This window comes from Haliotis rufescens, unplaced genomic scaffold, assembly GCF_023055435.1.
Source record: "Haliotis rufescens isolate VD_foot unplaced genomic scaffold, xgHalRufe1.0.p SCAF_7, whole genome shotgun sequence".
In the NCBI taxonomy this organism is placed as follows: domain Eukaryota; kingdom Metazoa; phylum Mollusca; class Gastropoda; order Lepetellida; family Haliotidae; genus Haliotis; species Haliotis rufescens.
In genome coordinates, this window is record NW_025964361.1 from 3,297,314 (window position 1) to 3,357,801 (window position 60,488).

The 60,488-nt window shown below is 41.2% G+C and overlaps 2 protein-coding genes across 2 annotated transcripts; both read left to right on the forward strand.

The window, feature by feature from the left end:
- Positions 1-13,858: 13,858 nt before the first annotated feature.
- LOC125376084 (mucin-2-like) lies at positions 13,859-15,697 on the forward strand. The gene is made up of 2 exons (XM_048387679.1): positions 13,859-13,884; positions 14,521-15,697. Exons 1-2 carry the CDS (start codon positions 13,859-13,861, stop codon positions 15,695-15,697), a joined length of 1,203 nt encoding a protein of 400 aa, XP_048243636.1.
- A 23,621-nt stretch (positions 15,698-39,318) lies between these two features.
- On the forward strand, positions 39,319-60,176 carry LOC124139603. The gene is made up of 17 exons (XM_048388097.1): positions 39,319-39,703; positions 41,908-42,040; positions 42,661-42,794; positions 43,478-43,633; positions 44,320-44,475; positions 44,984-45,024; positions 46,194-46,256; positions 47,341-47,403; positions 48,485-48,547; positions 49,689-49,751; positions 50,277-50,339; positions 51,425-51,475; positions 52,913-53,010; positions 54,004-54,134; positions 56,292-56,550; positions 58,059-58,305; positions 58,806-60,176. Exons 1-17 carry the CDS (start codon positions 39,650-39,652, stop codon positions 58,924-58,926), a joined length of 1,896 nt encoding a protein of 631 aa, XP_048244054.1. The 5' UTR covers positions 39,319-39,649; the 3' UTR covers positions 58,927-60,176.
- The last annotated feature ends 312 nt before the right edge of the window (positions 60,177-60,488 follow it).

A 60,488-nucleotide genomic window follows, 5' to 3' on the forward strand; every position in this document is an offset into this window, starting at 1 on the left:
TAGTTATTTTGTTGAAGCTATTGGGCTATTATATTGTAACGGAACGGCCAAAGACTGGTCGATAATTACTTGTGGACAAATTACTAAAATAAATGGATGCTGCCACCAGTCACAAAATGTGACAAAATAAATACCAGAGCTTGGAGACGAGGTTTAGCGAAAATATATCACAAGGATCTATAAAGTTACGAATCTCGAAACTAGCGAAATGCAGGAGGATCACACAAGGAGTAGGTAAAGTTCAATAACGAGTTTATTAATTATTCAATGAACTGAAAAATCTTGTACATGGTGTCGAGATCGCGAGACGCGATACCGGCTTTGAACTGTACTGGAAACATCAGTCGCTCGGCATTGTCTGTCACATCGTGGCTCTAGAATCCGGCACTTGTCTGTATCCCTCCCACGATTGATATATCTGAACTGTTAAAACAATTAAACTTTGAAACTTGAAAATGTACAAACTTGGCTGTAACCGGAACTGGATCCATGTAATGTAAACAATACATTCCGGAAGTCTAATCTTTATTTCACATACTGAAGAGGCCACAGGCCTATAGTACAAGTTGAAGAATATACAGTTTTATACAATTTATGTACATATCTCACCAGATCACCTCACGTCATTCCACCTCGCATTTCAACGCATTCACATAATTTCACACATTCAGTACAATACCATACCCTGTAATTTCACATTATCATAACATACTATACATACCATCGTACCATATATCACAACTATATTGTATCACATTTCAACATGTCATATCACACAACACGTTAGCAATGTCATAGCTTGTCCCATCATATCTTATCATATCATACCATATAATGCCATGTCTTTCCATGCCAATTTATTTCATATCAATCAATCAATATTTATTCAATCACTGGAAGACCGCAAGCCATATAATATGTACACTGCAAGCCATATAATTCCGGAAGTCATGTGACCCAGAATGAATGACAATGAGGCCACACCTCCGAGAGCGAGCTGTCAAACTGCAATTTAAGTCAGCATGAAGCCAAATCCTAATTAACGCTTGGAATTAAATATATAGGATTGATTCTAGAACGATCCCTGTAAACATCTGTAGATAAAAACCATTGACTGTGATGGCATCATCACGCGACTTGATAATGTAAACAATCCGGTCGGAATGACCTCGGCCCCCCCGGATCGCGATGACAATCGACGACTGTCAAAACATCTAAACATAGTCTGTAAACTGTAATATTTTATACGGACGACAAATCACTTGCAACTTTTGATAACTGTAACTGTAACTGTAACTTGTATGCTTGAATAATTACGATCTTGGAATATTCCGTCGGAATGAATCCGGAATGGCTGTCGGAATCTCGGAACTGTCAGACGTCATCCGGACGTCAACAAAACGTCATCCGGATGTCCACAAAGGTAAATAATCACTAATCCACGATCAAATACTTAGAGAGCAGACCAAGTATTAATATTAGCCATTTAGATTAAAAACTATACAATAAAAATCTCTTAGGATGCGAAAGATATAATTTAGCTGTGACGTAACCCTGGAACCCTACCCTGCTTGTCAAAGTCAAAATTACCGCCCCGAAGTTCACCTTGACAAGTCTATTTATAGGTCACGTAAGGTCACATGATACGCAAATGTGACGTCAGAAAATCAAAGATGGCGACTGTAAACATGACTGACGTGACTCGAGTTGGAATTTACTGTTATACTTGATTCTGTTACTTGGAAAAACACTGCTTAAAGGTATGTCGACCTTATAACATACAACATGATGCTGGTACAATAGTTCAAATTAGTGTGAAGGCTGGGAGTTGTTCCACTGTCATAAAAGGCTGTCAGTGTGATCTTTGAAGTACCTGTTAACCTTGCTAGATCAGGAATTTTTGTTACAATATTATAGAAAAGTTTATTGTATATGTATGTAAATGTTTATCAAGGTGTTCAAATGATTCAATCATTTTGTCTAAATTTCATTGCACAATATTAAGATACAGGTCACAAATCACAACTTATTCTTTTTATTTTAGAGATTAGAGTAAATAAATGCAGCAAAGAGGATTCGGGTGATCCTGGCAGAGCCAGGCTGGTAAGGCTCATTGCCCCCTCTACACGCAGCCCTGACAGCGAATGGGACTTCTCCCAGGAAGTGCTGCCTGGTCGAACCCACCGAGAACTTTTTCACCAACACTCTAGCCTTCTGCGGGGGAACGGGTGGCCCAGTCGTCTAAGGCGCCGTGATTCGCTGTGCAGAGTTGCGTCCCTTGGGCACGCCAGAAACCTATAATTGTGGGTTCGAATCCCGGTTCGCCCCGATTATGTTTCTAGGTTTGTCAGCACCATACCCGTGCTCGTGGGTTTCACCGAAGTGGTAAACGTCTGAGACCTGCATCACTTCGGGCTTTCCTCCCACATTAAGCTGACACGCCGTGATATAACTGGAATAATGTTAAAAGCGGCGTTAACCCAACTCACTCACTCACTCTAGCCTTCTGCAATACCCAGGTTGTCTGTCAGGCTGTATTCCTGGCAGTAAACCCGGGCACTCTCCCAATGTCAGTCAACAGATTGGGAGGTCCAAACCTAAGGCACCGAGAAAAATGGGGAGTCGGACAACTTGGTACTTGGGATACAAGCGTGACATTTCGAAAGCGATGTCTGCATATTTGCCATGTTTTTCCTCAATCTTGTCAATCAAATTAGTGTCAAAAGGGACAGAAAATTCAGTGACATATATTATTATTTAATTGGACAAAAAGGACAAGATCAGGTTTGTTGGCCTGGAGAGGTCTGAGGCTGTATACGGGCATATTCCAAAGAAGTTTATGTTTATCATTTTTCATGACGCCCTCTACATATTCTGGGTCGTACCATGGATGGACCTCTGTGTCATAACCACAAGCATGGAGAAGACGGTAATAAAAGGATCGAGCTTCGCCATCTTATCGCTTAAGATATCTTGTTTGTGCCAAAGCTGGGTATCTACTGACAATGTGTTGGAAAGTCTCATTAAATTCATTGCATAATCTTCATTTCAAATTAGATTTTGATGCAAAATCACGCATTGACGGTTTAAAGTGGGAAGTGACTGGTCCCGAGCAACAAACAGAGTGTTTCACTGTTCAGGCCAGCCGAAGGACTCTGCAGGGTTGTTTTTCTTCTCAACGCGCTGTACATAACTCGATGCAGTGGTCGTTCAGAATGCCTCTCCCTGAAAACTGCGTCTGGGCCGATTTGATATTGCACTTCGCTTGGTTGACACACATTTCTCTACTGTCCAGCACTACAGAAGCGTCAACAATATTAACATCGACATTTACCATTAATAAGTGTATCATCAGCAGTAGTAGTGTTGTAGCACCAACGTCAGTGGCGTTGTCACATCAACGTATGGAGTATCATCAACGCAACTGATATACCGTCAATGTCAGTAGTGTGCCATCCACGTCATTAGTGTGTCATCAACGTCAGTAGTGTGCCATCCACATCATTAGAGTGTCATCAACGTCAGTAGTGTGCCATCAAGGTCGGTTTTGTAGCATCCACGTCATTAATGTGTCATCAACGTCAGTAGTGTGTCATCCACGTCAGTAGTGTGTCATTAACGTCAGTAGTGTGTAAAAAAAGTGCTCAGAAAACCACTAGCCAAACCTAAAATCCTACACCCCTCTAAAAAATTGACAGATTAATTTCAAAACTCCAAACAGGACACACGAAACTAAATAACCACCTAAAAAAACTTAAAAGACACACCACAGGCAACTGCCCCCACTGCAAACAACCCGAAACCACAGAACACGCACTCATCCACTGCACCCACTATCAAACACACAGCACCACACTATAAACCACCCTCAATCTAAATAAGGTTCCTATATAGCTACTCTAGATCAAATACTAAACCCTAAAAAAAACTAGAAAACTTCAAGGCCCTAGGCGTATTCCTAATCAAAACAGATCTAATTAAGCGCATCTAAAAACTCATTAATCTACCAATCCAAAATCCAATAAACATACAAATACCCACCTCACCCGGCTCCCTTAGTTCCCTCCTCCACCCACCTCGGCATTTATTCCAAATTTTAAAATTCCAAAAATTCAATATTATAAGCAACCCCTAAAAGCCCCCTCTTGGGTTGCACACACCACTTTCACCCCTTTCGGAATACACTAAATGGCCCGGCAAGGCCCGTGTGAGAAATACGCTACAGTCGGAAAGCACACGTTAAATATCCTATATCAGTCAGTGAGTCAGTCAGTCAGTCCCTCATTCAGTCTTGCTTGATAACGGTATAAGGATCTTTACCGAAACGTCGCTTTTTACAGTATTAAAGAAGTTGTTATCCATAAAGTTGTGTCTACCTTGTCATCCGCCAACTTCTAAGTAATGCCTATCAAACAATTTATACAGTATGACTGAACACATTTAACTGTATCTAGGGAATATTTTTAGATGCGCGACATGGGTAAAATCAAAAGTTATTCCCGAAGTACTTGATGTCATACACGCATTCTGATTGGTTCGTCGTATTTTCGCACCTAACATTCGTCGATAGGGGGACGAGTCTTCTAGAAGGTTACGGAAAGGGGCGAGTAGTGACGAATGGAATTGTTTGGTCCACATGCAATGTTTCACGTGTGTTTGGGCGTTAGGTTTTTGTTCAGAAACCGTTCTGTGTTTCTTTTCTTTCTTCTCACGACCGATCATAACATTTGTATTTCATGATCCCGTACTATTTTTGAAGTGTATATATGGCCAATACTATAAGCCAGTAACACTGAAAAGGAAACGTTATGCGATAGGTAACCATGTCGTTTCGAATTTGTAACACACAATTCTCGAAGAAACAACATGACTCACAAAGTATGAGGTGAGGTGAGATGAAATTGGGTTTAATGTCGCGTCGAAGATTATTGCACTTATATAGCGACGTGTGCATGCACGTGTGTTGTGTGTGTATGGCTGCTTGTACTAGTCCGGACTGATGCCGATTTATAGTGCTAGCTCTCTGAGATACCATACCGCAGTTTAACATGAATACCCCACTCAGACACAGTATACTGACTCCGAGCCGACCAGTCCTTGTTTTAGGCCCTTAATGACGAGCGCAAGACAGGGTAACAGTACCATCTTTTAACGTCTTTTGGTATGACGCGGACGGGGATCGAACCCCGGACCCTCCGCTCTCCGGGCGGACGCTCTACCACTTGACCACGGAGGCGGTTCACGAAGTATGAATATCCTTACAAGACAAAGATACTTTCAGTTTCTCTCGATCTTTTGCAACGATGGGTATCTGTCAAAATGATTGAACTGTTATTAAACAGTGTCATACAGAATCAGTTCCTTTGCTACATTGACTAGTATAGTCGCATACCACGTTAGACTATAACTGGAGTGTGGTGCAACGGCTTACAACAGAAATATGTTCTCTGTTGTGGTGTGGGATTTCTGAGAAATGTGCTACCAGTGTATATAGAGGCTCCCAGCCGTGTCAATTCCTCGAGAAATCGAAACATAGACGTACATGGTGACTGGTTACAGCTGCATTGTTTGTGTCGGGGTGTGGTGTGGTGTGTTGTGTGTATCCGTTTGAAAGAATTAATGTATTATAATGTCAAGTTAATTCACGGGTACTGAGGCATGTATTTAGATTCAAACAAAATAATGATAGCCGAATATATAATGTAGATAATACAAGTGATTTAATGTTGGGGGCTGGGGGCTGGGGGCTGGAGAGTGTTGTCTTAATTGATGATATAACACTTATTCCACAGAGTTCAACTTTGACCATTGACGTAGATGATTTATAATGACGTCGATTCACCAATTGCGTAGACAACACAGACGTTGATTGTACAACACTGACGTTGATTATACAGCCCTGACGTTGAGTATTCAGCTATGACGTTGATTATATAGCTATGACGTTGATTATACAATACTGACGTTGATTATACAGTGCTGACGTTGATTATACAGCTATGACGTTGATTATACAGTGTGAACGTTGATTATACAGCTATGACGTTGATTATACAGCGCTGACATTGATTATACAGCTATGACGTTGATTATACAGCTATGACGTTGATTATACAATACTGACGTTGATTATATAGCGCTGACGTTGATTATACAGCTATGACGTTGATTATATATCTATGACGTTGATTATACAATACTGACGTTGATTATACAGTGCTGACGTTGATTATACAGCTATGACGTTGATTATACAGCGCTGACGTTGAATATACAGTACTGAAGTTTAATATACAGCACTGACGTTGATTTTACAGTAGTGAAGTTGATTATACACCTATGACAATAATGACAAAACACCGCTGACGTTGATGATACACATTCCATCAAAGATACAACACCGTTGAGGTCAATGATAACATGCATTGATAATACACAAATAAAATTGGTTACACAAAATCACTGACGATATGATACACCACTATCTTTGATGATACATTAATGACGTTATTATACATCAATGGCTCAGATGATACAGCGACACTGACGTTGGTGATACAACAATGATGATTATGACATCCCTAACGTTGAAGATACAGCACTTTCGTTGATAATACAACCTATATGACCCGGATGACACACTGCTGACGTAGATGACACACTACTGACGTAGATGACACACTACTGACGTGGATGACACACTACTGACGTAGATGACACACTGCTGACGTGGATGACACATTACTGACGTGGATGACACACAACTGACGTGGATGACACACTACTGACGTGGATGACACACTACTGACGTGGATGCCACACTACTGACGTGGATGACACACTACTGACGTAGATGACACACTACTGACGTGGATGACACACTACTGACGTGGATGACACACGACTGACGTGGATGACACATTACTTACGTGGACGACACATTACTGGCTCTAATGACACACTAATGACGTGGATGACACACTACTGACGTAGATGACACACTACTGACGTAGATGACACACTACTGACGTGGATGACACACTAATGACGTGGATGACACACTACTAACGTGGACGACACATTAATGACGTGGATGACACACTACTGACGTAGATGACACACTACTGACGTGGATGACACACTACTGACGTGGATGACACACTACTGACGTAGATGACACACTGCTGACGTGGATGACACATTACTGACGTGGATGACACACAACTGACGTGGATGACACACTACTGACGTGGATGACACACTACTGACGTGGATGCCACACTACTGACGTGGATGACACACTACTGACGTAGATGACACACTACTGACGTGGATGACACACCACTGACGTTGATGACACCATAATGACGTGGATGGCACACTACTGCCGTTGATGACACACTAATGACGTGGATGGCACACTACTGACGTGGATGACACACTACTGAAGTGGATGACACACTACTGACATTGATGACACACTAATGACGTGGATGGCTAACTAATGACGTGGATGACACATTACTGACGTTGATGACACACTACTGACGTAGATGACACATTATTGACGTGGATGCTACAAAACCGACGTTGATGGCACACTACTGACATTGATGACACACTAATGACGTGGATGGGACACTAATGACGTGGATGACACACTACTGACGTTGATGACACACTAATGACGTGGATGGCACACTACTGACGTTGATGTCACACTAATGACGTGGATGGCACACTACTGACGTAGATGACACACTACTGACGTTGATGACACACTACTGACGTTGATGACACACTAATGACGTGGATGGCACACTAATGTCGTGGATGACACATTACTGACGTGGATGCTACAAAACCGACGTTGATGACACACTTCTGACATTGATGACACACTAATGACGTGGATGGCACACTACTGAGGTGGATGACACACTACTGACGTGGATGACACATCACTGATGTAACTGACACACTACTGACGTAGATGACACACTGCTGACGTGGATGACACACTACTGACGTGGATGACACACTACTGACGTGGATGACACACTAATGACGTGGATGACACATTAATGACGTGGATGCTACAAAACCGACGTTGATGGCACACTACTGACGTTGATGACACACTAATGACGTGGATGACACACTGCTGACGTGGATGACACACTACTGACGTAGATGACACACTACTGACGTAGATGACACACTACTGACGTGGATGACACACTAATGACGTGGATGACACACTACTGACGTGGATGACACACTACTGACGTGGATGAAACATCACTGATGTAGCTGACACACTACTGACGTGAATGACACATTAATGACGTGGATGCTACAAAACCGACCTTGATGGCACACTACTGACGTTGATGACACACTAATGACGTGGATGGCACACTACTGACGTTGATGACACACTACTGACGTGGATGGCACACTACTGACATTGACGGTATATCAGTTGCGTTGATGATACTCCATACGTTGATGTGACAACGCCACTGACGTTGGTGCTACAACACTACTACTGCTGATGATACACTTATTAATGGTAAATGTCGATGTTAATATTGTTGACGCTTCTGTAGTGCTGGACAGTAGAGAAATGTGTGTCAACCAAGCGAAGTGCAATATCAAATCGGCCAAGACGCAGTTTTCAGGGAGAGGCATTCTGAACGACCACTGGATCGAGTTATGTACAGTGCGTTGAGAAGAAAAACAACCCTGCAGAGTCCTTCGCTGGGATGAAGTCGGCTGGCCTGAACAGTGAAACACTCTGTGTGCTGCTCGGGACCAGTCACTTCCCACTTTAAACCGTCAATGCGTGATTTTGCATCAAAATCTAATATGAAATGAAGATTATGCAATGAATTTAATGAGACTTTACAACACATTGTCATTAGATACCCAGCTTTGGCACAAACAAGGTATCTTAAGCGATATGATGGCGAAGCTCGATCTTTTTATTACCGTCTTCTCCATGCTTGTGGTTATGACACAGAGGTCCATCCATGGTACGACCCAGAATATGTAGAGGGCGTCATGAAAAATGATAAACATAAACTTCTTTGGAATAGGCGCGTATACAGCCTCAGACCTCTCTAGGCCAACAAATCTGATCTTATCTTTTTACATTAGTCCAATGAAATAATATTATGTCACTGAACTGAATTTTCTGTCCCTTTTGAAACTAATGTGATTGACAAGATTGAGGAAAAACATGGCAAATATGCAGACATCGCTTTCGAAATGTCACGCTTGTATCCCAAGTACCAAGTGTCCGACTCCCCATTCTTTTCGGTGCCTTAGGTTTGGTACCTCCCAATCTGTTGACAGACATTGGGAGAGTGCCCGGGTTTACTGCCAGGAATACAGCCTGACAGACAACCTGGGTATTGCAGAAGGCTAGAGTGAGTGAGTTGGGTTAAGCACCGCTGTTAACATTATTCCAGTTATATCACGGCGTGTCAGCTTAATGTGTGAGGAAAGCCCGAAGTTATGCAGGTCTCAGACGTTTTCAACTTCGGTGAAACGCACGAGCAGGGGTATGGTGCTGACAAACCTAGAAACATAATCAGGGCGGACCGGGATTCGAACCCACAATCATAGGTTTCTGGCGTGCCCAAGGGACGCAACTCTGCACAGCGAATCGCGGCGCCTTAGACGACTGGGCCATCCGTGCCGCCGCAGAAGGCTAGAGTGTTTGTGAAAGAGTTCTCGGTGGGTTCGACCAGGCAGCACTTCCTGGGAGAAGTCCCATTCGCTGTCAGGGCTGCGTGTAGGTGTGTGTGTGTGTGTGTGGTGTGTGTGTGTGTGTGTGTGTGTGTGTGTGTGTGTGTGTGCGGGGGGGGGGGGGGGGGGGGGGGGGGATCCCCCGACCCTCTTTGCTGCATTTATTTACTCTAATCTCTAAAATAAAAAGAATAAGTTGTGAGTTGTGACCTGTATCTTAATATTGTGCAATGAAATCAGACAAAATGATTTTAATCATTTGGACACCTTGACATACATTTGCATACATATAAAATAAACCTTTCTATAATATAATAGCGAGTACCCAATAGCTTCAACAAAATAACTATTTCGATACTGAGGAAATGACGGAAGTGGCCACAGCCTGATAATAAATGTGTCATCGTTAATCAATATGTTATCGGTTCCAGGGAATCTTGTTTTCCAAGAAATGGTATTGTTAGTTTTCGTTGTTGATCAATACATTACGCAAATCTGCTCGTACGGGTCTCAATGCATAATGCATCGATAGTAGCTTCATTATCTGGTGCCTTTCTGACAGTTTGTATGCATGAATATCTGTCACTATTACGACGTAAATTGTAATAAAAAGGTAAATTGTAATACTTGCAGCAAATTGTAATAATTTTGACGTAAATTGGAATAACAACGTAAATTGTAATAATATATGACGCAAATTGTAATACGCAAATCGTAATAAAAATTGACGTAAATTGTAATAATATTTACTTGCGGTAAAATGTAATAAATTCTTACGTAAATTGTAATAACCTTATAAATTAAGTGTCTAAGACGCCAATTGACTAGAAATGATCTTTGTCAGTTGAGCTTGCGTTTCACATGTACAATTCGATAAATACTGTGTATGATGACAAACGTACAAAACTGTTAAGTTAGGGATGGTTGATATAGGCTTCATCGTACAATCGTCATTAAAGGGTGGTGTCAACATCGATAAATTTAAATGACTGAAAGATCCATCCTCGGGTTCATAATGATGGGTTACAGAACCGTATATTCGACAAATAACTTAATTGTGACATATTGTTCAATACTCTTATAAGGCTATTCAAGATGTTTTTTGCATGACTTGCTTCAACAGTACGTTGACCAGTTCGACACGACTGAACGAGATGACGAAGGGTACAAACACAGGCTGGTCAACCAGTGTGTCGATTTGCAGTGGAAACGCTATACGAGTTGATAAGGAGTACATGATCCTTTTCTTGAAACAAACGAGGGAATTTAATCATATTTATAAAATTCATTTTATTTTGACGAAGAATTCAAATACAACAAATGAGTTGACAGATCCCGTGCATACACAAATAACATCCGGTATCTTCGGATAACTCTTGTACAGTTTCAAAGAGTATACGAATTATCATAAATTTCTTGCAATCAATTGCTGAAATATATCTGCTTGTATCCAAATAGAAAGAAATTGAAAATGTATAATGAAAATATGTTTGTCACTGAAGTAAATTTTCTCTTTGACCTTGAAACGTACTTGAAGATCATTAAACTCGACAATCGTTTGTGGATTGCACCAAGAAACCTTGATACGAAATATATACGTACAATAATCCCCTGAAAACATAACTTCATCTGAACGATTAAGAGGATTAAAGTAATTTGGGCTAACATCAAGCACTGTAATAACATACTCTCTTAAAATTGCAATGAAATGACTGGTGACTTACCAAAAAGTCAAATTATATTTTGATCCGATTTTTTTAACCTAGTTCTAATTGCCTCTTAAACCCCTGAGATTATCCTCTGAGGTAATTTTTGTCCGTATATATGTCACAAATTAGTGATAACTTATGAAAAACGTAATTATCTGTTTCGAAATTTATGTACCGCATTATACGTGAGGTGCCAAATTTGGTATCAAGGTTGCTTGGCGCAATCCACCAACGATTGCCGAGTTTAATGATCTTAGAATACTCTTCGTATAAGGTCAAAGAGAATATTTACGTTAGTGACAAAACACTTTTCATTATAGATTTTCCATCCTTTCAATTTTGATCAAAACAGATATATTTCAGCAATAATTGATTGCAACAAATGTATTATACATTCTGATGCTCTCTGAAACTCAAGAAGACATGCCCGAGGATACCGGATATTATTTGTGTATGCTTTGAATTATGATTTCGTGCCGTTATCATGATGGATTCTGTTTTTGTTGTTGGGGCAAGGAGTTATCATCCCAGCGAAAATAGTTGTCAGTAAGTTGTTGTTAGTTCTTCTTGACATATGTAAGGAATCCAGACAGTTACATTTATTCATTTATTTCATTAAATATACTTCTTCCTATGAAAGGAAATATTTATGTTATATTAATGATCCATATGTTAATCATACATTGCTTCAAATATTGCATAAGTTAACATGGTTTGCATTATTTATTATTAATTATTTATCTGTGAGAAGTTCACAGAGATCGAGAATACACAACATCTAATAGTATATGCAATGTAGGTAAAGAATATCCACGCCCCTCTTTTGATATTAATAAAAACATTGTATATAATGTTATGCATTAAGTATTCTCCTTTCCCATGCTTGGGAAATCTATGCTGCATTTGCTGACGACTGGTTTTTTTCCTTTGCCATTGCACAGGAGATCTGTCACTCATTTGTTTTATTTGAGTTCTACGTCAAAATATAATGTATAAATACGATTGAATTGTCTCGTTTGTTTCAAGGAAACGGTCATGTGCTCCTTATCAAATTAAGTAAACCTCCAATGCAAATCGACATAATTTCAGGGTCCGGTTGCACAGAGCTCTCTTCGGTAACTCGTAACTCAATGTTATTGCAATGGACTCCTAGCTAAGCTACTATTGGATGATAAATCAATTAACCTATTTGTCGAATAGACGTACCTAATGTAATCCATCATTTTTAACCCGAGGATGGATCTTCGAGTCATAAATTTCGATGTGTACAGTTAGAGTATCATTCTAACAATCTAAGCTGCACGTAAAATAATTGATAGAGGTAGTTTTTGCGGGTTCACATACCTACATGTACATCGTCCAGGACATTGTCATTATTTGCTTTACATCATCCGAGCAACGTTAAAAAAAAATGAAACTTGAATAATAATAAATTGATATAATGTATATGAACATGTATATATCAGCTTGCTCACAGACTACTGCAGAATGACATGTCATCCATTTGGTAGTTTAGTTTAGGTTAAACATATTTTATTCACAGAACAAAATGAGAATTGTATTGGGGACAAGTTCTTGCAACTTAGTAAACCCCTCTCCGCATAAAATATGTACAAATATACAGTTGCAAAATAAATAAATTTGCTTCAGTCAGTAAAAGTCAGACTTTCCACATTTACACATCAATATATTTGTGAAAGTTTGTTACGTTATAATTATTCCATTGTGTATATTACTACCTACTTTACCAATTGAAATATGATTCCATTAGGTTAAATATGAACAATTATGATGAAAATCGTCAATAGGATATATTAAATTAAGTACAAAACACACAGAGTATTTCTCAAATAAATAAGAAAACTAAGTTCATTCTAGTAAGTAATCCTCTTCTGGACAACCATAGAAATGAAATTCCAATGCGTTTATATATACATATAATTAAACAACAATGTACGATAACGACCTCAATCCTCCCCAACACCCATACTTTCATGACGATTGTACGATCAACCCTGTACCAACCCTGACAAGGATAGGTTCTAGTCATTTAACGCCTTTGACACTAAACTTATAAGGTTATTACAATTTACGTAAAAAGTTATTACATTTTACCGCAAGTGGAGATTATTACAATTTACGTCAATTTTTATTACAATTTGCGTATTACAATTTACGTCAAATTTTATTACAATTTACGTTGTTACTACAATTTACGTCAAAATTATTACAATTTGCTGCAAGTATTCCAATTAACCTTTTTATTACAATTTACGTCGTAACAGTCAGTGTGACAATAATGTCACGTCTTTGATCGTGTTTGTGACCCCGTGAAACTAATCTACCTAAATTCCCACGGTATCGCTCAATGGATAGACCGTCTCCGTGGTGAAATGGATAAAGCGTATGCCCGGAGAGCGTAAGGTCGGTGGTTCGATCACTTGGTCGAGTCATACCTAATGACGTTTAGAGACGGTATGAAGACACAGACACACAGACACAGACAAAGACACAGACAGACTCACACGTGCATGCACGTCGCTATATAAGTGCAATAATCTTGAACGCGGCTTTAAAACCACATTTCACATAACCCCACATCACACTGGAGATGGTTGTTCATCAGTACTGGGATTATATCAATTCCAAAATGCACAAAGATGTCAGTAGTACGCAAATTTGTTTAAGTATTTATTTGAGCAGCCACTTAATTTGATTGGTCCTGGAAGAATACCGTGTCGTTCAAGCAGTTACATCGCGGCGTGTCAGCTTGATGTGGGAGGACCGCTAGAAATGATGCGGGTCTTGGAGGTTTACGATGGACCAATGATGCGGTGCTGACAAACCTAGAAATTTAATCAGGGGGAGTAGTATATAGTGCACTTATGCCCGTTTTTTAATTGCAGCCCTCTCATTGGCTGATTTCTGCCCGTCATATATTGCAGCCCTCTCATTGGCTGATTTCTACCCGCAGGGTCCCCCTCCCCCACCCCCCCAACCCAGAGTAATGACGTCATATATTTCTGTCCTCTCATTGGCTGATTTCTACCCGCAGGGTCACCTCCCCCACCCAGGGGTCCCACCCCACTCCAGCACTCCAGGGGTCCAACCCCACCACCCAGGGGTCCTACCCCACTCCAGCACTCCAGGGGTCCAACCCCACCACCCAGGGGTCCCACCCCACTCCAGCACTCCAGGGGTCCAACCCCACCACCCAGGGGTCCCACCCCACTCCAGCACTCCAGGGGTCCAACCCCACCACCCAGGGGTCCCACCCCACTCCAGCACTCCAGGGGTCCAACCCCACCACCCAGGGGTCCTACCCCACTCCAGCACTCCAGGGGTCCAACCCCACCACCCAGGGGTCCTACCCCACTCCAGCACTCCAGGGGTCCAACCCCACCACCCAGGGGTCCCACCCCACTCCAGCACTCCAGGGGTCCAACCCCACCACCCAGGGGTCCCACCCCACTCCAGCACTCCAGGGGTCCAACCCCACCACCCAGGGGTCCTACCCCACTCCAGCACTCCAGGGGTCCAACCCCACCACCCAGGGGTCCTACCCCACTCCAGCACTCCAGGGGTCCAACCCCACCACCCAGGGGTCCTACCCCACTCCAGCACTCCAGGGGTCCAACCCCACCACCCAGGGGTCCTACCACACTCTAGCACTCCAGGGGTCCAACCACACCACCCAGGGGTCCCACCCCACTCCAGCACTCCAGGGGTCCAACCCCACCACCCAGGGGTCCTACCCCACTCCAGCACTCCAGGGGTCCAACCCCACCACCCAGGGGTCCTACCCCACTCCAGCACTCCAGGGGTCCAACCCCACCACCCAGGGGTCCTACCCCACTCCAGCACTCCAGGGGTCCAACCCCACCACCCAGGGGTCCTACCCCACTCCAGCACTCCAGGGGTCCAACCCCACCACCCAGGGGTCCTACCCCACTCCAGCACTCCAGGGGTCCAACCCCACCACCCAGGGGTCCTACCCCACTCCAGCACTCCAGGGGTCCAACCCCACCACCCAGGGGTCCTACCCCACTCCAGCACTCCAGGGGTCCAACCCCACCACCCAGGGGTCCTACCCCACTCCAGCACTCCAGGGGTCCAACCCCACCACCCAGGGGTCCTACCCCACTCCAGCACTCCAGGGGTCCAACCCCACCACCCAGGGGTCCTTCCCCACCCATTTTGATTTTGAGCGCTGTTATGTAACTTATTCATAATTAAACCTAGTGAATGCTATTCTAGACTTAGTGTATACAATAATAATAATAAAAAGAAGTTCTAAAATTACAAAGTGAAATTCTCCAGCTGAAAAAAAGAAATAGAGAAAGGTAATTTTTATTGAAAGCATCTCAGCAAAATGTTAAAAGTTTTCTTTTGGGAGATTTGGTGGTTCCATAAGGAACCTGTGCGTACGCTGTACACGTGGATGTTGACGACGTCTTAGATCGTCATGGATGGTGAGCCAAATACGGTCTTCAGGTAGACGGAGTTGGGGGAATGTCTTCTATGTTCTTGTAAGATTTTGTCTTCATATTTCCATTTGTACAGTTTAATACCGCACATATAGCACTGAACGCAATCGTTCATTCCCGTGTAGAATAACCCGCACCTGGCCAGCTCGAGAGGAGTCTGCTTAATTTGAATAGGAAATTTGTAGTAGGTATCTAAACGACTTTTAAAATACCTGTAGGAAGGATGATCGGGAATGACCATAATATCTGATCCCACTGTCCAGGAACTCCGACAGCTATCCGCATCCAAACATTTACATCCGTAGTCGACACTAGCATCGCAATCCGCGCTTAAATCTGGAGGATCCATTTTCACGTCCGATATCTGTCCATAACGTTACATCCGTTGTCTTAAAGGGGACAGTATAACGATGTTAGTATTATAAGAGGTTAACCCTAGAGCTCTACACGCATTGCCTCGTGGTACCGCTGTTAGGCCTTAAAGGTCGGCTCTACGTATAAAATCAGAACTCGTAGCCCAACCGTACGGATATAAAGTGTGACACAGCCGACCTTAAGAGGTGTTAATACGCGAAATTACCTCGCCCTCATCATTCGATATCGTCATGGCGTGGTGTCAACGAGGTTGTAAATCGTGGGACCCATATTTCTAGACTTCTCTAAAGCTTTCGACATGGTATGACACAACGGGCTAATACAAAAACTTTAAAAAAAGCAGGCCTTACAGGCCAAATAATAAACTATATCCAAGACTTCCTAACTAATCGCAAAATAACCGTTGGTATCGACCAAACGCTATCGGACCAGTGTCCCTTAGAAAATGACACACCCCAAGGTAGCATTCTAAGCCCAACACTTTTCAACGTAATGATTAATGACCTATTCGTTGGAATACCCAATAAAATACAAACTTCCAAATACGCGGAAGATGGAGCCCTCTGGGTCCGCACTAGAAGCATAAATATGGCTCAAAAATTACTGCAGAATGCATTAAATAAAATTCAAATAAGGGTAAATAAATGGGGTTTCTCGCTAAATGCTGATAAAACCACAGGGATAGTATTCAAACACAGAAATATGCATGCAAACACTCCCAACTAAAACTAAAGAAAAAATTAAAAAAACATACAATTCCAAACAGAAACCAAATTCCTTGGACTAATCTTTGATGAACACCTCACCTGGGGTGTTCACATTAAAAACCTAACAAATAGATGCACTAAAGACCTAAACACACTACGCTGCCTGACAGGTTCCAAGAAGGGGGGCCTCCAAGATGACCCTACTATCTCTTTACAAATCACTAATTAGATCCAAATAGACTATGGAGGCCAAATATACAACACCTTAAACTCCTCATTAAGCAATAAACTAAACTCAATTCAATATCAAGAACTCAAGATAATCACACGCACTCAGCATGGCACACCGAGCATATCGCTACAGGCACAAACAAGCGAAATACCCCTGGATCTACGCCGAGAACATCTAACAATAAATTACTGGGCCTCAATCCAACTAAAAGGCCAAAATCCAACAGATCCTCAAAACTAATTATAACAAGAGCCCCAGACTCCAAGCTCTAGCTCGCAAAAACCCTCAATTAACATCAATCTCTCAACGCATAATAAATTACCGAAATACACACAACCTAACTTATTTACAGTTAAACACAGTCCCAAATAACACCTTCACACCCAAACTCCGACCCCCCAAAATCGACATATCTCTCTCCACCAGACTAAATAAAGAAACTAATCCAAATACCGCTAAATCCATCACATTAGCATGCATTCACGAAAAATGTCCAAATTGGTGTCACATTTACACAGAGGGGTCCTTTGACCCGGGCTCAAAACGCACAGGATTCGGCATCCATATCAACGAACCCCAAAAAGAAACACAATCATATGGGCTCCCAAATGAACAATCAATTTTCACAGCCGATTTAATGGGGATAGTAACAGCCCTACACTGCGATCAAATAAATAGACACCACAAAACCCTAATCCTTTCAGACTCATTAAGTGGGCTCCAGGCTATAAAAAACAAAAATACAAAAAAGCGCCCAAAACTAATACAACAGATAATTAAAAGCGCCAACAATCTACGTAAACTAGGTAAAGACATAGAAATAGTTTGGATCCCTGCCCATGTTGGAGTGTTTGGCAACGAACACGTAGACAAAGCAGCCAAATCAGCACTAAAATTAGAATAAGTAAGCGTCAACCTACCAATATAAAAAAAAAAGAAATTAAAAGTATCACAAAGGAGAAAATCTTCCCAAAGTGGCAAAACAACTATCAGAAATCTGATTGCAAACTAAAACACCTGCTACAAAAGCCACTCAAAAAACAAAAATCCATAATAAAATATAAAAAAATGAGAGAGTAATATCAAAGCTACAAATAGGCCACACTAAGTTAACTCCCACCTACATCAAATTAAAAAACCTCCAACCGGTAAAGGCCTCCACTGCAACTTAAAAGAAACGCCTGAATGCGTAATACTATATTGCACACATTACCAGCAACACAGAACAACACTCCAGTCCACACTAAATTACAACAATCAAATGACACAAGCAAATTCCAAACCTACACACACACACACACACACACACACACACACACACACACACACACACACACTTTGTACAGCTGCAGACGAGTGGGATATTGTTCCTTTGTGTGGATATTCACGGATACATTCCTCGAACAAGGAAGCTGCTGTTCTATCCATTCTGAGGATAATTATCATTTGAATGCCACTGGTCAGTAACTGGGCAGGATCTGGTCAGCTTCCTGATAGAACAGCAGCTTCCTTGTTCGAGGAATGTATCCGTGAATATCCACACAAAGGAACAATATCCCACTCGTCTGCAGCTGTACAAAGAAACTTATTCGATGTCACGTGTCTCTGTAACAATCAAATATTTTAAAAGATATATATCGTTTCGGGATATTATAACCCGTGTTCGTTTCTCAACTGATCACTTGGATTGTTTCAGGTTTCACATAGGTGTCAAGTCTCAAAGGTAGGCTGAGAAAGCCCACGTGACAACTATTTTCATAACGTCCACGGTTCCTAAAAATTCCATTGAGTGATTGATAACAATGATCAATCAACGTATTATCAGTTAACCCTTTGAACAAAGTATGTTGTTTTTACATCGGCACTTCACGCCATGATATGAGTGTATTCCCTTTGTTTTAGTAAACCTAGACATGTAAACACTCACTTTTGACATATCCACTGTGCAAGATAACAGTGATTAATCCATCAACGTATTTTCTGTTAATCCTTTGATGACTACGAACGATCCGTTGATTTACAACAAAAAAGTAAATCAACTGATCATTCATCTCTTGCTGGGCTGCCACGTGCATATTACATAACACACATTTCACCTCACTTCAAACCTGGATTTAGATTGAATATTACCCCAGACACAATAAATGCCAAATGGGAACCTTTGTCAGGTAATCTAAGTGGTGCTTCCACTAATTGTACCTGTAATAAATTCATTAACTGAGCATCAAGTGAATAACGACAAATACAAAAGAGTAGGGTTTTACGAGAAAACGTGGATGACAACAAGGGAGTAGTAATCGTATTATCGACGCAATCCGAAATCTGAAAATGCTTTCACTGCATGGATACTTTTTTTAGTATTAAACTATAACAATCAGGGTATTTCCAAATGACGACATCCGATGAGCTCCGTCGTTCTTTTTGTCTGTTTGTTTGGGATGAAGAAATTTATTAACATGCGCCCTTTGTCGAAATCTTTATAGATCACAGTTAACCAATCAGTGTTTATGCAAAAATGCGTAAAACAAATATTGCCTCCAGCCTCCAAGTTTATTTAGCTGTCCTTGCTGACGGTAGCCCAGTCTCTGGTCACGCTCAGTTGCGTTGCGTATCATCCGGGTACTCACGGGGAAAAAAACAATAACAAAGGCAACAACCAGTCCGGGGAATTGCGTTAGATCAGTGCCCCTTTAACGCATTGTCGTTGCCAAGGCACTAATCAAAATACTCCCTATCATAAGGGTCGGAGGGACACGAGTTGGAGATAAACTGATAATTATCATTTGAATGACACTGGCCAGAACCTGTCCAGTTACTGATCAGATCCTGACCAGATGCTGTCCAGTTACTGACCAGATCCTATTCAGATACTGACCAGATGCAGGGAATTATGAACACCCAATTATACATCGAATGTACGAATATGTCATTATGCTTATTATCAACCGTTTAACCTATAGCCGTACGTCGTTTTAATATCCGAATAAACAACACATTAGTAGCGTATACGTTTTTTAACTCTTTTTATTCCAAAACCTAGAGTGTACGATATCATCGTTTATTGTACAATCATCGATGAAACTGTTTAAAATGCGACTCATGGAGAGAGACACCGATAATATAGAAAATACAGACAATAGTAACCGCAAACAACGCTATCGTAACATTGAAGCTTTTTACAAGAATATCTGTACGCGCGTCTACCGTATAGATATTTAAAACTATTGAATTCAGCCTACATAAGCGATGTACATAAAATCCTTCAGCGGTTTTTGATTGAGCATAATGGTGTCGTATGCCATGCAAAAGGTGTGTGTGTGTGTGTGTGTGTGTGTGTGTGTGTGTGTGTTTATAGGTTTGGAATTTGCTTGTGTCATTTGATTGTTGTAATTTAATGTGGACTGGAGTGTTGTTCTGTGTTGCTGGTAATGTGTGCAATATAGTATTACGCGTTCAGGCGTTTCTTTTAAGTTGCAGTGGGGGCATTTACCGGTTGGAGATTTTTTAATTTGATGTAGGTGGGAGTTAACTTAGTGTGGCCTATTTGTAGTTTTGATATTACTCTGTAAATTTTTTTAATTTTATTATGGATTTTTGTTTTTTGAGTGGCTTTTGTAGCAGGTGTTTTAGTTTGCAATCAGATTTCTGATAGTTGTTTTTTCCACTTTGGGAAGATTTTCTCCTTTGTGATACTTTAATTTCGTTTTTTTTATATTGGTAGGTTGATGCTTACTTATTCTAATTTTAGTGCTGATTTGGCTGCTTTGTCTGCGTGTTCGTTGCCAAACACTCCAACATGGGCAGGGATCCAAACTATTTCTATGTCTTTACCTAGTTTACGTAGATTGTTGGCGCTTTTAATTATCTGTTGTATTAGTTTTGGCGCTTTTTTGTATTTTTGTTTTTTATGGCCTGGAGCCCATTTAATGAGTCTGAAAGGATTAGGGTTTTTTGGTGTCTATTTATTTGATCACAGTGTAGGGCTGTTACTATCCCCATTAATTCGGCTGTGAAAATTGATTGTTCATTTGGGAGCCCATATGATTGTGTTTCTTTTTGGGGTTCGTTGATATGGATGCCGAATCCTGTGCGTTTTGAGCCCGGGTCAAAGGACCCCTCTGTGTAAATGTGACACCAATTTGGACATTTTTCGTGAATGCATGCTAATGTGATGGATTTAGCGGTTTTGGATTAGTTTCTTTATTTAGTCTGATGGAGAGAGATATGTCGATTTTGGGGGGTCGGAGTTTGGGGTGAAGGTATTATTTGGGACTGTGTTTAACCGTAAATAAGTTAGGTTGTGTGTATTTCGGTAATTTATTATGCGTTGAGAGCGATATGCTCGGTGTGTGTGATTATCTTGAGTTCTTGATATTGAATTGAGTTTAGTTTATTGCTTAATGAGGAGTTTAAGGTGTTGTATATTTGACCTCCATAGTCTATTTGGATCTAATTAGTGATTTGTAAAGAGATAGTAGGGTCTTCTTGGAGGCCCCCCCTACTTGGAACCTGTCAGGCAGCGTAGTGTGTTTAGGTCTTTAGTGCATCTATTTGTTAGGTTTTTAATGTGAACACCCCAGGTGAGGTGTTCATCAAAGATTAGTCCAAGGAATTTGGTTTCTATTTGGAATTGTATGTTTTTTTAATTTTTTGTTTAGTTTTAGTTGGGAGTGTTTGCATGCATATTTCTGTGTCTGAATACTATCCCTGTGGTTTTATCAGCATTTAGCGAGAAACCCCATTTATTTACCCTTATTTGAATTTTATTTAATGCATTCTGCAGTAATTTTTTAGCCATATTTATGCTTCTAGTGCGGACCCAGAGGGCTCCATCTTCCGCGTATTTGGAAGTTTGTATTTTATTGGGTATTCCAACGAATAGGTCATTAATCATAACGTTGAAAAGTGTTGGGCTTAGAATGCTACCTTGGGGTGTGTCATTTTCTAAGGGACACTGGTCCGATAGCGTTTGGTCGATACCAACGGTTATTTTGCGATTAGTTTGGAAGTCTTGGATATAGTTTATTATTTGGCCTGTAAGGCCTGCTTTTTTTAGTTTTTGTATTAGCCCGTTGTGTCATACCATGTCGAAAGCTTTAGAGAAGTCTAGAAATATGGGTCCCACGATTTACAACCTCGTTGACACCACGCCATGACGATATCGAATGATGAGGGCGAGGTAATTTCGCGTATTAACACCTCTTGAGGTCGGCTGTGTCACACTTTATATCCGTACGGTTGGGCTACGAGTTCTGATTTTATACGTAGAGCCGACCTTTAAGGCCTAACAGCGGTACCACGAGACAATGCGTGTAGACCTCTAGGGTTAACCTCTTATAATACTAACATCGTTATACTGTCCCCTTTAAGACAACGGATGTAACGTTATGGACAAACGCTCGCGAGTTATTTTGACAGATATATACCGTTACGTAGTGCTTTAAGGTAATGCGTGTTTGCATTACGAGTAAGGTATGTATACATCTATTGACCCTTCAATATGATCGATGTATGTTTATTCTTGAAAACGTATAGACGGCACGGGAACAAAGTTGTCAGGATGTCCAAAGCTATAGGTAAAGGGGACATTGCTATCATGGTAATGACGTAGGTTTGAGTGCGGGTCATTGACCCGGAACTGTCACGTGATTGTCCGGCGTAGGACGTTCATTTGTTATCCGGCTGGTCACGTGATTTTGATCGCCGGACTGTCATCGCGGATTTATCATTTGCTGCTCGAGCTGTTGGAGATATCGGACGTGAAAATGGATTCTCCAGATTTAAGCGCGGATTGCGACGCTAGTGTCGACTACGGATGTAAATGTTTGGATGCGGATAGCTGTCGGAGTTCCTGGACAGTGGGATCAGATATTATGGCCATTCCCGATCATCCTTCCTACAGGTATTTTAAAAGTCGTTTAGATACCTACTACAAATTTCCTATTCAAATTAAGCAGACTCCTCTCGAGCTGGCCAGGTGCGGGTTATTCTACACGGGAATGAACGATTGCGTTCAGTGCTATATGTGCGGTATTAAACTGTACAAATGGAAATATGAAGACAAAATCTTACAAGAACATAGAAGACATTCCCCCAACTGCGTCTACCTAAGACCGTATTTGGCTCATCATCCACGACGATCTCAGACGTCGTCAACATCCACGTGTACAGCGTACGCACAGGTTCCTTATGGAACCACCAAATCTCCCAAAAGAAAACTTTTAACATTTTGCTGAGACGCTTTCAATAAAGATATCCTTTCTCTATTTCTTTTTTTCAGCTAGAGAATTTCACTTTGTAATTTTAGAACTTCTTTTTATTATTATTATTGTTGTATACACTAAGTCTAGAATAGCATTCACTAGGTTTAATTATGAATAAGTTACATAACAGCGCTCAAAATCAATGAGAGGACAGAAATATATGACGTCATTACTCTGGGTTGGGGGGGTGGGGGAGGGGGACCCTGCGGGTAGAAATCAGCCAATGAGAGGGCTGCAATATATGACGGGCAGAAATCAGCCAATGAGAGGGCTGCAATTAAAAAACGGGCATAAGTGCAATATATACTACTACTAGGGGGAGCTGGGATTCGAACCCACGATTATTGTTTCCCAATGTCGACCCGAAGTGTCTAAAATCTAAAAAGGCGGTAATTTTGTGATTATTCAGTTCAGAGCTGATCTTGAATTTTGTGCACCAAGTACTTTCGACAGTTGGGTGTCGGTTAAGAATCTTTGCACCAAGTACTTTCGACAGTTGGGTGTCGGTTAAGAATCTTTGCACCAAGTACTTTCGACAGTTGGGTGTCGGTTAAGAATCTTTGCACCAAGTACTTTCGACAGTTGGGTGTCGGTTAAGAATCTTTGCACCAAGTATTTTCGACAGTTGGGTGTCGGTTAAGAATCTTTGCACCAAGTACTTTCGACAGTTGGGTGTCGGTTAAGAATCTTTGCACCAAGTACTTTCGACAGTTGGGTGTCGGTTAAGAATCTTTGCACCAAGTACTTTCGACACTTGGGTGCTGTCTAAATACAACAAGACATACACATATATATTGCCACCGTTTAATAATTGAATTAATGTAACATATGTTTAACATGAATACCCTACTCAGACACAACCGACCAGTCCTTGTTTTAGCCCCTTGTTTTAGATGCAAGGCTCTCTGGGCGAACGCTCTGCCACTAGACCACGGGGCGGTCTGGAAGTCTTTAAACCGTCGAAGCATGCAAAACCCGACTTTCGACTGGGGACATGTATTTGTTTAGACGGGGAGTAGTATAGGTAATGGGGGTTCTGCCGCAACTCCACTGGAGCCGGATTTATATACCTATACTGCTACTACAGGGGGAATTTTTTATGCCAAATGACTATGCGATTCAATGCTAGTCATGAGATTAAGTTAAATTGGCTCTAGCTCACCAATACCTGGGGCCAATCAATGCTTTAGATGAGCGTAAATGGTAATAAAAATATTCTTTATTATTTTTATCAATAAAGCGATATTCAACATTTTTATTAAGTTCTTCGCTCATTTTACTAGGAGACCAGACTATATAATTACACTCTTCTTGTAAATTGATAAGAAATAATTGATAACCGTATTTGGTATGTTTGACATCACTGATATAATAAAAAACCTTGTGGTAATTCTCTCCATTTAATAGCTTTTTCGATTGTTGTGTTGTAATTCTCCATTATCATATATTTATGTAAGCATTTGTCTAAATGTGATCTAACGATAGTAAGCAATCTATTTTTAATCTCCAACCAGTTCTTTGGTTTTGGCACGGAATAATTGACGCGCTTGTTGCCTCCCCTGTTCTCTAACTTTTTTTTCTCGTCTTCACTAATACTATTGGTCTTACGAGATTTTGATCGAATATCCTGCTTCATTGCGCTGTATTTGGTGAGTTCTGACAACACTAAACGAAACTCATCCTCGGATATCTTACAATCGACCATTGCTGTCGAAATATGATCCTCAATGCTGTTCAACTTTGCTTCGGCGAGTATCTGAATACTATCGTGTTTTAATGCTTTCTTTTGTAACCTAAGAGAAATGAATTTTATCTCTATTCCTGCCAGTCCCGAGACTCCAGCGGCTATTTCCATGCCGAGCACGATAGGCGCGGCGATTATAGTTGATAGTAAACCGACACCAGCTACACCGAGTCCCATGCCAGCTGTTACAAGCGCGGTGTCAACTCCGTCCAGAGCATTCACTGCTCTGCGATACTTTTTATACAATCCAAGTCTCAACTCCCTATCCTTCTCTATTCGATGTTTTATGTCGCTTATTTGATGTAATCGAAATCCATCAACAGTATCCATCTTTTCAATTGCTTCATCGAGCGCTGGATATAAACCCATAGTGTATATTACGATCATATAATAGTCTTTAATTGGTCTTGCTTAAATGTTTTGAGAGGATACATCAACCTTATCAAATGTATATTATACGGCAAGAATATCTTAGTAAGAGAAATACTACCACTTTTAATAATTTGGACCCCCTCGAGGGTTGCAATGGGCGATGCTCCGATATCAATAATACTGCAACGTTGACGCTCGTGTTTCTTGAGCCATTTAATCGATAGACCTGGTAATATTTCGAAGGCATCTACCGGTACATCTCCGAACAAGACTTCAATAATAAGAGTAGAAAGATTAGGTATTGCACTCAAGTTAACTTTAATTTCATTGAATTCAGTAACCAAATTTAAACTAACATTTTTTACTGCCGGACGACTATATAACATATGACCTGGGTTTTCTTGCAGGGGAGAGACTAACACACTTTTTCGTTTTGATGGGATATAAGCCGCGAGTACAATGACACTATTTATTATCTTAGTTAAATTATGTGCCTTACCCATCATCACATACGGTGGGGTAATGACAATATTCAATAGCCACTCGATGTTTGCTTCGACCATAGTCCATTTTTTATCGTCGTTGCGAGTAAGATTGTACGAAGTGTTTTTCTTAAGGAGTCTACTAACAACGTCGACATCGCTTAAATCTTCTAGATTACCCGTGAATGTAACTTCTTTCTGATAGTATACATTATCGTGTAAGTGTAAAGCGTATAACTTACCATCGGTACTGGTTTTACCGAATCCTTCTGTGTCTCCGAGATCGGAAAGCGCAATTGTATTGCATTGTCTGAGCGTTCCAGGGCCTGATGCATCAACCATTATTTATAATGTGGAGTGTTACACTTAAGTATCCTATATGTACAGTTGTTGTTTTACATCTAATACAGAAATTTTGAGGTCTGAAATAAAACCCCGCTTTAATTTTTTATATTGTAATGACGAGAAAGATTCCGTTCTACCGCTATTATATTTTTCATTTTTCACTGGAATAGATCTGAGCAGAGTTGAAGGACTTTCTAGTTGAATAGTATCCGTGGTGCTTATTTGATCAATATGGATACACAACTCTTCATAGGGAACTAAATCGGACAATGTCTCTCCATCAAATGTTGACCTGAATATTGATAAAATTCCGCGTACAAATCCAAGCATAGCTTCCCTAAAATCCGTACACCTTTTTCTCCAGTGTTGATTTTCACTGTCCCATTAGACTCATCTTGTGTTAGACTAATTCCATTAGGCTTAAAAATTTCATCATTGAGTGAGCATACGCTGTAATAATACCCATCAGGTATAATAATGAATTTTTCAATTAGATTTTTTTCATCTAATATCCATATCTTATTATTACCTCTCACAGCATTTATATTGGTCCACAGCGGGTAATACGTTACGTCACAGATAGCGACTTCGAGCTGACCATCCGAGTTATCGATAGTACGAAGCAGTTGAATAGACTGACCATTTGTTATTCCCGGGAGTGTAACATACATATTAAATATACAATGATACTATATCATAACTTAAATATGGAATCAACCATTATTTATAATATGGAGTGTTACACTTAAGTATCCTATATGTACAGGTTGGTGTTTTACATCTAATACAGAAATTTTAAGGTCTGAAATAAAACCCCGCTTTAATATTTTATATTGTAATGGTGAGAAAGATTCCGTTCTACCGCTATTATATTTTTCATTTTTCACTGGAATAGATCTGAGCAGAGTTGAAGGACTTTCGAGTTGAATATTATCCGTCGTGCTTATTTGATCAAGATGGATGCACAACTCTTTATAGGGAATTAAATCGGGTAATGCATATACACTCACTGTTTTGTTGCGTGGTAATGTTACTGACTGTCCAAATCCAAGTGTAATTGCTAAGTTCTCGCCAATAAATATACCTGTTTCTCCAGTGTATATTTTCACTGTCCCATTCGACTCATTTTGCGTGATACTAATTCCATTAGGCTTAAAAATTTCATCATTGAGTGAGTATACGCTGTAATACCCATCAGGTATAGTAATGTATTTTTTAATGCCACTGTTTTCACCTGGTATAAACATCTCATTATTTCTTTTCACAGTATTTATATTGGTCCACAGCGGGTAATACGTTACATCGCATAGAGCTACTTCGAGTTGTCCATCCGAGTTATCGATAGTATGAAGCAGTTGAATAGACTGACCATTTGTTATTCCCGGGAGTGTAACACACATATTAAATATACAATGATACTATATCATAACTTAAATATGAAATCAACTTACATTACTAATCAATCGTTTATAGTAACTGCCTCTGGTGCTGATTTTACCGTTAAATTCCACGATATCTTTGAAAAATACAGTTTCACGGCAACTAACGATAAAATGATTGACGATTGGTTTAACCGTCCGATGCAATTTTGGCAGAATCAGTTAAACTTTGCCATATGGTGTGCCACAACGGGATGTGGCGTATCTGTTAATGCCCCAGGATTTAAACTATATAAGTCTGTTTTATTATTTCACGTGTACTATCAGATTAGACGTATACTTAAAGAAATTAGTGCTCCATTACCACTGGATCTAGCGTGGAATTCCACAAATAATCCGTACAATAGGTCCGCGTATGAGCGTATTTGTAATGAATTTAATGTTTCTACGAGTAAAGATTGGCGCATTAAAGGAGCAAACCATGGTCTCGGTGTTCCGTAGAGCGGACAAAGAACTGTTAAAGAAGTCAGCGATGATTTACTGAAAAGGGGTCGTCTTCTTCCGAGCTTTGCTCTCTCGAGTAACGAGTGGAGAGATGATCGTATGAACTTTAAGGGTGGTGTTGCTTTCACTGTCCAAAAGGTTGAGCAACCACCTGGAGACGCTTGGAACGAATATCTTAATGATAAAACGGAAAATAATTTTACTAACCCAGGATTTGTAAGATTTAATGAATCGATAAGAACTTATGTATGGGCAATTCTCGGTGCACAATCGCAAACACGAACGTCCATTATCGGTACTGGGACGGCGTTCGATGCCCAAAAACAGTTTGTCGCAAACGTGGAGGACGCCATTAATTCACCAGTTGACATACCATCGTCTATAAAGCGTTTTCAAGATGTATTACAATACGCTCAATCCAAAGTGGACTACGTTTATGCACCGGGATTATACATGTCTCCGAGTAATATGGAACTTAATATTGGTCAAGTGATAGGTTATAAAAATAAAATTGTTATTGCTACCGATCAACAAAAAACAGGTATTAATTCAGATATTAACGTCGAATTAATAACGCAAACAATCACGGGCGAAAAGGGAATAGTCAAGCCGCAAGTACCAACTATCGCACAAACATCTACTAACGCACAACCACAAGTGCCACCACATATTGCGGCTAAACATCAACAACATATCGATGAAAAAACAGTGCTTGTATTAGGTGGAGTCGCGGGTGGTTTACTCATGATTTGGTTAAATAGTTCTTAGCGGATACGTACAACAGCCCTGCAATTGCTACGATCAGTGCCCACAAGTTTTGACTAAGCCAAGTGGTGGTCTTAGCTAATAAATTCAATAGCCAGGAAACAACACTCCCTATTATCCTGGGAAGTTCGGCCGCTGCTTTCTCAGCAAGCTTTCCCAGTGCTGAACCTAATACTTTTAAATGCTTTTTTATCCACTCTTTTATACCATCCGACGTAGGCAGTGATCCGCCACAACCTGTACCACCTGTGCCACCGGTTAACGCGAGAGCCAAAGTCGATATAATAAATCCCAACGCGGTTAAAATACTGACAATGGTTATTCCCTGTTCTCTGAACAATGTTTTAATTTTATCGGCCAGTGTAGTGTCATCATTGTGGACTTGATCGATAGTTTCTCGAATTTTACTGATTTGCGAACAAAGTGCCTCTCTATTAGTGGAAGCTGCCTCGAGGTGGGCCGATCTTTCGTCTTCTAAGTTACGCAATCTTTCCGCTAAGCGGCGTCTGCTGAACTCATCGCCCGCCTGTTCAAGTTTTGTTTTCTCATAAACTATATGCTTATCGATTTCGGATATCTTCGCCATATTATTGGTGAGTTCTCCCCGCATTGTTCGCATTGCCTTGTCAAGACCTCGTAATTCCCTAATACTGAACTCCGAATATGGAGATACACTGACCGTGGAATTATCGTAGTAGGTACCCAAGATTTCTTCGAGTCCATCAGAGGCCACCTTCGAGGAAGCTTCCAAATTATCTGTGTTGTTAACGAGTTCAGTACGCACAGTCCTAAGAACCTCAGTAGTCTTCGCGGAAAGTCGTGAGTAGTCTACAAAACCTAATTTATCACGAACAGTGCTGATACCTGCTATCCTAGACAAGGCTAGGGGCTTACGAGTACGAGAATGCATAAGATTAATATCCGGAGAGCCACGCAGTCGCAATATTCCTTTACTATCTATCGTAAACTTTGAATACTCACGACCAATAGAACTATCATCTTTAAAGGTATCATAATAATCATCAACGGTTGATTGTAAAAGTTCATCATTTACTGTTGGGTTCAAAAGTTCATCGTTAAGATTCGTAAAGCTGGTTTCATCAGTATCCTCTTCGATTGAGTTCGGGTTATCTAAATAATCTAGATCAAATAATCTAGATTTTTATATTAAACATATGGTTATATAATTTCAATATAACAATCTCCTCGCAATACGGACGCAAGTTAAACCCACAACGTAGACTTCAAGATCCATTAGGGGTCAAAGAAATTCGTCAGTCTGTAACTATAACTAATAACCCTAGTACCATCGATCAGAATCAAACGCTTCTGGTTCGCTTTCCTAATCTCGGCGCAGACGATGTGTTAGTTCCGGGAACTGTCCGACTAGCATTTACGATTATTTTGACTTCTACCGACGTTAACAGGGAGCCCGTTCAGAACATAGGTCGTGCTATCGTTAAGAAAATCGCCATTAAAATTAGCGGTAATGAGGTTTTGAGTATCGACAATAGCGATGTATACTATTTTTACATGGATCTCTGGAGAACGGATAAAGAGCGGGAAAACTTACAGTACCAAGGTATTTGTAATTGGAACACATTGAGACTGTGCGTGGGCGCTGAAAATGGTAATTGTACCGTCGTAAAAGATAAGGCCGTTGCCGACGCATTAGGTAACCGATTCTATATTCCCCTAGACTTTGAATTACTAGATTCCCACATGCCCTTTTATCAACCATCCCTAGGCGATAGGTTAGAATACGAACTCACTTTTAATGACTACGGTTGAGTAATCAGAACCGGTGGTGAAAATGCTAGCTATTCCATTGACAATATATCGCTGGAGTACGATATGATAACGGATCCCGAATTAGCCAGACAAATTCGTAACCATTATACCGGAAGTTTAGCCATTTTGTACTATCGCGTGCTGCAACACCGAAAGATCACGAGGGACAAAAAAGATATGGTGTGGAATATCAATCTAAACGTCCCCACGAGGTCGTTGAAGGGTATTTTAATGTTGTTCGAGGACCCCTCCGATGCGTTTAAAAGAAATACCGAGAAGTTCTACAATCCCAAGATTACAAAAGTAGAATTGACTATCGAGGGCGTTCCTATTCAACTATATAGCCAAGGAATGCTAGCGTATCACCAGTGGGATGAGATTAAAAAACTTCCTTCTATAAAACGAAGCCCGGAAGTTATCGCGGTCGTGAAAGATCTGTCTCTCGGGAGTGTATCGATGGGTGAATACCTCACCACGAAGTACGAGCTATGGCTCGACATGCGAACAACGGACGATGACCAACTACACGGCAGTGGGAGGAGAATAGAAAATGCTAGCGAGGGTGTCACTATACAGATAACGAAGCTCCAGGAAACGGCTAGTAAATTAAACATATATTTGTACGTGATTATGGATGCGCAACTTAAAATACAGAATGGACGATTCGTGCAAGCAATCTATTAATAATCTTTTACCTAAAGATCCGCACTGCGCTATAATATGCGGGCAAACGGGCTGCGGATAAATAGCTTTTATTCTAGATATTTTACAAAGTCATTATCGGGACGTTTTCGATCATAATATTATTCTGTGCCCGACTATAAGCGTTAATAAAACATAGAGATTGGGTAATGAATGACGACGGGGTACACAGAGTCGATCCGGGCGATCGTTTACTTGACTGTTTACGAGTATGTCACGAAAAATACAAAGGAGAATCAACCCTTTTCGTAATAGACGACTGTAGCGCGAGTAAAGAACTCACAAAAAAAGAAAGATATGCTTTCGTATTTAGCATTCTCCAGACGGCATACTCAGCATAGCGTTTGGGTACTTACTCAAAAATACAACTCTGTCCTGAAAGATCTCAGAGAGCAAACCAAATGGGTAGCACTGTTTCATTGCAAAGAGCGAGATTCATTCGAGGAATGTTTACGCGAAAATGATGTTATTTATACCAAGCTCGAACGAGATAAAGTCAGAAAACTGTTATCGGCAACGAAGCACTGTAAACTCGTATTAAAAACCGATCAACCAGCTGCTTATGCAATTGCTTAGCAAAATGTAGCAAAATTATAGCAAAATATAGCAAATATAGCAAAATGTAGCAAAATTACGATAAATTGAACATTAGCGGTTAATATGACATAAAATGTGGTTCGAAATCATCACACTTCGCAACAGTTCATTATTACGGGATGTATTGGATATGCCATATTATATTATGTTAGACTTAAATATCTCCTTAGGTATTACATTATGGAATGTGACAAACTCATCGAACAAATGCTCAAAGATGAGCCTGATCAACATGTAGATAAATCTTTAGATAAACATAGAGAAAGACTCGCGGCTTTGGTAGCCGGTGGAAAATGTTCCCAATATTTGGGAGAAAATTATACCATCGAAAAAATTGATAACATGACCGACGAAGAAATTAAAAAACTGTATGCGCGTTACGAGTCTAGACTGGGAGCTACCATGACTAAAACGATAGGGTCGGTTATGTTACAACTATACACAGTCGTAGCTAGTACGTTTCTCCCTATCCCGGCAGAACATCGCATGTATTTATGCGAATCTCTAGAGAAAGACACAATCATCGAACATGCTATAAGTGCAATGAGCTGTGAGTTTAATCATAGATACGGAATGTTCTTAGCTCCACTCACCACAGCTTTAATAACGGCTAGGTATTGTCAATTTAAACATATGTGCCCACTTAATAATAATGGAGACTCAAGTGACACCACAACAGATTGTGAATGAGACTGCACAACAGATTGCAGAAACGCAACAACAAGTGGACGAGGAACAACGAGTGAATGAGGAACCACCACATGTGAATGCACCACAAACACAAAAGCAACCCAGAGTGACAAAGAATCCTTTGAAAATAGCCGCAGGAAGAAAGGGGGGACTCGCGAGGAAAGCGAAATTAATAAATAATTCAAATATTAATCCGATTAAAACATGGGCACTAGTAAGAGTTGCTGGTATAGCGGCTGTATGGTTGTTTTATAAGACCGGAGAAGAGAAAACATCACCCCCAATGCAACAAGAAGTTCAATTAGAGGTTAGCCCCCATATAATGCTATAAGAAGCATGACTACTCCAGTTACAGACGGTAAAATGTTGGTAAACGCAACATATCATTCAGCGGTGGTCACCGGCTTGGCCATTGGCTATGCTCGTATAGCTAAAATGATTACTAAAGCCACACCTCCCAAGCTAGATTTTAATGGATATGATATCGGAATGATCGTTCTGGATATTGGATTATCTATGGCAACGAAGGATATGCTCATCAAACAAGGGCTTATCCCGGAAGACATAATGAAGTAATTAATTAAACATTTGAATATTTTATATTATTAAACATTTGAATATTTTATATTCATATAAATATGGCAACAATTGCGATGATGGTCGGTGGAGCTATCGTTAATGCTCTAGCTTTTTCGGGGAGTAATTTTTTATTTTCTAGTATGAGGGAATCAAACGCTAAAGAAGTTGAAGAGGAACATAAACGACATAACAATGCTTTAGAACAACTCGAAGCAGCTCAGTCACAATATACACGGCAGAGAATGGAGAGATTAGATTTTATTCATGAAGAAATGCTTAAGGAAGGACATTCAATTCAAACGTTTAAGGATGTCGAATCTGCCATGCACGAATACTTCCTTGTTTATGGGAAAAAACTTGACCCAATACCAAGACCAACAATGAGTCAGTTTTATACACCGTCAGAGGCTCAGAAAGACTGCGAGGTCGCATTTGTGATAATGGGGTTGTCTGCTGTATTGATTGTCAGCTATACCATGACCTAGTTAGCTAATCTATAAATAGCGTTGGCTGACTGCCTAATCAATATCTCACCAGGGTAGATGTGATTTGCATTTAGACAAATGATATGATAGATGTATAAACAATGAATCATTGCAGATTTACACTCATGGGTAAAAAAACTCCATGTAACCGACGCTGTGTTGATATTTACTGCGGCATACACAATTATTACATCAGGCGCGGAAACATAAACTATACGTGTTCTGTATGCGGGATAGGGGTCAAAGGTCGTTATTGTTTATGTAAGGAACACGGTGCTGATAGGGTCAGGAACCAGATTATTTATGCTAGGAAGAGAGATTTCATCAATGAGAGGAATAGGTTAGGGAGAATACGTATTTAGATCTATGAAAAACAACAAATTAGACATTTGTCTCATTTTGCATATACCATGGTCACAATGGTTTTTGTCAGAGAGTTGAAGGCTATGGCAAAGCAAAGTGGTCTACGTGGATATTCTCGAATGAGAAAAGCTGAATTGATTACCTTACTCGGTTTGGAATACAACAAACCCAGGACTGTTAGAGAACTCAAAGCTCAAGCGAGAAACAGTGGGCTGAGAGATTATTCTTGAATGAGAAGAGCTGAATTGATCGCTTTACTAGATAATAATGATGTTGAACATAATGATAATAATGTTGATGTTGAGAATAAACAACAAGAATTAATATTTGTACCCACATCCGCCGGCGTTGGTAAATATCTAAGAGGTTTGAAGATGGATATTAATTCCAACATGGATGTTAACGATATTAAGCCCATCATATCGAGTAAAATTAACGAGGAGTTAGATGATTTACATCGTATAAAATACCAGCTGACGATTAAAATGTTATTGAGTAACAGTAACACAGATGATAGCACCGAATATACCGAACCATATTTCCGTAGCAATCAAGAAGTTATAACCGAATCCGATACTATAAACGCATCATTAGATACATCAATTCAGAGGATACAGGAAACTTTAGAACGCTGGCGTAATAGAGGTTCGGGTTGGGGTGTGGATTAAATCGATAGTTTATATTTAGATATAGCAAATTATATGCCCTTAAAAGGTGGTTCTTATATAGATTTACCCCCATATTATGAGAAGAAAAAAGCCATAATTAACGTAAAAAATAAATCCGATGATTGTTTAAGAATGATGATAAGATCTGCATTGTTCCACGTAGATTCTAAAATTGCAAATAGACCTTCTAGCTATCCCCAAAACGATGGACTCAACTTCAATGGTATAGACGAACCTACACCAATATCACAAATTGATAAGGTGGAAAAGCAAAATAATTTAGCTAAATGTTTTCGCACATTCTAAAGGAATTGTTGTACACAGGATAAGCTCCGCTCCGGAACATATCCCCAGAATCAATTCATTTCTGATCGAAAAAGATGGAAAATATCATTATACATGGATAAAGAGTTTAAACAGACTATTATATGATCAAACAAAACATAAAGAAAAGAAATATTTCTTTGAAAGATGCCTACATGGGTACAGCAGACAAGATCATTTAGAAGCGCATAAAGAAGACTGTAGAGGTGTTGGACAGACCGCTATCAGGATCGATATGCCTACAGAGGGAAAAAATATATTAAAATTTGAACATTATTGTAATCAAATGCCAGTACCGTACGTAATTTACGCCGACTTCGTAGCGCTTATCAAACCCATAGAAAATACCGAACGCAATACTGATAATAAAGATAGTTTTACGTACAAAACTCAAGAACATACTCCTTGTGGGTTTGGATATATAGTTGTAAGGTATGATGGGAAAACAAACCAGCCCATGATTTACAGAGGTCCCGATGCAGCGGGAAAGTTCCTAGAATATCTACAAAATGAAGAGAGAAATCCATGTGTATGACGAGGGATGATTGGAGGGCCCATAAGAAGTAAACAAGTTGTCATGTTTGTAATAAACCCCTGGATGGGGATTCAGTAAGAGATCATTGTCACGACACGGGTAATTATCGGGGATCCACGCATAACGAGTGTAACTTGAAACTAAAAATGAATTCTCAAACAATACCCATCCCCGTTGTGTTTCACAACCTTAGGGGATACGACGGCGGTTTAACGTGCATTCCTAATAATATGGAAAAATACATATCGTTCTCGTTGACTAAACCTATACATTATAGGGACAAGGATGGGAAATCTAGAATAAAGCAAAGTAATGGGCTTAGATTCATAGACTCCGTACAGTTTCTGTTATCTTCCCTGGACAATTTAGCTAATGCGAACAATCCCGATGACTTTGCGATAACAAATCAATATACCGATAAAATAACTCGTCATTTGTTGCTGAGAAAAGGTGTATATCCTTACGAATATATGGATGATTGGTCTAGATTCGATGAAACTAAATTACCACCCCTTGAATCATTCTATAGTAACTTAACAGAATCTAAAATAACAGATGCCGATTATGAACACGCTCTGACAGTGTGGGATAAATTAGGTTGTAAGAATTTAGGCGATTATCATGATCTGTACTTAAAAACCGATGTACTGTTACTCGCCGATATATTTGAGATATTTAGAAAGACATGTTTAAAACAATACGGCTTGGACCTGGCATGGTACTATTCCAGTCCTGGACTATCGTGGGATGCATTGTTGAAGAAGACCGGCGTAGAACTAAAACTACTCACAGATTACGATATGCACTTGTTTATTGAGAAAGGATTAAGAGGTGGTATATCGATGGCAGCGAAAAGGCATTCTAAGGCTAATAATAAATTAGTGGAAGGATATGATCCGAGTAAACCCGACACGCATATATTATATCTCAATGCTAACAATTTGTACGGATGGGCTATGAGTCAACCTTTAATTACCCACGGGTGGTTTTGAGTGGGTCGATGAGAATGATATCCATAATATCAATGTGAATGATGTGAATAAAGGGTACATACTAGAAGTTGACTTGGAATATCCAAGTTCGTTACATAAAGACCATAACAATTATCCGCTAGCTCCCAAAAGATTAATGGTTAATAAGGATTGGATGTCGGAATATCAACACTCCTTAATGGGTAATAGTAGGTTAGCAAACGTAGAAAAACTCGTACCAAATTTGATGGATAAGACAAAATATATAGTTCACTACAGAAATCTCCAGTTATATCTATCGTTAGGTATGAAACTTAAGAAAATACACAGAGTTCTAAAGTTTGATCAAAGCCCTTGGATAGAGCCCTATATAAGGCTGAACACAGATTTAAGAAAGATAGCTACCAGCGATTTCGAAAAGAATCTATATAAGCTCATGAATAACTCAGTATTTGGTAAAACTATGGAGAATCTAAGGAGCGTGTTGATGTTAAATTAGTCAGATCTAATGAAGAAGAAAGACTCAGGAAACTTATAGCCAGTCCGGCTTTTAACAGAAGCAAGATATTCGATAACGACTTAGCCGCGTTGCATATGCAGAAGAGTAATATAAAATTCAACAGACCGGTGTACGTCGGTATGCGTATTCTCGACTTGTCAAAACACTTAATGTATCACTTTTATTACAACAAACTTAAGAAGCAATACCGCAATAGATGCGAGGTGTTATATACCGACACAGATTCTTTGTTGATGGAAATACAAACCGAGGATGTATATAAAGATATGGCAGAAAAAATAGATATGTCTCACACGAGCGATTACCCAAAAGATAATCCACTGCACAGCGTAGTAAATAAAAAGGTGTTAGGTAAGATGAAGGATGAATGTGCTAGGACCCCTACAGCGGAGTATGTCGGATTAAGACCTAAGATGTATTCTATAAAGAAGTCCGATAATGGGGAGATAAGAAAAGCTAAGGGCGTTAAGAAGTATGTTGTAAAAAAGCATATCAAACACGAACAGTATAAAGAATCATTATTCAACGGTAGAACGTTCAAACACGAGGTGAACTCTTTAAGAAGTTACAATCATAGGATATATGGATTAAGAATGAACAAGACATCATTATCCCCCTTAGATACAAAGAGATGGATTGATAATGATGGTGTAACTACCTATGCTTATGGTTATGGTGGTAATACCGTACCGTTGGGATATGAACAACTCTTCTCGTACAAATGCCCTACCAGGTCCATCTTGAAGATAAAAAAGAATAGGCTCTCCTTCTTTCGTAACCAATCGACTAATGTTATACGTCTTAAGGGACCAAATCGGATCGGTTGCGCGACGTAGGCCTCCCTCGAGTTCACCGGGCTGGTATAAATATCTTACCCTTACTCTATCCGGAAGTTTTCGTTCTTTGCCTCTCCTCGGTGCTGAAGATTCGGATGTCACGGATTTCATTTTAATCGCATTGGATGGTTTCTTCCCTATTAATCTCGTCACTTCATTATTCAGCGCTGATACAACGGCTGATAATTGTGTCACCCATTCGGTTGATCTCAATCGTTTGGATTTCATTTCGATCCCATACTGATAGCCAAACAAACGTTCCGCTAAGGTCCTGTTACATCTTTTGACGATAGCTTGACTGCGGTGGGCCTCTCTTTCACCACGCCTGATTTCGACATCGTGCTTTGTTAACAGTTTAGTTATCGATCCCATAAACTCGCGACCGGGATCTACTTAAAATAGCTTAGGCCATTTTAGTGGTCCGCGTTTATATATGCGACTCAGTGCATTAGCTACCTCTGTTGAATCTTTCGAGGTTAATGGCTCAGCCTCTTTGTATCGACTAGCCACATCTAGTATGGTTAAAGTGTATTTATACGTTTTGCGTCTTACTTTATCGTGGGGAAGAAACAAGAGGTCAGCCTGATGAACTTCATTCGTTGTAAAAATATCAAACTTCTTCCTCGGTATATAACGCGGTGCCGGTAAATATATTTTCCACATCGCTTGTTTCTTTAACCAATCCTTGGCCACATCTTTAGATACCTTAGCCGCGGTTGCTAATTTTTTTATTGCTCCTATACCTTTCACATATATCCTCGTGGGCTATAGTAAATTTTATCCATTATTAATTAATATTGATGTTTCTTTTGATATGACTTATGACTATCGTTGAATCGCATCATCATTTACACATAAAAAATTCCCCCTGTAGTAGCAGTATAGGTATATAAATCCGGCTCCAGTGGAGTTGCGGCAGAACCCCCATTACCTATACTACTCGGGGTGATTGTGTTAAAACATGTCATAGCAACTCCCGCGCATCGGCTTGTACTTGCTCAATCAACAGTGTCACATGCAACGCAACGAGCTGATCAATAATATATTTTACGTTGTGCGACCTTGCTCAATACCTCTTATTATGAATGCATGGTTCCATATTTTCTATTAAGCCTGGCAGCAACACAGTCGAATGAGCCTTCTTCACGGAGCTGAAGCTTATCAGAACAGGGTGGGCGTTTCGGAATAATTCGACGTGTATTTGAGTCTCGGCGTGTAATAGAGGAAATACTGTATGTTTAATTAAACTTGGCAGCAACAGAGAGTGGATTGAGGCTTCTTAACGGGGCTCATACGTATCAGAAGGGAGATCTCGGGTGGCGTCACCTTCCTCTGTCATTGTAGAGGACAACGTACTGTGGGTGCTGACAGATGTCAGACATGTAGAAACGGTGTATGGTTGCTTCATTGTACGAAGGAGATGCGTTGAAGAAAAGGGGGACATTAACTGTTCACAGACGACTACATCATGATTGATGTCAGACTGTATTCCCATGCTATAGGGACGCACTCGAGAACGCCAGTGAGTATTCTTTTGGAATAGTTCCCATGTTTTGTATCCAGAGGAGAGTATGTTGTCCGTGGTCAACATCAACAATCCTACATGGTATTTAATGCAATGATGAGTATGTGAGTGAGTCGAGTTTTTAGCCGCTTTGAAAAGTATCTTTATCAAGGCGGAAAACCTAACGAGACATTCGCCACTGTTGTGAAACCCATTTGCACAATCGTTAAGGTCCGGACCAACCAAGAATTATAATTGTGGCGAATAACCACGGTCAGTGAATCCTGGCATGCCCAAGGGACGTAACTCCACAAAGCGAGTTTGGGAGCTGTAGAATACGGATTCATGTGCTTGTTAAAATAAGATTCATGTAGAAGATAGAGGACGAGTGATTCTAACGGTATATAAAGTACATTTGCGAAAACAAACGACGGGGCGAACCGAGTCCGATTGTTTCGTAACCGTTTTGCCACGAGTCCTGTAGCTGTCTTAGAGCAATACCAGATACTCGAGTTCCGCGAATTTCATATCAGTGTATATAGTGAATAGCGTTCGCATTGTACTGTTCCACTTTACGAATCCACGAAACCAGAGGCGTGAAAATCTCGAGGAATGTACGACAATGAACTGAACTGTTTTGTTAAACGTATTTGTGGGCGTGCAACCCAAATCACAAACGCCCATTGATGAAATCGCTCAGCTTTGCTCTTATGGGATGTTTATGTTCACTCTCTAGAACACGCACTGTTGGAGTTTGTTTGAGCTGAAAGGTTTGTTTCGATGTGAGAGTTGTCGCTATGGAGCTATATGGATACACTGATTATCATAGCGCGCCACGGGATTGTGTATACTTTGCCATCCTTTGGGTATCTGTTATTCTGCAGTCATTTCAGAAACATTTTTTTCCTTCGATGCATTTTTCCAACCACGTATAATACCTGCACGTTTTACAGCGTTTTTTGTGTGTGAAACTGTATTCCCATATCTGATGCACAAATTGTTTGGCTGGCTCTGTGTGGCCATGAGGAAAGGCTATATGTCACCAAGGAAAAAGTAGGTTAAGTTTGATTTAAGTAGCACGTCCGTGATGCTGTGTCTTCAACGTCAGTAGTGTATCATCAACGTCAGTGGTGTTGTGTCGTCTTCGTCAGTGGTGTATCATCAACGTCTGCGGTGTTGTATCATCAACGTCTGTGGTGTTGCATCATCAACGTCAGTGGTGTTGCATCATCAACGTCAGTGGTGCTGCATCATCAACGTCTGTGGTGTTGTATCATCAACGTCTGTGGTGTTGTATCATCAACGTCTGTGGTGTTGCATCATCAACGTCAGTGGTGCTGCATCATCAACGTCAGTGGTGTTGTGTCGTCAACGTCAGTGGTGTTGTGTCTTCAACGTCAGTGGTGTTAAGTCATCAACGTCAGTGGTGTTAAGTCATCAACGTAAGTGGTGTTAAGTCATCAAAGTCAGTGGTGTATCATCAACGTCTGTGGTGTTGTATCATCAATGTATGTGGTGTTGCATTATCAACGTCTGTGGTGTTGTATCATCAACGTCTGTGGTGTTGCATCGTCAACGTCTGTGGTGTTGTATCATCAACGTCTGTGGTGTTGCATCATCAACGTCTGTGGTGTTGTATCATCAACGCCTGTGGTGTTGCATTATCAACGTCAGTGGTGTTGCATCATCAACGTCTGTGGTGTTGTATCATCAACGTCTGTGGTGTTGTATCATCAACGTCTGTGGTGTTGCATCATCAACGTCTGTGGTGTTGTATCATCAACGTCTGTGGTGTTGTATCATCAACGTCTGTGGTGTTGCATCATCAACGTCTGTGGTGTTGTATCATCAACGTCTGTGGTGTTGCATCATCACCAACTTGGTGTTGTATCAAGGTCACTTGTGTATCATCAACGTCAGTTACGTATCATCAATCTTAATGGTGTATCATCAACGTCCGTTACGTATTATCAATTTTAATTGTGTATCATCAACGTCAGTTACGTATCATCAACGTCACTTGTGTTTCATCAACGTAACTGGTGGGTAATCAATGGATATATCATCAGCGTTTTGTATTAACATCAGTGGTGTACGCATAGCGTCAGGGTCATTTTCCAATGTGTTTTCGTTTGTGTGTATGCGACCTTAAAACTCACACATACACTCACTCCCAGCCAATGAATTCCCTATTGTCATGCTTTGATGTTTTAACCGAACAGAGCTATACAGACTACTATCGTACTGACAAAGAGATCCGTGCCTTCAATCACCTAGGGCGTTCCTGGGGCGCTAATCGGATGTGGGGTCTAGATGGGTTGCGGGATTTCCAGGAGAGACGACGGTGGACAATCGGTAAGTACACCCACAGAAATGTATAGACATGACTGATCTTGAGTGATACTGATTTTTAGAAAATGACTCAAAATGGTAAATGTGAGATGTGCGACGATGATTAACATACTATTAGCGTGATATACCTGTTGGGAAACAACTCAAATGACTGAGTTGAGATGCTAGTGACGATTGACCTAGCGTGACACACTTGTTTGTAAATAACTCAAATGACTGAGTTGAGATGCTGGTGACGATTGACCTAGCGTGACACACTTGTTTGTAAATAACTCAAATGACTGAGTTGAGATGCTAGTGACGATTGACCTAGCGTGACACACTTGTTTGTAAATAACTCAAATGACTGAGTTGAGATATGTGCATACGGTTGACCTAGCGTGACACACTTGTTTGTAAATACCTCATATAACTGAGTTGAGATGCTGGTGACGATTGACCTAGCGTGACACACTTGTTTGTAAATACCTCATATAACTGAGTTGAGATGCTGGTGACGATTGACCTAGCGTGGCACACTTGTTTGTAAATAACTCAAATGACTGAGTTAAGATGTCTGGTGACGAATGACCAAAGTCTCAAACACAGGTTAGTAAATAATCCCAACAATGTTATGACTTCAGCAAGCGGACCCAACTGGTTGCTGAACATAAATGACAACACAAGCGAAGGGACAACCCGCAGCAGTGGGAACATCCCGAACGGACATTCTCATGGCATCTACCTTACAAACAGGATCAGTTGCCCGTGCACAGTGGTAGGTACATACTGCTTAACAGGTGTTGATTAAGAAGAAGGTTTGGGGTGAATAAATAAATGTTTAGGATATCTTTTAAAGAAACTGGCAAAAAGTAATTTGTTCTAAGGCTATATATATATATATAAATATATAAATATATATATATATATATATATATATATATATATATATATATATATATATATATATGTATGTACTTTACTGTGCTTTATATAAAGCGTTAAGTTCTAACTCTCAGGCACAATATAGTAATAAATGTAATAATATTTACTATATATATATATTTCCGTTATACACACGTGGTAGGCTGCATGTCCTGAAAACATGTGTTGTGACATAAATGTTCAGATCCTTGCATGAAACAGTTGACCGTCTCTACACATCTCCCAGAAACCACCTGCAACCACACCTAGAATAATACATGATGGGTCCCTAACGGAAATAAACGTCAGCATCTGACTTAATCTCCAAAACATTTGTGATTTCTGAATACAAATTTTGCATTCAATATATGGCATCGTGTGGACCTGGAACTTGCCGCGCCGTGTGAATGTCGTGTTGCATGAAACTTCAGTGGGTCCAAATAACTACCACATGTTGGAGATACTAGTTGCAGTGTGTCAATGCACTCTAATTCCACGTGTTGATGGACTGAATGTCCGATTTACGTTTCATTACAGGAGATTCCGTATCCTCTTGTTAACGTGAATATCCGAGACGGTGTCTTCCTTCACGAGGGGCGGGTCAAGTTGGAGAGTATTGGACTGCGGTCACTGTTGTCTCCTGCTGTCATTGCAATACACCTGGATCACTCCGATGAGGAATCTTTCAGAAAGGTGTTTCTATTTACACTGAATTACCAGCAACAAGATCGATATTTTCATTTATTTACTGATGACTGTAAATTAAACTTACCCCTCTCGAATATAGCTTCGAATGGGTTTGGTAGCAGAGAGGGTCGGTGTAGCAAAGAGTTTGGCTTATTGAGGGCCTGGTGTATTGAGAATGATTGGATTGTTTAGATGTGCTCGTGTAAACATTGTTGTTGGTTGCCAGAGTGTTGAGTTACAAGGGGTCTTTGTAGAGTGAGGGTTGTTTGTAGGGGCTCTTGTGTAGCAATAGTTTTCAGATCCCAGAGGGGCCTGTTTAGCGAGGGTGTTAGGATACAAAGGGGAATGTGTAGCGATGTTAAGGGTGACGCGGTGTTTTGTGTAGGGAGAGTGTTCAGTTTGAGGATTGAGAAGGAATGTTTTGTTAACTGAAGTGTAGAGGAAGATGTAGCGAGGCGTTTGGGTTACATTGGGGTCCATGTGGCGAGAGAGTTTGAATATAGAGATGGCGTTTTAACAAGAGTGGTGGTTTATTGAGGGGTTTCTGTAGCGAGAGTCGTCACCAGTGTGTTGGATTACTCAGAGATTGGATTAAAGGGTACACACACCACTGAACAAATATCAAACCATACAACCGCTTTTTTAGCCTTTATAAAAATACACGTTTCAATAGCAAAGTCTTTAACCTCCAGTTTAAGGACTTGTCAAACCATCTTGCCCGTGTGGTGGGAGAACCGGATGATAGAGGGTTCTCCTTCTGGTTCATCAAACATCAGAGAGGACAATTGAAAACACCAGTTAAAGACTCATCTCTTTATTGCATAGATTTCATCGGGAAACACTTGAAGGTATTTATATTTAGTGAGGATCTTGCGGTTGATATTTAACACTGGACACTATTTCACCTGTATGATGGCGGTTTGTAAATAGTCGTGTGTTCGACCCTGCAAGTCAGTCATTGATATTATCAGCCATCATCTTAAAGGATAAAAAAAAATATTTAAAAAATGTACAGCTAAGATCTATCGAAGATGAGTATATTTTTTTATTTGCCCCAAATACAATATTACACGTCTGAGACCTGCATCACTTCGGGGTTTCCTCCCACATTAAGCTGACACGCCGTGATATAACTGGAATACTGTTAAAAGCGGCGATAAACACAACACACACACACGAACATACCACAACTTATCTACGTATGTCTGTCATACAGCGTTAGACAAGACATCGTGTAGTTAATAATCAACCGCCATTTTTGAAATGTAATGTGTGCTGTTGTCTTATAGTAACAGCAGATACATGATTGATATTGAATCCCTGGTTGATGACAAATACATTGTTTAATGTTTACAGCCCAAGTTCCACGACAGGGATTGTATCAAGTTTGTAGTAGTGTGAGTAGCAGTAGTGTGGACCATCTCTCTCGACGTAATTGGGCTGACACTCTAAATGCATGAACTTGATCTATCCTGGTATTATAGCCACGCATGGTCTCATTCTCGTGAGCTGAATCTACTCATAACATACATTCAATCACTTCAATCTTCTGAAATACATTAAACGATACTATAGATGAGCTTCATGTTTCTTTAAAGGATCAGTGAGAGGAATCTTTTGTCTTCTCAAAGCTCTTCATCGACGCCTTCTCCAACTCCTTCTCAACCTCCTTCCATGTATCTTCATCTTGTCTTCATCCTAAATCTGACGATGTGTATGATAAATCAAACCGTATTTTACCTCACCTCAACTGAAGGTTTAAGTGAGCGTAAATCAGGGCTGGTTTTACTTCATCTGACCTTTCCTTCATCCCGGTATGCTGATACAGTATCTGCAACATCATCTTGAAACAATACAATAAAGGCGAACCCCGCGGGGATTCCAGGTTACAATACGCTGGCCATAAGAGATCTAATACTAAATGGATCGGGTATTCAAATTCGGTTACTTGGTTGCCATCATACAGCTGGACCATTGCTGAGTGTGGCGTCAAACGAGAAACACACCCTAAAGATCTTTGAGATTTGCCACCGCCTCCGTGGTCTACTGGTAGAGCGTCCGCCAAGAGAGCGGAAGGTCGGGGGATCGATCCCAAAAGACGTTAAAAGATGGTACTTGTTGTTACTCTGCCTGGCACTCGGATTTAAGGGGCTAAGCAAGGACTTGTCGGCTCGGAGTCAGCATACTGTGTCTGAGTGGGGTATTGATGTTAAACTGCGGCATGGTATCTCAGTGAGCTAGCACTATTAAATGGGCATAGGTCTTGACTAGAACAAGAAGCCATACACGCACACACACGTCGCTATGTAAGCGTAATGATCTTGAGCGCGACGTTTCATTATGTTTTGTTGTTAATGTTTAAGCCTGTTGTTACAACATTCTGATATTCCTGTTTACCCTTTATTAACCTTAAAATGTTAATGTTGCAATTAGTACAGCATGAACAACAGAATACCCTTGTGTCTGAATGTATACTTTATAAAGTTTGTGGTCGCATAAGGTTTTGTTATGATTATATCTATTAAGATTTCTATCTAATCTTTCCTACTTTAATACTTGTTCACAGCATTGGCAGAAGGGATCCTCCACGCCCTCCTTATCCTCCACATCCTCCTCCTCCTTCTCCATGGTAATCATTATCTTGTCTTTATCAATACCCGGGCAAAGTTCATGGGGCGAAACTCAGTTGGGCTGAAAATATTGGAAGATGAACATTAGCACTGATAACGTCAGACACTACCCTTCACCAGCTGCAAAAATCTAGAACACGTGCAGTTAATAAGGAGTATAGTGGCCCAGTTGTCTGAAGCACCACACTTCTTTGTGCAGAGTTGCGTCCCTTGGGTGTGCCAGAAAGACATGCTCGTGGACTCAAATCCTAGATTCACCAGAATATTTGTCTAAATTTGACAGTACCGCCCGCGAGCTCGTGGGTTTCGCCAAAGTGGTAGTTTAAGAACCGTTTCATTTCTAACTTTCCTCCCACGCTATTGTATAACTGAAATACCAAAGAAAATATTTCTGTTGTAAGCCGTTGCACCACACTCCAGTTATAGTCTAACGTGGTATGCGACTATACTAGTCAATGTAGCAAAGGAACTGATTGTGTATGACACTGTTTAATAACAGTTCAATCATTTTGACAGATACCCATCGTTGCAAAAAATCGAGAGAAACTGAAAGTATCTTTGTCTTGTAAGGATATTCATACTTCGTGAACCGTCTCCGTGGTCTAGTGGTAGAGCGTGCGCCCGGATGGTACTTGTTGTTACTCTGCCTGGCACTCGGATTTAAGGGGCTAAGCAAGGACTTGTCGGCTCGGAGTCAGCATACTGTGTCTGAGTGGGGTATTGATGTTAAACTGCGGCATGGTATCTCAGTGAGCTAGCACTATTAAATGGGCATAGGTCTTGACTAGAACAAGAAGCCATACACGCACACACACGTCGCTATGTAAGCGTAATGATCTTGAGCGCGACGTTTCATTATGTTTTGTTGTTAATGTTTAAGCCTGTTGTTACAACATTCTGATATTCCTGTTTACCCTTTATTAACCTTAAAATGTTAATGTTGCAATTAGTACAGCATGAACAACAGAATACCCTTGTGTCTGAATGTATACTTTATAAAGTTTGTGGTCGCATAAGGTTTTGTTATGATTTTATCTATTAAGATTTCTATCTAATCTTTCCTACTTTAATACTTGTTCACAGCATTGGCAGAAGGGATCCTCCACGCCCTCCTTATCCTCCACATCCTCCTCCTCCTTCTCCATGGTAATCATTATCTTGTCTTTATCAATACCCGGGCAAAGTTCATGGGGCTAAACTCAGTTGGGCTGAAAATATTGGAAGATGAACATTAGCACTGATAACGTCAGACACTACCCTTCACCAGCTGCAAAATCTAAACACGTGCAGTTAATAAGGAGTATAGTGGCCCAGTTGTCTGAAGCACCACACTTCTTTGTGCAGAGTTGCGTCCCTTGGGTGTGCCAGAAAGACATGCTCGTGGACTCAAATCCTAGATTCACCAGAATATTTGTCTAAATTTGACAGTACGCCCGCGAGCTCGTGGGTTTCGCCAAAGTGGTAGTTTAAGAACCGTTTCATTTCCAACTTTCCTCCCACGCTATTGTATAACTGAAATACCAAAGAAAATATTTCTGTTGTAAGCCGTTGCACCACACTCCAGTTATAGTCTAACGTGGTATGCGACTATACTAGTCAATGTAGCAAAGGAACTGATTGTGTATGACACTGTTTAATAACAGTTCAATCATTTTGACAGATACCCATCGTTGCAAAAGATCGAGAGAAACTGAAAGTATCTTTGTCTTGTAAGGATATTCATACTTCGTGAACCGTCTCCGTGGTCTAGTGTTAGAGCGTGCGCCCGGATGGTACTTGTTGTTACACTGCCTGGCACTCGGATTTAAGGGGCTAAGCAAGGACTTGTCGGCTCGGAGTCAGCATACTGTGTCTGAGTGGGGTATTGATGTTAAACTGCGGCATGGTATCTCAGTGAGCTAGCACTATTAAATGGGCATAGGTCTTGACTAGAACAAGAAGCCATACACGCACACACACGTCGCTATGTAAGCGTAATGATCTTGAGCGCGACGTTTCATTATGTTTTGTTGTTAATGTTTAAGCCTGTTGTTACAACATTCTGATATTCCTGTTTACCCTTTATTAACCTTAAAATGTTAATGTTGCAATTAGTACAGCATGAACAACAGAATACCCTTGTGTCTGAATGTATACTTTATAAAGTTTGTGGTCGCATAAGGTTTTGTTATGATTTTATCTATTAAGATTTCTATCTAATCTTTCCTACTTTAATACTTGTTCACAGCATTGGCAGGAGGGATCCTCCACGCCCTCCTTATCCTCCACATCCTCCTCCTCCTTCTCCATGGTAATCATTATCTTGTCTTTATCAATACCCGGGCAAAGTTCATGGGGCGAAACTCAGTTGGGCTGAAAATATTGGAAGATGAACATTAGCACTGATAACGTCAGACACTACCCTTCACCAGCTGCAAAAATCTAGAACACGTTGCAGTTAATAAGGAGTATAGTGGCCCAGTTGTCTGAAGCACCACACTTCTTTGTGCAGAGTTGCGTCCCTTGGGTGTGCCAGAAAGACATGCTCGTGGACTCAAATCCTAGATTCACCAGAATATTTGTCTAAATTTGACAGTACGCCCGCGAGCTCGTGGGTTTCGCCAAAGTGGTAGTTTAAGAACCGTTTCATTTCCAACTTTCCTCCCACGCTATTGTATAACTGAAATACCAAAGAAAATATTTCTGTTGTAAGCCGTTGCACCACACTCCAGTTATAGTCTAACGTGGTATGCGACTATACTAGTCAATGTAGCAAAGGAACTGATTGTGTATGACACTGTTTAATAACAGTTCAATCATTTTGACAGATACCCATCGTTGCAAAAGATCGAGAGAAACTGAAAGTATCTTTGTCTTGTAAGGATATTCATACTTCGTGAACCGTCTCCGTGGTCTAGTGGTAGAGCGTGCGCCCGGAGAGCGGAAGGTCCGGGATTCGATCCCCGGCCGCGTCATACCAAAAGACGTTAAAAGATGGTACTTGTTGTTACCCTGTCTTGCGCTCGTCACTAAGGGGCTAAAACAAGGACTTGTCGGCCCGGAGTCAATATACTGTGTCTGAGTGGGGTATTCCTGTTAAACTGCGGCATGGTATCTCAGTGGGCTAGCACTATAAATCGGCATAGGTCTTGACTAGAACAAGAAGCCATACACGCACACACACGTCGCTATGTAAGCGTAATGATCTTGAGCGCGACGTTTCATTATGTTTTGTTGTTAATGTTTAAGCCTGTTGTTACAACATTCTGATATTCCTGTTTACCCTTTATTAACCTTAAAATGTTAATGTTGCAATTAGTACAGCGTGAACAACAGAATACCCTTGTGTCTGAATGTATACTTTATAAAGTTTGTGGTCGCATAAGGTTTTGTTATGATTTTATCTATTAAGATTTCTATCTAATCTTTCCTACTTTAATACTTGTTCACAGCATTGGCAGAAGGGATCCTCCACGCCCTCCTTATTCTCCACATCCTCCTCCTCCTTCTCCATGGTAATCATTATCTTGTCTTTATCAATACCCGGGCAAAGTTCATGGGGCGAAACTCAGTTGGGCTGAAAATATTGGAAGATGAACATTAGCACTGATAACGTCAGACACTACCCTTCACCAGCTGCAAAAATCTAGAACACGTGCAGTTAATAAGGAGTATAGTGGCCCAGTTGTCTGAAGCACCACACTTCTTTGTGCAGAGTTGCGTCCCTTGGGTGTGCCAGAAAGACATGCTCGTGGACTCAAATCCTAGATTCACCAGAATATTTGTCTAAATTTGACAGTACGCCCGCGAGCTCGTGGGTTTCGCCAAAGTGGTAGTTTAAGAACCGTTTCATTTCCAACTTTCCTCCCACGCTATTGTATAACTGAAATACCAAAGAAAATATTTCTGTTGTAAGCCGTTGCACCACACTCCAGTTATAGTCTAACGTGGTATGCGACTATACTAGTCAATGTAGCAAAGGAACTGATTGTGTATGACACTGTTTAATAACAATTTCCTACTTTAATACTTGTTCACAGCATTGGCAGAAGGGATCCTCCACGCCCTCCTTATCCTCCACATCCTCCTCCTCCTTCTCCATGGTAATCATTATCTTGTCTTTATCAATACCCGGGCAAAGTTCATGGGGCGAAACTCAGTTGGGCTGAAAATATTGGAAGATGAACATTAGCACTGATAACGTCAGACACTGCCCTTCACCAGCTGCAAAAATCTAGAACACGTTACAGTTAATAAGGAGTATAGTGGCCCAGTTGTCTGAAGCACCACACTTCTTTGTGCAGAGTTGCGTCCCTTGGGTGTGCCAGAAAGACATGCTCGTGGACTCAAATCCTAGATTCACCAGAATATTTGTCTAAATTTGACAGTACCGCCCGCGAGCTCGTGGGTTTCGCCAAAGTGGTAGTTTAAGAACCGTTTCATTTCCAACTTTCCTCCCACGCTATTGTATAACTGAAATACCAAAGAAAATATTTCTGTTGTAAGCCGTTGCACCACACTCCAGTTATAGTCTAACGTGGTATGCGACTATACTAGTCAATGTAGCAAAGGAACTGATTGTGTATGACACTGTTTAATAACAGTTCAATCATTTTGACAGATACCCATCGTTGCAAAAGATCGAGAGAAACTGAAAGTATCTTTGTCTTGTAAGGATATTCATACTTCGTGAACCGTCTCCGTGGTCTAGTGGTAGAGCGTGCGCCCGGATGGTACTTGTTGTTACTCTGCCTGGCACTCGGATTTAAGGGGCTAAGCAAGGACTTGTCGGCTCGGAGTCAGCATACTGTGTCTGAGTGGGGTATTGATGTTAAACTGCGGCATGGTATCTCAGTGAGCTAGCACTATTAAATGGGCATAGGTCTTGACTAGAACAAGAAGCCATACACGCACACACACGTCGCTATGTAAGCGTAATGATCTTGAGCGCGACGTTTCATTATGTTTTGTTGTTAATGTTTAAGCCTGTTGTTACAACATTCTGATATTCCTGTTTACCCTTTATTAACCTTAAAATGTTAATGTTGCAATTAGTACAGCGTGAACAACAGAATACCCTTGTGTCTGAATGTATACTTTATAAAGTTTGTGGTCGCATAAGGTTTTGTTATGATTTTATCTATTAAGATTTCTATCTAATCTTTCCTACTTTAATACTTGTTCACAGCATTGGCAGAAGGGATCCTCCACGCCCTCCTTATCCTCCTCCTCCTCCAAGGTAATCATTATCTTGTCTTTATCAATACCCGGGCAATGTTCATGGGGCGAAACTCAGTTGGGCTGAAAATATTGGAAGATGAACATTAGCACTGATAACGTCAGACACTACCCTTCACCAGCTGCAAAAATCTAGAACACGTGCAGTTAATAAGGAGTATAGTGGCCCAGTTGTCTGAAGCACCACACTTCTTTGTGCAGAGTTGCGTCCCTTGGGTGTGCCAGAAAGACATGCTCGTGGACTCAAATCCTAGATTCACCAGAATATTTTTCTTAATTTGACAGTACCGCCCGCGAGCTCGTGGGTTTCGCCAAAGTGGTAGTTTAAGAACCGTTTCATTTCCAACTTTCCTCCTACGCTATTGTATAACTGAAATACCAAAGAAAATATTTCTGTTGTAAGCCGTTGCACCACACTCCAGTTATAGTCTAACGTGGTATGCGACTATACTAGTCAATGTAGCAAAGGAACTGATTGTGTATGACACTGTTTAATAACAGTTCAATCATTTTGACAGATACCCATCGTTGCAAAAGATCGAGAGAAACTGAAAGTATCTTTGTCTTGTAAGGATATTCATACTTCGTGAACCGTCTCCGTGGTCTAGTGGTAGAGCGTGCGCCCGGAGAGCGGAAGGTCCGGGATTCGATCCCCGGCCGCGTCATACCAAAAGACGTTAAAAGATGGTACTTGTTGTTACCCTGTCTTGCGCTCGTCACTAAGGGGCTAAAACAAGGACTTGTCGGCCCGGAGTCAATATACTGTGTCTGAGTGGGGTATTCCTGTTAAACTGCGGCATGGTATCTCAGTGGGCTAGCACTATAAATCGGCATCAGTCCGGACTAGTACAAGTGAGTGAGTGAGTTGGGTTTAACGCCGCTTTTAACATTATTCCAGTCATAAAACGGCGTGTCAGCTTAATGTGGGAGGAAAGCCTGAAGTGATGCAGGTCTCAGACGTTTACCACTTCGGTGAAACCCACAATCACGGGTATGGTGCTGACAAACCTAGAAACATAATCGGGGCGAACCGGGATTCAAACCCACAATCATAGGTTTCTGGCGTGTCTAAGGGACACATCTCTGCACAGCGAGTCGCGGCGCCTTAGACGACTGGGCCACCCGTGCCCCCATATGTCATTGAAGACCCTGGTAAAGGATGTATTAAAGGGCATAGTGTATCTCTCTTCCATCCTTCATCACCGACCGACATGTCTGAAGCAGTTATGTAGTGATGTACAATACCTATGTTTCGCATAAAATTAATTTACGTTCGTTATTTAGGTTGCAGGGTAAGTCCCCAAAACAGACAGACAGTAGAGGAAAGCAGCAGGGCCATTAACATAATTATTTCGACAATTTTCCTCATGACACGTCGATAATTTGCAGTGATACGTGAATCAATGGTGTCTGTAATAATATATATCATTTGTTCAAGAACCCAAGACCATGAACCATTCATTGATCCTGGTCCGACCTTTTATGATGGTGAGCAAGTTCTGGCCCGATGGGAGGATGACAAATGGTACTACAAAGGTAAGAAGCATGGCTGTTAGGATTGGTTTCAGCACACAGTTAGCCTCACTGCGTCATTATAAATGTGAGAGAAGCCACAGTTATTATTTATTTGTGAAGATGGTGCCGCGATATGGCAAAATACTGTTTACAATTCTCTTCCATATTTTTGCTCAGGACTGATATTGTTTTCATTGCAATTATTAATTATCTGATAACGTATTAACATTGAAAGACGACTCGAAGTTGGATTTTCTTTGAGAAATATAGTCACGTGGCATAAGCTGCTGAGGGGTGATAGGGTATCCTAGTAGTTGAAGCGATCGCTCATCACATAGAAGTCAGGGGTTTGATTCCCCACACTGACACGTTTCTGATGTTCCCTGTTGTGATAATGCTGAAAAATAAATAAACTTGGCTTACTCACTCACTCACTCACTCACCTGCTATGTTGCTTTTTGTCAATCTCTGAGAATAAACATCTTTGCTAATTAACTATTAACTATTATCTGTACCGACACGTCGCATTGCAGAGTTACGTCCCTTAGGTATGACAGAATCCTAGGATCGTACGTTCGAATCCCTGATTCGCACTGATTACATCCATCGTGGGTTTTACCTGAGCAGTTAACGTATAGGATCTGCATTGATTAGGGATTTCCTCCCACGTTAAGCTGACACACCGTAATATATCAGGAATACTCTTCAAAGTGGCACGTTACCTAACTCACACCCTCATTCTTCGTCTTTAAAGGAAGGTTGGTTGGTTTGTTGTTTTACGCCGCACTCAGCAATATTCCAGCTATATGATGGCGGTCTGTATATTATCGAGTCTGGACCAGACAATCCAGTGATTGACATCATAAGCATCGATCCATGCAATTGGGATACGATGACATGCATCAAACAAGTCAGCGAGTCTGACCACCCGATCCAGTCAGTCACCTCTTATGACAAGCATAGTGGCCTTTTCTGTCAAGCATGGGTTGCTGAAGACCTATTCTACCTTTACAGGAAGGATCGCCCGGCGCTATGATGTGAACAACTACTACTGCGTGAAAGATAGCACAAGCCAATGTGACGTCATTAATTGGGAGGATATCATCCGGGCAACTGACCATTACGACGCTGTGTCTCCTGACAAGGTAATAACGGAAGAGCTTTAGTGAGGGCCATTTATGTGAAACGTGTTAAACGTCAGACACTATCTTTTCCCCAGCGGCAAAAATCTAGGGTATGATGTCCCAATCGTCTGAGGCGCCACACTTCATTGTGCAGAGTTGCCTCCCTTAGGTGTGCCAGAAAGACATTCTCCTGGATTCAAATTTCCGGATTCAACAGAATATTTTTCTAGGTTTGACAGAACCGCCCGCTGGTTTCGCCAAAGTGGTTATGTCTAAGAACCGTACCATTTCCAACTTTCCTCCCACGCCATTGTATAACATACATACTGGTCAACGGCATAGTGAAGGTTATTTATGTGTATCTTGCAAATGAAACAATTGTGCATGTGCTTGTGTGTTTGTGAGTGTGAGAATTTGTTGTGGGCTAGATAGAGTGCGCGTTCATGCATATTTGCCTGTTGTAACCATATCATCCAGACAACTGACCATTACGACTCTGTGTCTACTATCAAGGTAATACCTCGACAGGTTTAATAAGGGTTATACCTGTGCAACATGCAAGGTGACCGTTTATTTGTGTGCGTATGCCTGTATGTGATACTTCCTTTGTGCAGCGTTCGTACGTATTTGTCTGATGTGAGCTTTTGTCGTTGTACGTTGTCTTATGTCTGTCCTTCCGGTTGTCCGTACATCGTTATCTTTTGTATTTTTTACATCTAATCCGAAACTACAGAGATCATATGCAAATGTCATTTTTGGCAATTACCCGGTCATTTCTGCATGCATCATCTTAAAACTGGTTCTCTGCATGCGCATGTGGTGTGCCGTCTACAATATTTACATTTTTGCGGTCTGTAAATAATCGAGTCTGGACCAGACAATCCATTGATCGACATCTTGAGCATCGATTCACGCAATTAGGATACGATGACATGCATCAAACAAGTCAGCGAGCCTGACCACCCGATCCCGTTAGTCGCCTCTTACGACAAGCGTAGTCACCTTTTACGGCAAGCATTGGTTGCTGAAGACCTATTCTACCCCGGAATCTTCACGGGTCATGTATATCCCGACCTCACACTAGCCAGTCATCAAAGTATATCCACAAATTGGGCATTATCAGACGCGGTTGCCATGGAAATCAGACTTAACTGTCGGCTGTCGGGAGGATGGTCCAGGCGAAGGTTAGCCATCCTATATTTTGTATTTCCAGAAAACAGAGAAGTCCAAACAGTCCCAAACTTCTTTATTCTCTATCTCCTTGTGTCTGAGAATGGTGTTTCGCGTATTTGTTAATTTGTTAGAACCTCTGTCGTCCCCCTGGGACTTCCGGGTTAGCAAAGGGTCCATGGAATGAGTGAGTGAGTGAGTATGGTTTTACGCCGCTTTTAGCAATATATCAGCAATATCACGGCGGAGGTCACCAGAAATGGGCTTCACACATTGTACCCATGTCGGGAATCGAACCCGGGTCTTCTGCGTGACGAGCGACCAAGCGTCCATGGAACAAATACCCGTCATACGGTGGGACTTAATGGATCTGTTTGTCTGGGATTTGCATGATTGCGTGTAGTCGTGCCCCGGCGGCAAAGGACCATTTGTCACCACCTGCATCCTTTCGTAACTTTAAGGGGGCACGGGTGGCCCAGTCGTCTAAGGCGCCGCAATTCGCTGTGCAGAGTTGCGTCCCTTGGGCACGCCAGAAACCTATGATTGTGGGTTCGAATCCCGGTTCACTCCGATTATATTTCAAGGTTTGTCAGCACCATACCCGTGCTCGAGGGTTTCACCGAAGTGGTCAACGTCTGAGACCTGCATCACTTCGGGCTTTCCTCCCACATTAAGCTGACACGCCGCGATGTAACTGGAATAATGTTAAAAGCGGCGTTAAACCCAACTCACTCACTCACTCGTAACCTTAAAGAAGTGGCATGTCCCTCAATGACACGGGTTGGTCATGAATGGGCGTGGAACGTTGCTTATAATATCAGTCACTGGTTTGTCTGGTCCAGACTCGATTATTTAAAGGCCGCCGACTTATAGTTGCATGGAATGTTACCGACCGCGTGGATAAACACACATCTTCATGAACTTGTTAAAATGTTCAACCATTTTCTTCCTCTGTGTAACCAGTACTTTGTGGAAACCACGAGTGAGTCAGTTCCCTTTTTATCCCAGAGAGACCGTGTCCGTGTGCTGGCCCCCCATCCTGTATATTACTGGAGCTACGCCCCTGGCCGGGTCATAGAAGCGATTGGTCAGAAACTGACTGTCCGGTTCTATGACAACAAGCTGACAAACATCGAGAAATGGGACGTGTATCCTGCCAGGAACCGGGAGAAATATCTCAAGGACGTGGAGGACATTCAACAGCGAGAGAAAGACTGGGAGGGGAAGGAGGCCGTCATCAGAGACGAGTCAGGGGTGTACAGACTGGGTAGGTCACCAGACACACGTCAGGGGTGTCCAGACTGGGTAGGTCACCAGACACACGTCAGGGGTGTACAGACTGGGTAGGTCACCAGACACACGTCAGGGGTGTCCAGACTGGGTAGGTCACCAGACACACGTCAGGGGTGTACAGACTGGGTAGGTCACCAGACACACGTCAGGGGTGTACAGACTGGGTAGGTCACCAGACACACGTCAGGGGTGTACAGACTGGGTAGATCACCACTAAACGCGTCAGGGGTGTACAGACTGGGTAGGTCATCAGAGACGAGTCAGGGGTGTACAGACTGGGTAGGTCATCAGAGACATGTCAGGGGTGTACAGACTGGGTAGGTCACCAGACACACGTCAGGGGTGTACAGACTGGGTTGGTCACCAGAGACACGTCAGGGGTGTACAGACTGGGTTGGTCATCAGAGACGAGTCAGGGGTGTACAGACTGGGTAGGTCATCAGAGACATGTCAGGGGTGTACAGACTGGGTTGGTCATCAGAGACAAGTCAGGGGTGTACAGACTGGGTAGGTCACCAGTAGAAGAGTCAGGGGTGTACAGACTGGGTAGGTCATCAGAGACGAGTCAGGGGTGTACAGACTGGGTAGGTCACAAGATACACGTCAGGGGTGTACAGACTGGGTAGGTCACCAGAGTGAGTGAGTGAGTTTGATTTTACGCCGCTTTTAGCATTATACCAGCAATATTACGGCGGGGGACACCAGAAATGGGCTTCACATATTGTACCCATGTCGGGAATCGAACCCGGGTCTTCGGCGTGACGAGCGAACGCTTTAACCACTAGGCTCCCCGACCGCCCCAGGTAACCAGAGACACGTCAAGAGTGTACAGACTTGGTAGGTCACCAGGAGAAGAGTCAGGGGTGTACAGAATGGGTAGGTCACCAGAGACACGTCAGGGGTGTACAGACTGGGTAGGTCACCAGAGACACGTCAGGGTTGTACAGACTGGGTAGGTCACCAGAGACGGGTCAGGGGTGTACAAACTTGGTAGGTGACCAGGAGACGAGTCAGGGGTGTACAGACTTGGTAGGTCACCAGGAGATTAGTCAGGGGTGTACAGACTGGGTAGGTCATCAGAGACGAGTCAGGGGTGTGCAGACAGGGTAGGTCATCAGGAGAAGAGTGAGGCGTGTACAGACTGGGTAGGTCACCAGAGACGAGTCAGGGGTGTACTGACTGGGTAGGTCACCACTAAACGCGTCAGGGCTGTACAGACAGGGTAGGTAACCAGGAGACGAGTCAGGGGTGTACAGACGGGGTAGGTCATCAGAGACGAGTCAGGGGTGTACAGATTGGGTAGGTCACCAGGAGACGAGTCAGGGATGTACGGACTGGGTAGGTCATCAGGAGACGAGTCAGGGATGTACAGACAGGGTAGGTCACCAGAGACACATCGAGTAGAACATAAGTATATATCGGAGCCTTATAAGTGCCACGAACTGATCGGCGGTTCATAATCAAATACCATTGCGTTTCTAGGTAGAGTAAACAAACAGATAGGATGTCAGCCGATGTACAACGTAACATGGCAGGATGGTCAGTGCGGGGAACAGATGTCCATCCACATCTATGGAACCTACAACAAGACGATCAAGTTCAAGGTCGGCAGCTACATCCTGGCACTCGTTGACAGCGACAGCGCGCATTTCCTTCCGGGTCAGGTTAGGAAGGTCACAACCTTAGGAGATGCAGACCTACTCGATGTCGTCTTTATCGACGGCCGAAGGTATTGCTTTATTTATTTGTTTGTCTGCTTTTTTTTATTTCCATGTATGATGTTTTTGGTTATTTTGTCTGTCAAAGTTCATGGATCAGAGATTAAAACATTTGCTTCATGTAACGTATACTCGAGAACGAGCAGGTTGAAGTGACAAGGGTCCACGAAGATGGAGATGGTCAAAGGCTTCACGTGTTGTTTGTCAACGGGGAAAGGTATTACTAGAAGATGTATAACGGGTTCAGTTCTATCTTCATCAAGACACAGCAAATAGATTCTCTTTTTTTATGTGAACACTTGATGCTGCTTGTTTGCTTCTCATACATTGCTGGAACTGCCAATTTGCCCTTGCCTAGTCCTCTTTTAAAACGTCCTCCATGCTATAGGGTTCTAACCCTTCTATGGGTATATATATATGTAAAGACAGGGAGGTTCGTCGTCGTGGGCTACAGCGGGTATTGTATGGAGGCGTACACACCTACTCTGTCACTCACTGATTCTGGTTTCAGGTCAAAGGATGCCCTCTCCACGGATAGTTACTGGATGAATGAGATGGCCTACACAGAGGCGGAGCAGGAGTTTCTGACGCATCACCCCGACAGTAGTGACGAGGAAGAGTACTCTCGTTAAGAGTAGGCTCCTCTCAGCTCATCTCTATGTCATCTCGGAAAGCATCTCTAGAGGAATCCATATTAGAACTAGATGCACTAGTTTCACAATACACGTGACTATGACATAATTTGGTAGGCGTCGTGCCCCTTAGAAATGCCTCCATATGAAATTGAATATCTAATTCATACGAACTACCTGTATATACCGAGGTAGTTTAATTAAAACTATGATCATAACTATTTTTCAAAAGCATCATGCCACAAAATATATATTTCAGACATTCATAGTATCCTAACATACAAAAAAATAGTAAGTAGGGTAAAACGTTACGGACGAGGAAGAACGGGGCTGTGGTTTAACCTTTTGGTAAAAGCGTTCGCAGAAAAAGGGATAACAATCCTCTTTGCAATTTTATTTTGCGTGTTTTCCACGAGCGTCATACGACTCTTGCTCAAAAGTTGTTTAATCAAGATTACAACATTCAAAACCCCAGTAAAGTTTTCCAATTGTTTTATGGTAGACACGTGGAGGACATGTAGATGCTCTATGCAGTTCCCTATTTTGACTTATACCATATGTTCCCGTGTTTTTATCGGGTGAACGATTGACTTGCCTTTGCATGTGTTTGTGACGGGTTCCACCGTTGGGACTGGATACGTTCAGTTTTTCGCGAACACCTGGTGTCATCACTTTTTGATAGTCATTCATGAACATGTGCTCTTGAATCTAACATCTAGTCTCTTAGAGAAAAACAACAGTTGTTAAATTATAGTTGTAAAATATAATAAAAAGGAGCCTAGAGACTTTCTTCATTCTCATACTGCAGTAATACATCTTATAGACTTGCATGGGCTGTATTGGATATATTTGTTTCAGGGTCTTTATGATAGACTAGTACAATTGACTGTACGTTTAAATTTTTAAAAGAAAAGTTTGACTTCGTTTTGAATATCAGTAAGATTATCGAGCAAACGCCCATTTGAATTATTTATTTCAGTGAATGATTTATTCAGAAAATTTCGCGACTCTAGACTCAGAAAATAGGAGGTTGGTTTTTCACCCTTTTCTATCCAGGTTGCTTTTGCTCTTATCATTTGCCCTTGAGTTTTTACCCTTATAATATCTTCTAGTTCTAGTTGCAATTTCTTGATTTCGTTCAATAAAGTTTGTTTCATATCTTCTTTTTCACATTCGTCCAATTTAATTTCTTTACATTGTAATGTTTCCAATAGTTCCTGTTCTATTTTATTTCTCACTTTTTTCTTGTAAGAAGAGTACTATATGGTTTCTCCTCTTATAATTAATAAAAGAGTTTCAAAGAAAAGTTGTTCATCGATCGAAAATTCATTTGCAGAATCACTATTATCATTTTTGTATTGTCGTATAGTTTCAGATATGACATTTCTAATTTTTTCACATAATCTGGATCTCTCAAAAGCGAATTGTTGAATTTCCAGTACCATCTCCCCCTATGCATATCTGAGTGAATGTTATCGATACAGGGGAATGATCTGACTTGGAACTGGGTTCAATAGATGTATTAGTTATAGATGATAACATATTGTGGGAAACTAAGAAAT

What these genes read in the sequence shown, in the direction of transcription:
- LOC125376084 (XM_048387679.1), top strand. Translation starts at nt 13,859, where the DNA reads ATGGATAAAGCGTATGCCCGGAGAGC. An exon ending in AAAGCGTATGCCCGGAGAGC is followed by an intron (nt 13,885 to 14,520) that starts GTAAGGTCGGTG and finishes TTCTACCCGCAG; the next exon opens with GGTCACCTCCCCCACCCAGG.
- LOC124139603 (XM_048388097.1), top strand. Translation starts at nt 39,650, where the DNA reads ATGATTGATGTCAGACTGTATTCCCATGCTATAGGGACGCACTCGAGA. An exon ending in TCAGTTGCCCGTGCACAGTG is followed by an intron (nt 42,795 to 43,477) that starts GTAGGTACATAC and finishes GTTTCATTACAG; the next exon opens with GAGATTCCGTATCCTCTTGT. An exon ending in GTCAGGGGTGTACAGACTGG is followed by an intron (nt 56,551 to 58,058) that starts GTAGGTCACCAG and finishes TTGCGTTTCTAG; the next exon opens with GTAGAGTAAACAAACAGATA.